The following is a 72,089-nucleotide window of genomic DNA, read 5'->3' on the forward strand; positions in this document are numbered from 1 at the left end:
ATCGACCAGTGTCATCGTTGGCTAGTTGCCACATGCCACTCAAACCGTAGCAGGACTTGTTCCGCGAATTCACGTAAATGCTTACCCGAGACTGCGCTGACGACCAGGAAATGACGGGAAGGATCAAAAGAACCACACACGCACACACGCGCACACACACACACACACACACACACACACGCACACACACACACACACACACACACACACACACACACACACACACACACACACTCACACACGCACACAAACACATACACACACAAACACACACGCACACACGCACGCACGCACGCACACACAAACACACACACACACACACACACACACACGCGCGCGCGCAAACACACACACACACACACACACGCGAGAGCAGCGGGCGGCAGCAGTGGGGAGGCTTAAAGTCGTCGACCCATCTCTTGCTCGCGTGCGCTCCTTGCAGCAATGATTGTATTTTTTTTTCGGTTCCCTTCTCTTCTGAAAGTCTCGGAGTTCCTTTTTAGACGGTTAGCAACTCACACACGACGTAAATTTACCAGAATCGGAGCCCGTACGAGGGCAGGACAAGTTGCAGCGGACCGATTCATTCGAAAAGTGTGGGGATCTGCGGAATTGCACATAGTCCCGCGGTTACGGGGATAATCCTAAATATAAAATTGGCAATTTCAACCTTGGTAGCGCGTTGTATATTATGTTTATATTATATATATAATAAATTGTACAACACTGCCCTTTTAAAACATATATTAATGACGGATAAACGCTTACGAACACCCCGCGCCGCTCGACAAGAAACGTTTTTTTTTTTTTTTTTTCACGTCGATGCCCGAAAATTTCCTCACGTAGTTGCGCTATGGACTCCCTTCTCCGACATTGTGACGTAACCACTCGGAGCGCTACGGACTTCTCTTCTAGGAGGTGATGCTAGAGCCAAGCTTTTGAGAAGAAGGAGGGGAGGGACCGAAAGGGAGGGTATGCCCCCTCTCCTCCTCATATTCTCCGTCTTTCCTCCTCGTCCTTTACTCCTCCTCCTTCTCTCCTTCTCCCACTTTCCTCCTCTTCTCCTCCTGCCGCTGAATCGGTTCATGAGTGACGTGACGCAAGTCGTAACATCAGTTTCCCCGCTATATTTAGCTGCGAAACTAACCCGCTAAATTTATTGGGGAAATTGTGACCTCCCACGTGCAACGCGCGCGGTTACGCCGACGCCGAAGCCGATGCCGACGCCGCTCAACCCGGAAGTGGGCGCCTACGAGCTGCGTTTTAGAATTAAAGGCGTTTACAAATCACTGTAATGCGAAACTAGAGAGAAGCTCTTGAGTGGGAGGAGGAAAGGGTACGGAGGGGAGGGTACGGCCCCCTCCTTCTCCATTTGTACTACTCCTACCCTCCTCCTGCTCCCCTCCTGCCCTGGATTTTTTCATGGGTGACGTGACACGAAGTCGTGACGTGATTTTCCCCGCTAAATTTAGCGGGGAATCTGAGTTGGTGTTGAGGTTACATGAAGTCAATTTCCCCGCAAAATTTAACGGGTTAAAGGGAACCTGCAAAGACTTTTTTACTGTTTTTTAATTTGCACCGAACCTGAGCGCACTGAACGTAGTAACTTAATTAAACTTTCCTTTTCTCAAATTTCGCTTTATTTCAAAAGGTATAGGCAAATGAAAATTACAAAAACAAGAAAAAGATTACCTCCCTCATGGCGTCCTTGGTTGCTTGAATGACCGTGAACTAGAGGAGGGGTAGTGAGCTCAGCGAGCGGTCACGGCTGCCGCACTCCGTGTCGACGGCGCGAGAGGGCGCCACTAAAGTATGCTCTGGCTAGGTTATATGCAGCGGGCAGCCAGAGCGGCTCTCATTGCATTTGCTGCGCGATTAGACACTAATTCGGCATGACACTTCATTGGCCACAAACGACAGAAACACGGGGTAAAGTTCAGTTTAGAACGGGAACCACTTCGCACTGCCATACCAACCCCCGGACATTCCCCATAGGGCCAATGGAGTAGAGTTTTGTACAGTAGCGCCGAATTCCTCGTCCGTGGTGGGAGGCTCTCATCACCTGAACGAATCAACTTATCATTTTATCTTCGGTAAATTATAAAATTATATTAGGAGCTAACCATGCTATTAATAAAATATCTGGCTCACTTTTCAAAACGACTTCTGCATACACGTTTGGGACGTAGTAGCCTACTTTGAAGCCGTTTCTAAGCCAAGCCGTAAATAATCCAACATGGCGCTCCTCTATTTTTGTAGGGTGGTTCTCGTATCGGGGGGGGGGATCGCTTCTGGGTCGTGCTGGAGCCTGGATCGAGGCTCCTGAGCGTCACGCCTGGTCCCGGTAGTGTAATAACAGGGAATTTTAACAAACCGTGTTCCACGTACCGCACTATCGGAGCCTTTGAAGCATGCTTTTAAGTGCGCGCCCCGCTGTCACGGTATCACTCCGGGTGCGCGCCTTTAAAGCATGTTTCAAAGGCTCCGATAGTGCGGTACGCGGAACACGGTAACAGTTCGTTAAAAGTCCCTAACGTAACATACGATGTGCAATTTCGCTTTCAGCTGTATAAGGTGCATATTCGTGTGTGTGCGTTGTTCTTCTGTTTCAAGGCGTCCCGCCGTCCAGTAAGGAATCCAGACCTGCGACCGAAATATTTCGAGGCATATTTATTGCACAGATGCTAAAACAGAATTAAGTTCAGCACTGAATTTGCATACGCTCAAAAATAAAACATTGACAAAATCACTTCGTCAACCTCGCCCACAAGCTCCAGTTTCAGATCGCCAGCACCTCTGTTATGTGCGCACGATCTCATCACTTCAATATTACATGCGGCGCGGCACACCTTCTTGGAAATTGGCTTTATCACTAATTTTATCACTATCACTTCTTGGGAATTATCACTAACATATATCTTAACAAGTTTACACATTGACCCACATAATTTCACATTCAACATGCCAGGTTGGATCAGCTCTTCATTGAAAGTAAAGTTGTTCACTGAGTTAAGAAACATAAGCCACTTAGGTGGCCCCCAGCAATCATTAGCTTCATTTTTACATATTCAAAGCTTCTCACGCAAGCAAGATGAAAATGTGAAATAAAGCTTTGAAAAATGTTGGCACTCAACAGGCTGTATAACTGGTTGGGAACCACGAAGTGTCCGAAGCTTTCTTCCTCCTTGAGACAACGTTCAAATGCTCGTTCCATATGTCCCAGCATCTGTAACAAACTACTCATATAATGCCGTTGTCGCACCCGGAACCATGCAGAAATAAATGAAACTTCAAATTAATATATAGGAAGCCTCATACTTTCTTTTTATTATCCTCCGGTAGTTCCCCTATTGAAAATCGCTCTGAGGGGACTTCAGGAATTTTTCGAAGGGTGTGAAGGGGACTTAAGGAATTCCTGAGATGTTTGAAGGATGTGCCGATATTTTCTGGTGGATTCGTTGGCCCCGTCAGAGGCTCTCCTGAAATGTCTAAAGTGCCCTTTACAATGCCTTGAAATGTCTGAGACCCTGTCAAGAGCTTTTCTAATCGGGTCGAAAAAACCTTCAGGCTTCCTGAGACGTCTGTGGGGCCGCGACTTAGGCGGAGAAAACACATTTCAGAAAATTAGAACATAGCTACTTATTGTTGGCGACGGGAAAAAATATTTGGAGAATGCATGCCGATCGTATGTGTGTACCGTCAGACTTTTATTACTGCTATTCTATGTAACACGAGCGGTGCACGGCGCACCATGTTTGATAAGAGAGCAGCAATAAAAATCTGACCGTACAAATATTCACTCGCATTCCTCGAGCTGTTTATCAGATGATGCCGCGCGTGTGCCCATCGGTCGTCTGATTTCACCAAGTTGAGAATGCTACACGGGCTTGTGCGGAAACATTTTTGTTACTATTCTATTATACGTTCGTTGTGCATGCCGCTCGACGCACCGCGAGAACTCGTCGCCGCGCGTACGCTCCCCACTCCCGGCCATGCAGCGTACGGCTGTACGCTGCACGGCCGTTCCTCTGACGACCGCTAGCGGTCATGCGCTCGAACCGAACTCGACGTCCGACGCGTGCAAGCGCCTCCAGCCTTACATGCGGCGAGGAGACCAGACCACGGGCCAATGGCGTTAGTCCACCGGTCGTCTGATCACACGAACTCTCGTCGCAATTGCTGCAGAGCATGGCAGATGCAGCAAAAGCAACCCGCGGGCTCGCGTGATCATAAATATATGCCTGGATATGCTTACACATGAGTGATGTGTCGTTTGCTGGAGCCATATGCTAACCCGACGATAATTGAGAACCCAGGTGCGGGGCAGACACCTGTTTGCAGCCAAGATGGGAATCTCCATCTTATCTTTAGTCAGTGCCCTTTACCCAAAATCCCCTGGCTAATTCTGTTTGCGGCTCTTGAGTACTTTGTCTGGCCACACCTGATACAAAGCATTTGTAAGGACATAATTCACTGCAGCATTCTTACACTTACTTTACACTGATTCAAGGGGATCCAGACAGATTGATACAGCACCTTGTCTGTGTGTACTCTTCTACTGGTCCGTCGTTTCGTTTGCACCGTTTTCTCATTGATATCATCCTTTGCTGAAAACAAATTGGGTTGTGTGTGTGTTTATACAGCCTAAAACTTGGTCTGCCTCACAGGGGCGACGAGTCTCCCAGCTGTAGATGAGAAATTTAGCCAGTGCGATACAGCCGCTAGCCTGGGGTCTTTAACGTGCATCACGCAGTAGTGATACACGACCGCACGCCGGTACGATGCTCATCCAGATCGAAACGGGCAGGGGTGCGGCTCGAACCCAGGATCCCTGGGTTCTGCAGCGCGAGCTTTCGCTCCACGTGCTCCGAGCTGGTGCGCGCTTGACCACTCGGCCACCGGTCCCCCCCATCCTTTGCTGACTGAGACCATATTGCGTGCACTCACACAGACCACGAAGAAATGCAGAAATGGTGCTGAATGCACAAGCACAGCAAACAGTTTTATTCAATCAGTCATGAAATACAGAGCTAAGAGCACTGAAAGGCATTCAATAAAAGCACAAGAGAATGCTCGATAACACTCCCCATCATATAGGCACAACTATTGTTACACAGGAAGTCTTGTAAACTGTGGAAGGGGTCAATAATTGGAGCTTTATACAAGCTTAAGGCAGCGTGCTGAAAATGAAACATGTTTACAGCACAAGCAGAGTCTATTTTTGCTCTAAACATGAATTATAATCGACTATGTTCATTCACACCGACCAACCAATCGAGCTTCAGACCTGTCGATATTGAGGGCACCATGCAGGTGCAATGCCTACACCAAGAACAACACAGCCACACTAAGCCCCTTCATCTGGGGTTGTACAGGCCTGACATGGCTGAAGAAACGGCAACCAAGCCTCTTCGAGAGGAAGGACTCTTAACACTGGAGGAGTGGTCCCGACTCCACAAAGAACACCCCGTTCCTCAATTCACCGACATCCTACATACTACATCAGGAAGACAGGGACCCACGACCACATTTAATTTCCCACAACACCAATTTCTACACCTAAACGTTGAAGTCCCTTTCTCAGGACCCCCAACAAAACAGGCAAAGCGACCATTTGATAAAAACTATATATGAACTACAACAACTGAACAAGTGAGAAGCTGAACTGACAACAAATATGGTGAATCGCAACCCTCGCGCATTGCACATTTAGTACAAACATGACACTGCCGCTTTTTTTCACATTTTACTCGACAGGGTTCTAATGAACGCCAAAATGACTTTAATGACTGCTCCACAAAAAGTCATTTTACACAGCAGTTGTTTCGATGACAGCTTCAATTTTCAGAGAACAAGAGGAAAGCCTGCCAATCAGCTATTTGTGCTAATCATTGTTTTGTGTGCACTGCACTTCGCCTCACCCAACAATGGACTGAAGGCAAAAGCTCAGAACTGCGGGTTAAATCACGAGTCACTTATATAAACAATGTATTGGTCTGTACGTCATCAATTAGGAATGGGCAAATAATTCTTTGAATTAAACAGCCCGGTGTCTTTCCTATTTTTTCATACTGCAAAGAAAGCCAGTGCAGTATGTTGTGGCTTTCTTTGCACTGCCAAATGCACAAATGACACAATGCTATTCAATTCAAATCATGTTTGCCCATCCCTGTCAGTGATCCTCGAAGCCAAATACCACATGGTTTTTATGTGGGTCATGACTGGACGTGGCAGCCTTTACCTTTGACCTTCACTTCACCATAGGCCGAGGTGAAGTGTAGACGGGTATGGGGGGCTGGCAGCAAGAATTTAAAAAGCAATGTCCTGGAAGGCTTAGAGTGGTGCCCAACATTTTGGTAACAGGCTTAGCTTCTGACAAGGCCAAGTTTTGGCAAAATGCCTGGTGCCACTTCGAGGCTTCTTTAAAGCAGCAAGCATTTATAAATCCACCACTTTCCAAATTGCTGCTTCAAGGGTTCCTTGATAAGAACAACAGAAGAACTAGCTTGCTTACCTCAAGTGCTAGCATTCAATGGGGGCATCCTTCGAAGTGAAGCACTCATGCTAGCTGGTACCTTGCTCATGCATTCTTCATAACAAGGAATCCTTGAACCAGTAACTTAGAATGTAGTAGATTTACTCGGTCTATATTTACTCTTTCTCGTAGAAGTTAGGCATATCACACAAATAAGGTCCATGTTCATGGTCAATGAAGACGCAGATACCTTCAAGCTCGTTCGATGAGAACAAAACTAAACTCTCCTCATTGGGAGGCACAATACACTTGTGCAAGTACTTGGCACTACCATTTCCAAAGTCTTCAATAATGAGACTTTTACAAACAAAAAGAATGGCACTGCTTGATGTGTTTCTGTAAATAGTCTGAATTTCGCAGTATGTGCCATCTCGCATCTTTACAAACTGTGTGCACGTCTTCTTGGGGCGCGTGTACTCGCAGCTGTGGACTTCAAAGCCCTGTACCCTTGCTCTCAAATGCCTTTCAAGAGTGGGTACCTGGCCAAAGTGACACTCAAGAAGACCATGCACAGCAGCTGTCATTGAGCCTGCCTGTGGAACGCCCAAAACACCGTCCTCAGGAACATCCCGAATCTTCATAAACGTCCGAAACAGTTGGTCAAAGCTAGCTGGGAGGTGGGTCACATCACCGTGTCTTAACAGCGTCTGCTTCATAACCCATCTCTCGGAAACCTGCAGAGGGACACCTTTCGCACCGGTGACAAGGTGCAGGAGCACACCATTTGCACTCTCAAACGGGAACATTGATGTAGCCCACAAGGGACCAAGCTGCATCACAGATTTTGGCAAATGCATAAGCAGATGCATGTTTGATGTTTCTGCAGCTTCACCATAAAGGGCAGATACATGTTGAAGAAAACGCGTTAAAAGTGCTTCAGCAGCTCTGATGTCGGCCCTGCTAACAGTCTTCTGCACGAGCAGAAATGTTGCCTGACACAAGAGTGTGAGGTGCACGAAGTACTCGCGCGGTAGTATGCTATGAAGGCAAGGCATAGCATAATAGACCAGCCAATACCTCCATTCTTTAGCCTTCCACAGAGCTCGTTCTTTGATTGATCGTGTTGAGCGCGCAAAAAGATTCGGGGGACATATCCTTGCAAGCCTACAATCTACGGCGGTCACCTGGTTTCCAATGTAGAATGCAGCACCGGTACTCGAGAACCACGCCTCTGTCAGCTGTTTAGTGACACCTTCAAGTAGACAATGCATGTAGTCCGGCACTACGCTCCAAACCAAGTCAAATCCTTGGAGTCGTGCAATGGGGCTCGGCCCATACATTCCATGCTTTGTGGTACCAGTCATCACTGCTGCTTTCATGTCCTGTAGCACTCCCTCGTGTGTCCTCTCAGTCAGAGTGCAGCTGTGGGGGTACTTCAGAGTGCCTAGAAAAGAAGAAATATTGAACTGTTATATCATGAATGATCACTCTCTTACAACGAGTCAAAGTAAGCTCAGGATACTGAAGGGGCAGTTTTGTCATTGCATTGTTCCCTTGTCATTTTTGTAGCGGTTGGCGACCGTGATGTTGCGGGTTAATCTCTGTTTAGAACATACCAGTAAAGGCTTGTAAGCACAGCTGCAAACGCAGTCTTAATTGCAAATTGATTCTTGGACTCATTTGAATCTGTTGTTTTATTTGACACAAAAATCTGTTGTTTTATTTGGCACAAAGCTCAAAATAGACACCATCTGGGCTACCAAACATCTGGTATGTACAGTTAACTTTTTGCAAATCCTTTTACTCGGACATGAAAGTGTTAAAAAACATTTGCATGTATTAATCTAGACCAGCCATCAATTGGGCAGTCATATTTGTGACACCTAGTTCAGCCTTTGTGCTGGTTGTGCATAGAGCGAAAAGCTTAAAATTCTACGCCAATGGTCAAGAACCTACGGCCCGCGAGGCAGTTTCATCTGGCTCCCGGCCTCATCTTTCTGAAATCCGGCTCGCAGATACCCGGCCCGCTGCTTCAAACTGTTGCCGATCCCTGGTCTACTCAGGTGGGCAAGTTAACCTCGGACGATTGGAGGTGGATCCTGGATTTTATAAACTAAGACTAAGACAGTGCGTGCCTTTGTGCTTCCAGCAGCGAACTAGTTAACTAGGCTAAATCATTGAAAAGTGCAGTGTGACAACAAAGGTCAGTTAATCTCACTGTGGAGAAGTGACAAACGTGAACATTCACCACTTCGGTGATTTCGCTGATGCAACATGGCTTGTTGCAGCAGCGAAATCATTTTGGCTTCCGTTCGTTTGTGTCTAGCACTGATGTAAATTTCCCACCTTGGGGCAACAATCTTATATTAGTCAGTGCTTGTCAAATTTGAACATTAGAACTGCTCGAAGTGCAGGAATGTTCCTTCGACGGCAACAAATGCATTCGAAAGTAGCGCAGCCCGCACCTGTGCGAAGAGCAAGATTACAAGTGGCAACCAACATGGCAGTTAAGTCCCCGCATAATGCAGACAGTGGTGTACCAACTTGTTTTTAAGTGGGGGGGCAAACCAGACCCCACCTCCCCCCCCCCCCCCCCCGGGCCGGTGGGCGGTGCCCTAGGTATGCCTTGGGCACCGCCGGCCAGTGCTTGCCCTGCCCAGTGGCGGCTGTTTCAGGGGGGGGGGGGGGGGGGCAAAACACATGCCTTGCCCCCCCCCCCCCCCCCCAACTCTGAAGACTGGGGGGGGGGGAGGGAAGCGCCCCCCAGTTGGTACGCCCATGAATGCAGATGAAAACCATGCGCATTTTATTATAGCAAGAAGGTTCAATCACAGCCAGAGACAATGGATCCAGCTCTGCAATGTTGATTTTATGGTCAACTACGTCTACAGTAAGCACCCTTGAGTGCACTCTGATGGCACTGATCGACAGAGTATCAATTCGAACCTCGAACCAACCGTTAGGGTGGCATGAGAGAAACACATGCTTCAGCAGAAGCTTTCCTTTCAAACAATCATATCACCAGTGGTAAGAAGCAATTTCTGAGCCCGACAACACTACACTATTTCGCAACAGGCTTAAATTGAGTTATGGCATCTGAAAATGAAGGTTTATGGTTTGTAGGTCAAAGGGCAATTGCTGAAAATAATACACACCTTCAACCAGTCTTCCCATGTGGTAGCACCACGGGCAGCCATAGTACCCGTTGTATTGCTTCCGATTTAGCACTGCTGCTCTAGCAGGAGCATCTGCAATGCAACACACCGCATACACCTTGGATGAAAGAGCCTGTCCATTTTTGTAGCAACTCCACTTGAGTGAGCCGATTCTTTGAAACTGCCCGACGAACCCGTTGAGGAAGAGCGACATATCTGGCTTCTTTTTGCCGAACCAGATTCCGCCGAGCAAAAGGTTTTGCCACCGAAGAATGGGGGGCAGTTCATTCAACATCATGTGAATGGGCCACATAGAGTTTTTGCTGGATTTAAAAACTGGTGATCCATCGGTACTGAAGCTCGCTGTCAAATCGTGCATTGTGCAGCCCAACTTCTCTCGTGCTTTCCTCACAAGGTCTTCGTCGGTCAGGTCAGTGAAGATGTCATGTGACCTCTGTGCAATCTTCTCCATGTTGTCCCATAGAGCCTCCTTGCAGTTTTTCACCAGGTGTTGCAGTTGCTTTCGTAGGTTGAAAATGATAAAAAATGTCCCATCAGCGACCATTTCCTCTGCTTTATACAGAGTGCTGCACTGCGAGCACCTCATGTTCTTGCCTTGGAGGGGAGTTTTACAGACACCGAGTGCCCTAGAGCATCGCTCGCAAAAAAAAAATGAAAATCTACCATGCTTCGCTGGTTTTGCTTCCAAACTTTCCGGAAAAGGAACTTCGATTTTGGTGCTACCAAAATGCCAAAGAGAGTGTTGACTAGTTTTAGAAGACCCTCAGTCTGCGTCCACGAGAGACCGGCGGACATAACATATGCCAGGATCAACAACAAAACTTGGCCTCGGGTCGTATCCTGACCAGGAATAGTAAGCCCACTGCACATTTCTTCAAAGGTCTTAAAGTCTGACTGGTCATCATCGTCGCTGGCGGCAGAGTTGGATTCTTCTCTCTCGGAATCGTAACCGCAACTTGAGGCTGTTTCACTTCCGCTCAGCCGATCTTGGCTCGCTTCATCATCGTAACTGCAACTTGATGTCGTTTCACTTCCGCTCAGCCCATCTTGGCTCGCGTCATCGGATGTCGCATTCTCTTTGCTTGTGCCATCGGATCCATAGCTTTGGTCGGACGTAGCTTCGTCTTCGCTTGAGGCGCTAAGGCTCATTTCAACTTCGTTGGAGTCGTCGAGTCTGCAGAACCGGCGCGAACCCTGATCTCCATCCCCTGACGCGTGACCGTTGCTGTCGTCCGGATGGTCCAGATCGCCCGCTGAGTGATCGCTCAAGTAACTCGAGCTTGTACCAGGTGGTGGCTCCGACAGGCTAATTCCTTCTCGAACCCTCGCCGCTCGGTTGGATTTCGTTTGTTTTCTGATCGCATAGTCTTGACCTGGCTCCATGTACTGCTTCCTTTGTTTCTTATCGTTCGATGACATTGCACTTGTTTGTAACTACAGTTGTCACACAAAACGAATACTTGTTGCTCACCGACGGGCACTAACCTCCTTGGCTTTGAAGCAGTGACAGGAGGCTAGAAAACATATTTCTACACATGCTAAGGACGCTGAGGAACTGAGCGCGAATCACTAGGCCAACACTAGGAGACTAGGCTGACTATGCTGAGTAGGCGGCTAGGCTAGGCTCCTGAAAAGACTCGCGGGAGGAAAGGAGAATTTAAAATAAAACACTGGGACTAGAAAAGGGAGAGGCTTTAAAAATTTGTCATTGTCACTAATTTTACAATAAATTATAATTTTATCGTGGTATAAAGATAGCCACTCTAGACATTATCTCTATTTGTTTAAATTTGTACCAGCCACTAGCGCCCCCTAAAGGCAAAAGAAAAGAAAACGTACGAAGATTGGCCCTCCCGAACCCTGGAAGGGAGCTGGGGAAAACAGGAAGCGAGCGGTTACGTAAGAACACTTGTCTCGTAGGCTTAAAATTTCTTTGTGAATGTTGTACCGTCTAGATTTGTGTGATGTTCGCGTTAGTAAGATACAAAATAGACGATACGACTGCCGTTGTGTCGACAAGATACATAAAAGACCTGTGCCCACTGCACCATGACGACTTCAACTCGGATTTTCTCTACGAGGTATTTTGGAGTGGAGACGCGTCCACCAAAGGAGGCTACTACAGTGCTCAGATCATCCACATGGCAGGTATGAAAACCCTATTGTTGACATTCTTTTTTTCTGAAGTCGCCAGGTTTTCATATTGCGCCCGAAATGGTTAGATGTTTCGCATGAACGGGGCTGCGGCCCGCTTGTCATATGTCGATCTCGAGACCATCGGTATCACCCGTCTTGGTTTTGCGAAGGCCGTCACGATGACTTGGGGAACGCTGCTATACTTTGCTTCATAAGTGCGAGCGAAGCTAAAGCAGCAGGCGCGGGCACGCAGCCTGAAGCACTGCATGAACTGCACAAGCGCGCGGGCTCGCGCTTTAGAGGGACACTGACAGGCTTGCGCTTTAGAGGGACACTGAGAGGGTATTTATGCTCGCCGAGGTTTTTAGTTGTACACGACATATGAGAACCCAACTACCCAGATTAGAATTTGCGGCTCGAAATTCGGTTTCTTTCGCCCGAAAATCGCCAAACGAGAACTGGCCGGTTTGAGTCGCGCTCACTCTCTTCTCCGTGGTCACGGGCCGTTTTCTAAGGTTTAGACACAACCACCAAATTGAATCCAAGTCGGGGGTCATTGAAGGCACACACTTCATATTAAAAACAAAAAAACGAAACTGATATTTTATGACTTCTAAAATGCTGCAAATATGTTATTTGAAAAAAAAAAGAAAGTCACAGAATATCGGAAGCATTCAGTGCGTTCACTGTGAAATACTCAACAGAGTAAAGCTATACGCACGACGTGAAACTTGTTGGGTCTCGTATAAAACAAGTGGTCAAAAACAGCTTCTGAAGCGGTAGCATAGTAGAAAGGTGTCTGCTTTATATGCAGCGGACCCAGGTTCGATCCGCAGTGTGGGCAGCGAGCTTGAGTAAACTTGGAGTGGTAAACCAGCGGTCGAAAATGGCACCCCCTGGTTGTCGCCATCTGCCTGTTTGCCAGATTAGTGATCACGTGACGTTAACATATTTCCGGCCAGGGGTGGACCAGATCACAGTCAGCAGATAGGCACTCTGAGGCTGCGTTCCAATCATACTCAAATGTATCCGAGTTATTCCAGCGGATCAAGTTCCGTGATAAGACAGATACCGCAATGCTGGACGCGGGTAGGTTTTCGAATGCAACGGGTACGAGACCTTCACCCAGGAGTGAGATAGAAGCTGCGTTTGATTTACTTGCACCTCCTGCACCGGTGCAGAAAAGTGTAGGGCGGTGTACTTCTGGTCGTATCTAAATACACATACCGGAAGTAGACCGTCCTACACTTTTCTGCACCGGTGCTGGAGGTAGAAGTAAATCAAACGCAAATAGAGTAAATTTTGGAACATGGCCACATGACCTGGATGGGGGCCGAGCCAGCACCACCTAGACTATGTAGGTGGTGTTGGCCAGCTGCGCTCGGCCAGCTCATACCCAGTCGCTCGGCTCGGCCCCCATCCAGGCCGTGTGGCTGTGTTTCAAAATTTACTCCATTTCACTCCTAGGTGAAGATCTCGTACCCGTTGCATTCGAAAACCTACCTGCGTCCAGCATTGCTGTATCTGTCTTGTCACGTGACTTGATCACAGCAATAACTCGGATCCCTTCAAGTAAGATTGGAACACACCCAGGGTGCCCAACTGCTGACCGTGATCTGGCCAATCTGATCTGGCCCACCTTTGGGCACAGCCATATTAACGTCACGTGATCAGTAATTTGGCAAACAGGCAAGTTGGCAAAAACTGGGCTGTTTCACTCCTTTCTCAGTAATTGTCTCGTCGTCCTCAGAGGTATTTTGACAGAGAAAAGTAATGTGCAGTGCACCCCAAACTTAACGCCGCCGCTGGGTTCACGAACATACAGCTCGTGTCGGCTACTTACTGTTAAATTTGTCACCAAAACGTTCGGGATGGCTTCACAGGGTGGGATAGAAATCGGGAACCGAAACATTCTTCAGATAGTTCAATCGGGCGCCGCAGGGACTGTCAGAAACGGCAAATGCCGTGGCGGTGTTAAGTTTGAGGTGCACTGTACAATTCTGATAGAAATGCTTGAGGCTGTCTTTTGATTGAATGATTTTATGAAACCCATCAATTTCAGAAACTGAAGAAGAGATCCATCTTATGGCTGGACGAACCAGGAAGAGGCCCATTCCCAGCGCGATGGCTGCCAAGCCCTCTCAGGCGCACAAACAGGTATTTGTCAGACTTTGTTTGGGTCTCAGAGTTTATTTATACACTGATTAATGTATTTAAGAAAAACCTCCCTAATTTTCTCACATTTCCTGGTATTGGTTTTCCGGCGCAGAAGAAGAAGGAGGCACAGCAACAACAGCAACACTCTAAGCGTCGACGAGATATGGAGCTCCTGGAACAAATCCAGTGTGACAGTGGAGGGAGTGTGTCACAGAAGCAGTACGCAGCAGTAGTACGAAAGCTGCGCAAGAAGACTGAAGCTTTGGAGCAGTGCCAGCTGCTTAATGTGCAGTTGCAGAAAGCACTTTGTGCAAATATAGAAAAAGCAGGCAAGTTTGTTATTTAGCTTTTATACTGATTACTTACTACACGGCACATTGAAGCGATTTTTTATAGAGAACCTCAAGCACAGGCTTTCGTGCTGTCTGGTAAGTAGAGCTGAAAAAATCTGTACTTGCTCATACATACCTGAAATTTAGGTCAAAGGTATATTTTAGTGGTGCATGTTCTCGTGACAAACTTCAATGCGTGGTTCCGTCTCCGCAAGGAGTAAGAACACGATATCTGAAATTTTCAATGGCAAATACCGATGCAGAGAAAGAAGGAGCTGCGAGGGTCATGTTTTTTGCTAACAGGAAATGGTGCAACGTGGTTCCTCCGCGGGAGGGCTCTTGTCCCAACAGATTCCGTCTGCGTGTCGTCTGCTTTATTTTGCTGGCCGGCTACTTTTTCTCTTTATTTCTGTCTGTGTGTGCTTAATTTTTGGAACAAGCAGATTACAGAAGGATTTACTCGAATTTTATTGTGTGCAGAAACGCAGCTAGTTGCGCCGTTTTGAACGGTGATGTCATCTCTTGTTAGCAAGAGCAAACATGGCAGCTGCTGCAGCTTGTTCGTCTGCTGTGGCGTCTGTCATCGGAATATTCAGAAATGTCGTTCTGACTTATCAAAGAATCGGAGCTGTGCTTTGAAGTTTGGCACTATAAAGTGCACCCCTAAAGTACACTTTTGACGAAAATTTGAGGTACATAGGGGCAGGTACCGATTTTGCCCACCCAATTTATCGCAGATCCCGCTACCTTTGCCCCCCTACAATCTTATAATTTTTGGTTCATCATAGGATGCCCCAATATTTGTAAAATTAGTTTTAAGTGTAGATCCAATACTACACATTAAATTTCACATATATCAAATGCTGAAGCCTGTTGCTGCTGCATGACATCACATAATTCATAGGATCGTAGGATGGTTGGGATCAAAGGTGTTCAAAGACAATCATTGATGCGAGTTCATATTTAGTTTGTGATTACATGGTTTGCTAGGTTGTACCTGTTGAAATGGGTCTCTTGTGGTGCAATTCCTAGGCTTGCTTCGTTCTCTCTGCTTTTTGGTCGGCCTTTGGAGTTAAAGGCCGACCTAACAAGACGAAGAAAAAAAAAACTGGCCCTCGATTTCTGCTTTCCACCCAAAAAATAAGGAGAGGTTAGCTTCCAGACCAGCTGCTTTGGAAGAGCATGAGAAAAACATAGGGGGGGGGGGGGGGGGTTTCTTTCTGGCAGAAGCTATACCGTGCGCATTGGCCCTTAACCTCTCAAGGGTGCCCTAAAGTGATTTCTGAGATCTGTTCAAATGATAACTCCTATAGGCTCTATACTTCGTCTCACCTTAGATTAGACTAGCTGCCAAGGTTGTGCTACACGAGATAGTAGCCCAGACTGGCGGCTGGGCTGCACGAGCACTCGTGCAATCTCCGAGGCATCATTCAAAGCAATTAGCTCGTGCTTTTAGCATGTGTGGCCAACAACAGTCAATGCTAAGGTGAGACGAAACATAAACATCTTAAAAAATAAAATATCTTGCTCAGGCAATGCTTATTTCCTTGTCAAAAAAGTGGTTTAAGATAGCAACACGCCCCTTTCTTAGCGAAACTTTCCGCTGAAGAAAACCAGTGCATAATCCGGCCATGGCGAAATTGAAGTGACGAAAAATGCTCGTCATCCAATTGCAAGCCACCCCTCTGATAGCAGACAATGCCACATTGTCTGATATCAAAGAGCCACCTTGCGATTGGCTGAGTTCCGATAACTGGTTTAGATAACAGTAAAACAGAAAAGGAAAATACTTTTTGGTTTGAACATTGCTTTACTCTCGGCAAGCGTGTGCTTGTTGTCTGAGTTATAGCCGTTTCCTCTCTCAAGCAATGCCGCAACTACTGCGTGCCTGGAAGTTTAGAGTCATTTCTACGCAATGTTTAAGAACCAGAATGGAGATATTTTCAGCCAAAACAATGAAACTATTTGCAATCTGGCAGATGCTAATCAAACTAAGCATGTTTTGTGTTGTATTCAACAATTGACAGCACCCACATCCTCGGCCAAAAAAGTTGACATGCATTTGCAGGCATGCTTTATCCATCCGAGGAAAGTGAAGTGTGTGGCACATCTTTAGAGGTTCTGCTAAAGACTCACTCCCCAGTGGAGGGGTTGCTGTGTGGTACATGCACTGAACATTTTTAAAATGTTTTAATCACAAATGTTTCTACCCTGACATGCCTTCTCTTCATTTGCATTTGCACAGCAGTGCTGGCAGCCAGCAGAAACTTTCTGTCACTGAGTTTTATATTTTGTGGCATTTGAGTGTTGTTCGAAGTTTTTTTCACTCTCTATTCTTGCTACTTCCATTCTCTTATGCTGTGATAATAACATGGTCTTTTAGGTTGTCACCGGTGCCAGAAAGACACAACCGAAGACACTGGTCCCCTTTATTATTTAGAATTTGAGGAGGGGGCTGAAGTTAGTGAAGCCGGGTTGGACCCAGCCTGATCGACTCCGAACTCTCTGGTTGCTGAGCCATCAGTCCCAGCAAGGCCGCCAGCCGTGAGTGCAACCTTGATGCCGGCCACTGCTGACACTGCATTTACTGGGACATCAGCCACAACTGCAATCAGGATGTCAGCTGTGACCCCCCCAAAAAGGGTAAATTTAAGGAGCTTTCAAATGACAAATCAATGAAGGGTATTTGGCATACCCCACCAAAGGTACGAGGATTGATGACATGCAACCCAAATTTGGGCTACAAGGCACCGCGCCTTCCTTGATCATATCGTGGTACCTTGGCTGGGATTTGAATTCGAAGAACGGGCGCATCTGAGGCACATCGCCTCAGATCCATTGAGGTGGCTACCCCTGACTGAGATACAAGCATGCAATGAATTCTCATGCCTAAAAGAACTTCATGTTCCAAATCCTCAGGTGATGGCATCACAGGGTGACGCTTCTGGAGGCCCAGCAGTTGTCACTCCACCTGCGCTTCCAAATCGGCAGGCCGAGCCTGACGCAGTGATGGTAAGACGCAGACTATATTTTCTGCTAATGTTGCGGTGCAAGTAACTGGAAGATTGATTGAGCAGAAAGGAGGATTGTTATACTAATAGTGTATGTATTATAGCGATGCAGTGAAATATGAATGACATAGCGAAGTTTATTATTAGAGAAAAAATATTATAGTACATACCCAGGCAGCACAAAATTTTGGCCCGACACTGGCCAATGCCTGATTTTTGCTCGGCACCTGCCTGGCCAGCCCGGCCACTGGAAAGCAGCTGGCCAAAGGTCCCCAAAAGATTACTATTAAGTCCCCGGCCACAGAGTCTTAGTTTTTCCATTGGCAACCAATCACCAAATTATGTTCGGGAAGGGCTTGGCCACCAAGTCTTTGTTTCCTCCCTGGTCACCCGCCTCAAAAAGTTGACCAGCACTCATCCGGCCAATGTTCACCGGCATGAACGTGGTCAATGAAGACAAAAAAGTGCTCGGTAGAAGGCAGAGTACTGATCACTCTTTTCATCCCCGGCCACCAGTCCTAAAAATATCCTCAGCACCTGTCCGGTCAATGTTGACTGGATGCAACCTGGTCAACGAAGACAAAAAAGTGTCCGGTAGAAGCCTGGGACTCACTACTCTTTTCATCCCCGGCCACCAGTCCTAAAAATATCCTCAGCACCTGTCCGGTCAATGTTCACTGGCAGCAACCTGGTCAACGAAGACAAAAAAGTGTCCGGTAGAAGCCTGGGACTCACTACTCTTTTCATCCCCGGCCACCAGTCCTAGAAACATCCTCAGCATCTGTCTGGTCAATGTTGACTTGCAGCAACCTGGTCAACGAAGACAAAAAAGTGTCCGGTAGAGGCCTGGGACTCACTACTCTTTTCATCCCCGGCCACCAGTCCTAAAAATGTCCTCAGCACCTTTCCGGCCAATGTTGACCGGCAGCAACTTGGTCAACGTAGACAAAAAAGTGTTCAGTAGAAGCCTGGCTACTGACCACACTTTTTATCCCCGGCCACCAGTCCTAAAAACATCCTCAGCACATGTCCGACCAGCGTTGACTGGCAGTAACTTATTCAATGATGAAAAAAAAACTGTCTGGTAGAAGACTGGGTACTGACCGCTCCTTTTATCCCAGGCCACCAATCCGAAAGATGGTCACCCTATTTGGCTTGTTTCAAATTGGTCAACAAAAGAAAAAAAGTGTCCCATAGAACATGGGTATGCGGAGTGCTGCTTTAATTCAGGACCACCAATCCTCTCTGGCATTACATTGCCCATTACAATACAGTATACAAGCCACAGGCTTGGTAAGCAATGACTTCCGCTTGTTCTGCAAATATTAAGTCTGGTCACATGTAGGTGGCTACATGTTTGCCCAGGCCAGGTAAGACTGGGAGAAGGGATTAACACATGGGGAATCCAGGCCGTGGCGCGTTCCATACTATAAAATTGGCTTAGAAAACTTCATTTGGATAAAAATTATATTTTGTTATGATTATAATGCAATTAAATGCAAAGGTGCAAGCGAGCTGGACAAGAATGACGAAAATAATCCCTGGAGAAGGGGAACAAGGGGGACAAAGGGCGGATTTTTTCGGTCGCGCACCATGCAGTCACCTAGATGTGTTTGGAGATTTATGTTTGTCCTTTGTCCCCCTTGTTCCCCTTCTCCAGGGATTATTTTCGTCGTATATTTTGTTATTTGAACACAAATTATATGTACAAAATGCGAAAACATTAAAAAATGACTGTGCCTTTAACAGAGCAGTGAATTCTGGACTTGTTGTACACATCAAAAATGAACCAGAATATGAAAAAAAGCTTTCTCTAGTATTCTTTTGCCAATTACAAAATTCTTCATAACAACAGCTTTTCTTTAGTCACAGATTTCTGGCCAAGGTAAAACCAGAAAACCTGAAAACAAACACACAATAAGCACATGTATTTCATAACCAAAACCTGGCTGGCAGTATTGCTATATCAAATATAACAGAAAAGTTATATCACTTAAAAACCAAATTATATAAGCTACAGTCACAAAATATTGGGTGAAATCACGGTCAGAAGTCGGGTCTCTCTCCACCTGAGGAAACCTCAAGGTGACTGGTAGCAGTAAGGACGTCGTCAAATGGCTACAAAAGAAGCACATCGGGCTAATGGCAGCGCGTGCAGAGCAAAAAACAAACAAACAAAAAAAAAGCTCTCCTAACTAAGCCATGGTTAAAAATATTGGGTGAAAAAATGGAGGAAAACACATATCCGACTCTTCGAGAAAACGAAAGAACTTTATCTAACGAATCACACTTCCCGCCGTGGTAGGCCGACGTTGTCACAATCACGAGACCTCCACTCGTCGTCGAAAACACGCCGCTAGCATTTTGAGGGGAACGAACGGTACAATCGTACTATACACAGTGCGACGGCTTTGTCCCGATCACGATATCTCTACACGTCGTCGAAAACGCACCGCTTCTTCTTCCAGGGCACGATCGAGCACCAGTTGCACAATCCTGCGCACCTTCCTTCAACTACGTCCGACAGGCGTAGTGTAGTCTCGCTTTGCCCAGCTCGAACACTCACCGCGACGCCGCGCAGTTGACGATGCGAGGCAGTTCTCACAAACGCTCTCCCGTGCACGAAAAACACAAAACAATCACATGCCGATGCCTCGGTTGATTTGTGGGCGTCTAACTTCGTTGAATGTCTCACGTGTACACAGATTTCCACTGACCCGTCACATAGGGTTACGTAACTTTGGCTACGGAGGCTAAATAAAACGAGATGCGGTGCTTCTTCTTGGCTCCGTAAGGTCCAGAAACATACACTGATCTATCTTAGGTCCGGTCCAAAGTCAATTGTCCTGTCTTCGACATACCTTTTCTGTTTTTGCAACGAGAAAAACTAAAAAAAAAAAAGCAAAAAAAAAAAAAAAAAAAAACAAAGCGCGCTGCTTATCTTTGCTCACCGAGCAAACATACAGATGAAGAAGGTGAACCGGAAGTGATCTCGTCCGAGCAAGTTCCGCCATTACTTGTTTATGCATACCCACGATCCTGTACACCGACTGCGTAGGGTGAACACGAAAACTGGCGACTCTCTTGCATAAAAGAGAAGTGACGGGTGCTTTAATTAAAATATATTCATGTTCGTCCTAATCCCCGAAAATCTGACTAGATTCCCTGCGCGGTGATAGTTGTCCTCCAGGTGGCGCGAACTACCTCCCATTGCAAAAAGAGAACTTATAATTTTATTATTCACCCATCCACCCGATCGTGTCGCGCTGATGCCGGTGCAATGGCCGGTGCAGCTGGCTGGTGGTGGACTCATCAGGCCTAGTTCAACTTCAAGCGGTTCAAGGCGTTCAAGGTTCGACGATTTGAGAAGCTTTGTTATCGGTTTGTGCACATTTCAAGCCACCCAAGATAGCACGAGGCGGCGTCCAGAGACAAGAGGCCATGAATACGCTGATCAAGGAGTAAGTCCATTTTCTACTCGGTATTTTGTTTTGCAAAGTGATTGGAACACAATGGGCATAGGGTTAGTAGTAACGGCTCAGTTGACAAGCTCTGCATTAGCGGTGCTTCGGAAAGGCGGCCCCGTCCGTACGTGCGAGCGTGACGACGCTGTCGTCGCAGCCCGCTTGGTTCGCAAGGTCGGGGAAGCTCGGGCCACTGGCTTGTCATTGCAAAATCAGGCGGTCGGCGGCATGTCAGCGGCATGTTAGCGGCTCTTGTGCACTTTTTAGATTCTGCTGATTGTATGATTGTTAATGGGAAGTGGGGATTTTGCCGGCAACCGTCATGACCAACCTACGAAGAAAAACTCTCGCGAACGCCGAACTGGAATGTTGTTTCTTGTATAACACGAATTGTAAGAGGAGAAATATCCGAGCCGGCAGTAGCTCAGTGGTAGAGTGTCCGCTTCTCACGCAGAAGTTCCGGGTTCGATCCCCAGTGAATATACCTTTTTTTTTTTTTGTCAAGTTTTTTGCGATATTTGCACATTTTCTTTTAGACAGTTATCGCTGAAAATGAATATATATTTTATTATTTGTTTCCACCGATAATTGATTTTTTTTATACCTAATGTTTTAGTGATAGTGCTCTTTTTTATAATTGATTTTTTAGTGGTAATTGATAGCTTTTTGCGATATTTACACATTTTATTTTTGACAATTATCGCTGAAAATAAATATATTTTATTTTTTATTTAAACCGATAATTGATTTTTTTTAATAATTAATATTTTACTGATAATGTATTTTTTTATAATTGATTTTTTACTGGTAATTGATTATATCATATGCGTGAATGACGTTTTAGCGAACAACGCCATTTGAGTGAATAACGGAGGCGTGTCTTAACCCACTCCCCAGCACTGCACTCGCGCCGCATTTCGGCGGCAGTCTGCAGCTGCTCGTTACAAAAATGTTAGCTTTCGATTGTTTCGATCTCGCCCAGAAGTTCGTTCATTTCTAACTTTCAATGAAAAAATGGTTAAAGTGCGGGCGAGCTGGTGTAAGTTATACATGACGATTGAAAACCTGAGTCTGTGGTTGGAAAACGGAAAAACGTGATGTAGAAAGTATGGTGCCTGGATCGTGTCTACGACTGGTGTGTTTAGCGTCCTATCCCGCCCATACATCAAAAGTGGTCCCGAAGTGGCAACAGATGACATCACAGAAGCCGGAGTGTCATGCTGTTGACTGTCGCGATCCTGGCGGTTGGCCATAGAAATGCTGGCGAAAAGCACAAGCGAACGCGAGTGTCGCTGTCGTCACGGCGTCCCAACTTGCAGCTGCTGTAGCTTCCGTGGACTGTCACAGTGGAGAGCGACCTGCAGCAGAACAGGCGTCGCCACATACACCACAACTATTGGGACGCCACCAGGTTCGCGACCAGCGACAGCATGACACTTTTATGACGTCATCAGGCGGAAATCGAGGGACCACTTTTTTGGACACGGTAAACACACCAGTCGGAGACGCGTTCCAGGCACCATAGTAGAAAGACAAAGTGACAGAGAGCATCTCTTCCATTTTTTAACCACAGTCTCAGGTTTTCAATCATCATGTCTAACTTTCGATTGGTGTTTCTCGTGCAGAAGTTCATTTGCGTTACAACAAAGCAGCTGAGTAGTTGGGCAGTGAAGTTTTGACAGGGGCCTTTGCTTGGCACGTAGCCAGGATTTTTTTTTTGGGGGGGGGGGAGGGGAGGGGAGAGGAGAGGAAAGGGAGGAGGAGGAGGAGGAGCAGGAGAGGAGGAGCGCGCCCACCCATGACAAAATGCTGTATGAGGGGGGGGGGGAAGGAGGTCCCAGGAAAATGGAAGATTGCGGGGGGGCCCCATGGTCCCCCCCCCCCCTGGCTAGGTGCCTGGTCTTTGCACCCCAGCCTTGCTGTGTCAACATTAACAGGGGCTGACAGTGAAGTGGCTAAAGACTTCTTATTTTGGCTTGAAATAGATAGCAGAAGCATCACGACATCAATTGAACAACATCATCATGAACCTATGCCCTAAACAGACCTCTTGCTTCGCTCCTAAGTGTAGCGTATTCACTGTTCAGTCTGTGGTCGCGTCTCGTGAGTGACAGTGAGCTCCTTTTTCAAAGTGGCGGCGAAAAGATGTTACGCACTGCGGGTCAAGTGCAGACGTTTTGCGTCTCGCTGAAAGTTAGACGTGCCTGTTTTGCTAGATGTATTTATTTTGGATTTCTGCTACAGTTTTTTGTGAGTTTAGTGCATTATGCTTGTATCAGAAACCTGCATTTGTAAGTACCTTTTTTAAAAATTTGTTTAGCGGATTTCTCCATCCAAAAATAAACAAATCTGGCAGTGGTTTGTTAGTGGTTGCTGGCGGGGCCCCCAACATTGCCCAAGCTGTCAAAAATAGGTTCTAATATTCTGGTAGAATGCATATTCCACACTTTTTCTCTATAGCTACCACGTCATGCACTTTAGATAAAGGGAGCGCATACGTCGTCTTGGAGTGTTGGCTGGTGAGGAAGCTAGAGCAAGTCGTCTCCTACTGGTCACCTTACAAGCAAAAGCAGCAGGTCCTCAATGCAATTTTAAAGAAAGAACAGATTACACTGACTTGGTCGAATCACCCAGTAAAGATTCTTCACTCCTACATTAGGTTGGCGATTTTTTTTTTAATTGAGCGTATAATTGAGATGATCGTTTCTCATGCAGCCACACTGCAGCACGCTTCAGACCATCTGGTCGCAGCTGCCTGAGCACCCAACTTGGACTGACGGACCGGATGTAGCCCCAAGACAGGAAAGGGCAAGGAGGCCTGCCCGCCATATGGACAGCGACTCTTCGGACGATGCCTCAAGAGAAAGATTGTGTCCCGGTATAAGGCTGTTCATTATAAATTATTATTCAATGTGAATCAAAACTTGCATGAATAACTTTAGCTCCTTATGCAATTGTAAAATTGCTAAATAGTTAGAGTCAGTAACAGGTCAGTAACAAAGGGCGAGGGAAACGAAGGCTGGATAGGAGAAAGCAGACTGAAGGTAGAAGAGGTTTTTGTCCTCTCACCTTCAACACCCCATCTGTTTTCTCCTTTCCCACCTTCGTTTTCCTCGCTCTTTGATCTTGATTTATCACTGAGTGTAGGTCAGTCTGGTTAGTGCACGCACACTGTAAAATTCAGTAGTTAAAATTGAAAGAATGAAAGCACGAAAGATGTATACAGACAGCTGAGAGCTGTCAGTTAGCAACATTTAATTCTGGATGGAAAATTTTGTGCAGTGCCCGAAACAACCAACAGTGGTTCAGCCTTGAGCGAGCCTCCCCTCTGAGCAACATGGAACTGTCCGAATCATGTACTGCGCCCCTTTCGGCCACCGCCTCGGCCATGCGCTCTGAGTGGGTATTTCATATTGCTGCAGACTGTACCACATCAGTTAGAATTGCTTGTCCTTGAAACCTTGCAAGCCAGTCCCCTAGTTACCCTAGTTACACGTACACTTTCAACTATCGTTGAGTCTACGACATTTATCAGCCTCAACTTTGACTGAACTCAACTCAACTCTCTAGAACCCAGTTAAAGCTAGCACGAAACTGGTTCTTGTGGCGTGTGATCAGTCTAATTTTTATAGTAATTTACTCGGAGACACACGTTTTATTTATTTTAAGTAGATCATACTATATGTTTGATACCTTGTTGCTTTTTAGCGGCATTTACACGAGTACCAAAGCAGATTCAGGGCTAGGTTGCACACATTTTAGGCTAGGTGGTGCAAGCTACTGCCCGCTATGATGGGTGCCCCACTACTATTTGTCTATTTATGCAGCAGGTTCCTCCGCCATTTTTGCTCGTTTGGAATCTTGCCGGCTAGCCGGGATGCTATTATTGGCAGCTCGGACGCCTAAATTTATTCCTTCCCGAGAATTTTGCTGCTACGATTCTTTCTAGACGCCTCCCCCTGCATTTCGAAACAGTAAGTGCCTCACGAACAATGGTTGCTGGCAGCGGTCCCGCGAACAGGTGCCAATTTACCTCCGTTGGGAAAGTTCGTTCGGTTGAACTGAGGTGGGGGAGCTCAGTCGAACTCAACTGTCATTAGCGGCTCAATGACGGTTGGCGCTGCCGTGTAACTTTGGCTTATCGCGATGGACTCGACTGTCGTTGGACTCAATGGCAGCTGAGAGCGCCCGTGTAACTGGGTACTAGTGCACTAGCTGTCCAACGAAGCTTCCAGACAAAAATGTCCCCAGCCTGCGCCCAGGGTAGTTCTCTCAGCCATGAAGTGAACAGGTATTGACCATGGGGTCCCCAAGAAATGTCAGTAGTCTATAATGCCTTGTTGGTGGTCTTTGATTTCTGACTTTGTTGGGCTCAATCTTTCATACTTTCAAATATTATATACATAGTCTATTTTCACTTACGTGGTACAATCGACACGGCGAGGACTCAAATCCAATCACGAAGCCTGTGATTGGATCCGAGTCCTCGACGAACTCTGACAGAGCGCTCATTTGCAATATGACCTAAGTTCACGCCGAACGCTGACGCAACTGCCGTGTCCATTACATGCTCAGAGTATGTGAGCAAGCAATGGTGGCCGGGTGTTGGTACAAACTTTTGAAAAGGCTCTAAAAACAAATTTATGAAAGCTTTTATTTCAGAGGACCATGCGATTGAGCTTTTTGTTTGCTGTTCTAGATAGCTCGGATAATGGCACTCTGAAATAAGAAATAAAAAAAGTGCCTTAGTTGTTCACCATACCTCTAACACAAGAACATTTGGGAACATGGTGCTTAGATATGCTGTAGCTTTGAGTTAAGCAATATGGCCTATTCTAGGCTCTAGGTCTGAGGCCACAGATGTGGCCTCAATCCAAACATTTTTGTCATCAGAGTTGTGCATTCTTGCGGTAGGATATTACAAAAGCAATCTGCATGAATTGAGCGTCAGTCCTGCATTCCTTTTAATGGATTGTCAGAGAAGTGTCAGAAATGTGGGTAAGAGTTCATAAGTCCTACCTTTGTTTCAGGGAGCCATTGCAAAGGCTACACTGTAAAAAACACTGCTTACATACCTATAGTTTTTGTAGCATTGTTTTCTGTATCTACAAAACAGTTTCACTCTTTCTGATTCGGTCTAAGCATCTCTCTTTTTTCGTGTTTGAATGTCTTCTACTTCAGGTTCAGTCCTGCCAGCTTATCATGTATCAGGTTAGTTCGGGCTCATTATGAACTATCTCAAGCTAATAATGCTGGTCCCACTTTCAGAACACATTCAATTTTGCTCTTGGTTTTATCTCTTGTGCACTCCTGCTTACTTGAGGCCGTCTTTTTTTTCTGCTCCCTACAGGGCTGAAGAGAGCCGCGTCTACCACAACCTGGATGCAGGGAACTTCTCCGAAGGGGTGAGAACATTTATGACATCTTGGCTTGTTAAAGAGCACGTAAACAGACGATCGGGATTGGCTGAAGTGTGATGTCGTTGCTTGCTTTTTAATAATTTCTGCAACTCTGCATGCACCACCAAAGATAGGTAATTTTGTAATTTCACGGCATCCAGTCCACAGATAGCAGTCGATGCGGAATGCTAGCCGTGGCTAGCTACTAGTTCAAACTTTTCTTGGAGGAAGCAACATTAGTAACCTCATATTAATGCCTTGCAATTTCAGCAGGATGCCCATGGTGCTATCGTTTTATCTATGCATGTTTGATAAACAACTTTTTCATCAGTGCACATTTTATCAACACTCATTACGCAACCTTAACTGTTGCGATGTTTGATTGGCACCGTGATAGCAAGCTACAATTCCAAACATGTCGCACTTTGTGCAGTCACCCCTTGCTTTGCAAGGGGAAAATAAATCTATTCTTGGGTTTGAACTTGCAGTGAGCCTTTTTAGAAAGCTATGCTAGCAATCAAAAGGGCGGATATGGGGCGCTGTTGGCCGAGCTTCGATCCTAAAGAGGTCTGGCGATATTCATGTTAACAAAAATCAATTTCAAGGCTGTCATGAAAAGGAAGCTATCTATGAAATGTGGCAAGATGTGTTGCTGAAACAGACAGTCTTCATCGACAAAGCAATTTGTCGGTGAGACATTCTTTGATGAACTGATTGCCACCAGGGGGTCTAGACAACATCTGAAATCTCAAGGCCTGCATGCTTCAAATTTGACAGTGCATAGGTAGGCCACTGCAGTGCACAAATTGAACACGAGTGCCGCATCTGCATTCGGCAGGGTCCTTGGTAGAGTTAGAAAGGGTTGCAAAGTGAACAACTTTCGAACATTGCCATGGTTTGAATTTACAAAGTTGCTTTCGATGTTGATAAAAGTAGAGTTCAACAGTTTCCTCTTCCTTTTTTTGCAATTTTGATTCTAAAAATATTTGAAGATTTGAAATTTCTTGGTTTAAGTTAGAATTATTCGAAGATTAAGAGTTTTGTTCCAAGTATAAGTTTGTAAAGTTAGAAGTCTTCAAATCGCACGAGGGTCCCAGTTTCAGTTTCGAGTGATTTCTTAATTTTCTGATGTGTGAGCTCTGTTTAACTGAGTTTAAACAAAGCTTGTGGAAAACAGAGATGGGTACAGCTGTTGCTACCACCAGATAGCTTGCTGCATTTGCTGGGCAGGTCGGCACTCGGCCACTTAGCTTGCCTCTTTGAGCTGTGAGTCAGTCTCCTGCGACAGCAATTGTTATCTGCACAGTTCAAGTGTGGTTCAAGCGTTGAAGCAGTTGCTATGTGTTCTGAGCATGTAGGTACCGATTGAATCCTGTTTCGTTAGAAGTTCCTCAGATCAAAAGTTTAAGCTTCGTCAAACTTTTGGACTTCACGGGTTCGAAGTTCGACAAATCTGTAGAGAAATAATTACTAAAATAGTCAAACTTTTTGACATGACAGGTTCAGTGTTATATTTGTTAGTGCCAAAGTTAGAAAGGTTTAACATCTTTGAATTCTTCAGACCTCAGGTTTGGAAAATGTTTGCTTCATCTGTAGTTCTTGGTCTGATCAGTGAGAACACGAGCCCCAGCCGAACGCTGATGCAGCACTCGTGGTCTGTCTGCTTTGTGCTGGCCTATGTGTCAGCATATTTGAAGCAGGTCAAAATGCTTTAGGGAGGGGGGGGGAAAGAGAGGAGGTGCCTGCAAAACTAGAATTTCTGAGTGAGTAATGACCTGGCAACTACTTAGTAACCAATTTTCTGCATCTTATTCCCACAAGTGAGAAGCTAAGACTAATTGGTGTGTGGTAGAGTAGAACCGGATTTGGGAGGCACAAAAGGGGGCCCTGATAAGAGGCGAGCTTCTTCTTGCCCTCCTCCCTGGTGGTCATCGTAGCGCTTTTTGAATGACGTCGCGTGCTACCCATGTGTAGATTGAACTACCAAGAGCGCCGTTTTGCTCTGCAAGCTGGCTTTCACTCAATGCAGACAAGCCCTTCAGGGAAAGCCAGCTTGCAGAGCTGGCCTTCCCCCAGTGCGCCTGCTGGCAATGAGGCCGCTTGAAATAAAAAAGCCAGCTTGTAGAGCAAGCTGGCTTTTCTCTTTCAAGAGGCTGTGTCGACCACCCGGAAGAGAAGAAAAAATTCTCTTCCGTAAAGGGTGTGGGGAGAGGGTGAGCGGGTGAGACCTTAAAAAGTGAAGAAACGGCCACTGACTATCCGCGTGACGCGTCCCTCATGACATACAGACGCCCCTTTGAGAGCAAACAACTTTCCTAAATGTGGCGTTCTTGTTTGTTGTCAAAATCATTAGAACTTTTATAGACACACACGCCTCCCTGACGTCACGCAGCTGCGGTGCTGCTGTCGACGGCACTGCGCATGCGCAGAAGCCTCAGTTCACTCGAATTCGGTTGCTGCGCGTGCGCAGTGCCCACGCCTGGTGTGGGCAAACGCGGGCTTGTTAGTAAACATTGTGTCGGTCTATATAGAATTACTGAGTATGTCAGACTGGTAGAGAGTTTTTGCGAGTTCAATAAACGTTGATGACTGTAATTTTATGTCTAAACTCAATGCTTTTTATTTTCTCAGCTGCCAGCAAGGCGAAGTATACGGACTTGAGCGAGGCGACGGTTCAAGATATCGCAAAGAGATGGCTGTGGTCATTTGTCGACCGTGATGGTGGGCGAAGCAAGAAGCAGGATGAAGAAATGGAAAAGGTTAAATAAAAATAGTCCCAGAAAATCCTCAGCCTTTTTTGTTTTAACAATACAAACCAGTTCTCAGTGAGTTTGTGCATCCCGACATTTGATCTCAAGTGGTTGATCTTAACTGATACAGCATCCACAGCTACTGCAAAGTGTGCAGGCAAAATGTCAGGCACAGGCTCTTGTTCTGCAGTGCGTCCATGAGTTAATTGCAAGGCTAACACCTAACTGCAAGTCGCTCACTAATGTGCGACCTCGGCTGTAGGGCCAGCACCCAATCGCAAAGGTACGGCCTATGATTAGTTGCGAGGGATCGGCCTGTGTCCAGCTGCATGTCATCGGCCTGTGCCCGGTCAAACTTCTTCGCCTAGCACCTGACATCTAATGTACGGCTAATGCCCAGTTGCTTAACCTTGGCCTGCCTCTGATCACAGGACACCGGCCGATGCCCTGTTGCTAAACTTCGGCTTGCTTTCGGCCACACGGCATTGGCCAGTGCCCAGATACTAACCTTCAGCCTGTGTCCTGACACAAGTCTTCGGCCGGCCTCCATTTGCTAAACTCCGGCCAGCTTTCAATCGCAGGTGATTGGCCAATGTCCTGTTGCGCAACTTCGGCTTGCCTTCGGCTACATGGCATTGGCCAGTGCACGGATGCTAACCTTTGGCCTCTGTCCATACCAAAGTCTTTGGCCGGTCTTTATTTGCTAGCCTTCGGCTTGTGTCCTGCTACAGGTCATCGGCCAGCCTCCAACAGCCAGTCCCCTCAAGTCTTTGGCCAAGGCCCACAGCCATGTTCGGGCATAGTAGTTTGACCAACCTTAGGCCGGAGGAAATGTGACTGGCCAAAATGCTTCAGCCATTGCCCGGCCGTTCATTTTGTGCTGCCTGGGTAGGTGCATCAGTTTCCAGCAGTTTTCCTATGTCATTTTTTGTTCCAAGAACACAGCTACATTATGCGGAGCACACCCACATTACGCGGAGCACGCCCACATTACACCCACAATGAGCTTATTAAGTTATCGCTGTGCTCATATTGGGAGTGAGGAATTAAATGTGAAGCAGCTTGTTCCATCTGTGGAAAACCTGGAGAACCCAATTCAAAGGGGTCATCTCAGACCCTTGTGAAGGTCCTGGTGAAAGAGCTTGCGTGCATGGGTCAAGCAAACAAGCTGTACAGAGTGAATAAAAAATAAAATGAGTTCATTAACAAAGCAGTGCGAAGCAAAAAAAAAATCATAAAAATTATCACATGTTGCCAGTGGCCAACTTGGATGTCCCACTTTACACAACAAGCAATATGCCTATTTTATCACACGGTTATTAGATTTTAACCAATGCTGAAAATATTTTTGATAACTTGCTCTTCCTCGACTAGCAATGCCAAGTGTCTAATTTATGGAGAGAACTAGGATTGCCATAATGCCCGAGCAGGGCGATCGCTGAAAAATATGGATTGGTTCAGGGCGGCCCTTTATCTGCGATAAAGAGGCACACAAAAAAAGAAAGAAGAAGAAATGGTGTGGCGTGCTTTGGTGGTGCGTCCACAAGCAGCGTGCCATCAAAACCTGTGGCGTGCTTAGTTGTGCCACGGGAGCCGAGCTCCCGAGTGACCTCCAAGCGGTGCAGCATGTACCAAAAGCCATGCACTTTGTTGTTAATATTTCAGTATATCGTGAGAGTACCGTGGTGTCTCACTACTCAAGTGGGAGTCGGGAGCTATGAGGAGACAGCCCTCCAAATGTTGAAAAGGCAATGTCTTGTGCTGTATCTGATGATGTGGTTGTGTGCCTCTGTTCGAAAGGACCACATAGTACGACAGTCTTAGGGATCTCAGAAAGCATCCACAGGCTGTGGTACCTTGTCTGGGATCTGAATCCGCCAACCAGGCCTCTGTAGGCTGGCACTTTGCCTCGGAGCCACCGAGGTAGCTAGCAAGCATCAAATGAATTGCCAAGCCAAAATAGACCTCCTGTTTCATATTCTTGGGTGATTGCCTCGCAGGATGAAGTTTCTCAAGCTGGTGGGACACAACCAGCAACTCCTCCACCCGTGGTCCCCAGGGCACAAGCTGTGCCTGATGCAGTGATGGTGAGATACAGACCACATTTTCTGCTAATGATAGAGTGCAAGTACAGTAGAACTTTCATAATAACCAATCTTGCAGGATCACAGAAAAACATTTTTATGATCTGAAATTTGTAAGATCCAAGTACGAACCATATTAACATGTTTTCTGGGCTATTAAGCCACACCCCCTATTTTGAGACATTTTCACAGAAAAGTTTGTATATAAATCACACCGTTTTATAAAAACACACATTTTTTGGCGACGACAGCAGCCTGCAACGTGCTGCCACAGTGTCGTTGCAGCGGCTCTGCGGGTTTCGCTTAAGTGTGTTGACAGGGAACACTGCAAATTGTTTGTTTCATAGCCAAAAAGACTACAAAGCCCTTATCTGCAGAAAGTGGAACACTGCATCTGGAATAAATATTTTGATAAAAAATGTGGTTAATGTATGTAAACTACAGATAGTAATCCTTTTTTTACCAGTGGCTATGTAACTATGTGGGTAAGGTAATGTTCCACAGATAGGTACCATGTTGCATACTTCCACACATTTTATCAGACCGCATCTGTTTCTCATGACAGCAATACTTTTTTTTTCAAAGGTGCACATTGGCCAAAATATTCTTCTGACAAAGAAAAAGTGGGAAGATTTGAATGGACAGATGGTCGACAGCCTCTTCACCAAGGAGGCTGCCACATCGATCTGGGGGACGGATGTCCTGAAGGGGAAAAGCCCTAAGGGGAAAATATCAAACAAGGCAAAATCTCAGGGGCAAACAGAGGCCTTCCCCTGCCTGACACCAGAAAAGGTGAATGTGTTGCGCGGTAAGTAACATTTGTTTTTTTATGATTTATCTGTGCTCTAAAGGCCCTGTCACACTGAGGCAACACGACGGCAATAGCAACACAACACGCTGTCCAGCAGTCGGGTAACTTGTTGCTCGCTCCCCACGTTGTCCAACAAACCTATCGCATCGCGGCAACAGCAGCACAACAAGGACAACAACTAATATGTTGCCTCGGTATGACAGCTTTCAGCAACAAAAGCAGCAGCAACTTCTGTTGGACAATGTGTGTTGCCCTGATCATTGGCTGAGTGAAGTTTGGGCCAGCAACACAACTACACAGATAGCTTTGATGACAGAGCTAGTTCCCTGTCTATAATGTCTTATTCAAATAAAGGCTTGGAAAACATTATTCAACAATAATTAAGGCTGGAGTGCAGCTAAAATAATTTGAGAAATGTTTTTACTGCATAATTATGGAAAGTGGTTGTCGAAATGGTAACAGCTACGGTCGTGAATATTCAGACTGGTGTTAAAATTAGAACTGCCGAGAGTCCATCTTACATTACTGCTAGTGAAATAAAATAGGATGCTTACTCACCCATTGATAAAGTATAATAAAATAATCTAGGAAAGCAGATATAAAAAATTGAAGCATTAAAACGACCGCTCTGGTCGTGATTGTTGATGCTTAAAACCTGGAAACAGCCGCTACCAGACACCTGATTTGTTTCGAAAATACCCAGGACGTTCTGGGGAATGAAGCGGTCACATAGGAGGCTGTAGGCAAATAGACAGCGTTGCAAAATATTTATTCGACCGATTGTTATGAAGGCCGATCTTGTCGGTGTTGCAGTTTTTAAGCACTCAATTCAGCTGAAAACCACGCTACAAAAGACGCTTTGAAGTACGGCCGGTGCTAACTCAATTTTACAGTAGAGATAGGAACTGCATGAAAGAAAGAACCGTACTGAAATCCCGAACATTTATCAGTGATGTCACTTTCCTCGGTTAGGGCTATGTGCTTTGTCAGTGAATGAAGAACATTTTGATAACATAAAGGGTCGAAAATACTCCCCGTGTCGTTTTCTAATCATAGTCACTGGTTGGTGTCGTCCCGTGGTAATTTCCGGCTAGCACTTTGTAGAGTCATATTTCCAGCGACTCCGCGCCGCACATGAACGAAGGTAAACGAAAATAAACAGCGCGCAAAAAAATACACAAGAACGAAAGGAAGGTGCGAACGACACAAGCGCTGATCTCACCAACTAAACATTTATTGAAGAAACACCAACAAAGTAAACTGCACTATCGCTTCAGCACGTGTCAAGATAGGCAATTTCTTTTTTGTGAAGAAAAACCAATGTTTGGCTGACGCATGCATCTTTCCTCTCTTTTGTTATTGCATACGCTTCCAATAACTCTCTGGTAGTTTTATCTGTGCCCCTCCCGATGATGGTGATGTTATTCAATTGGGGCTGGCATTTACAGGCAGCACAATGCAGAGGCAAGTGACCCCCAGCAATCGACCGGAGTGTCCAGTCATGTTCACGTGCCCCGTCATTAATGCATCCTCCAGTTTTGCCGATGTAAACTCTTCCGCAGCTTAGTGGTATCCTGTATACCACCCCAACCTCATAATCAACATACTTGTTCCTGTGCCTTGCGGCACATTGGCTCTTGCCCCCAGCCTTATCCGCAATTCTAGGGCAGAGTTGCGCCAACTTTCGAGGTGCCGAAAAAACAACAGGGACATCAAACCGCCACAGCCACCTTTTTCAAATTATGCAAGAGTTTGTGCATGTAAGGGAGTACCTGGGTCTGGTTGTGGGTCTCTTTTTTTTCTGACTTGACTCTACCTTAATCTTTTTAGCAACGTCTGCGCTACTACCAGAATAACTGACGCTGGGAAGCCGGCATTTGTCAGCCGCTGTACCTGCATCTTAAAACTTTCTGACATTGAATGGTAGCAGGACTTTTCCAAGGCGGTCTGGAGGCAAGAGGACGCAATGCTCCTTTTTACTAGTTTTGAGTGGGCGGAATCATAAGGGAGAAGTCCCTTCTTGGAGCGTGGTTGGTAAAGCCAACACATCTGACTTTCTTTAAAATCTAGTCCAAGGTCTAAAAATTGGAGGTGTGTCCCATCCTGTGGTTCATGGGTAAACCTTAGCCCCCCAGAATGCTGAGTGAACACATCCAACACTGTTTTGTTGTTGTTCACTCAGCATTCTGGGGGGCTAAGGTTTACCCATGAACTACAGGATGGGACACACCTCCAATTTTTAGACCTTAGACTAGATTTTAAAGAAAGTCAGATGTGTTGGCTTTACCAACCACGCTCCAAGAAGGGACTTCTCCCTTATGATTCCGCCCACTCAAAACTAGTAAAAAGGAGCATTGCGTCCTCTTGCCTCCAGACCGCCTTGGAAAAGTCCTGCTACCATTCAATGTCAGAAAGTTTTAAGATGCAGGTACAGCGGCTGACAGATGCCGGCTTCCCAGCGTCAGTTATTCTGGCAGTGGCGCAGACGTTGCTAAAAAAGATTAAGGTAGAGTCAAGTCAGAAAAAAAAGAGACCCACAACCAGACCCAGGTACTCCCTTACATGCACAAACTCTCGCATAATTTGAAAAAGGTGGCTGGGGCGGTTTGATGTCCCTGTTGTTTTTTCGGCACCTCGAAAGTTGGCGCAACTCTGCCCTAGAATTGCGGATAAGGCTGGGGGCAAGAGCCAATGTGCCGTAAGGCACAGGAACAAGTATGTTGATTATGAGGTTGGGGTGGTATACAGGATACCACTAAGCTGCGGAAGAGTTTACATCGGCAAAACTGGCCGATGCATTAATGACGGGGCACGTGAACATGACTGGACACTCCGGTCGATTGCTGGGGGTCAATTGCCTCTGCATTGTGCTGCCTGTAAATGCCAGCCCCAATTGAATAACATCACCATCCTCGGGAGGGGCACAGATAAAACTACCAGAGAGTTATTGGAAGCGTATGCAATAACAAAAGAGAGGAAAGATGCATGCGTCAGCCAAACATTGGTTTTTCTTCACAAAAAAGAAATTGCCTATCTTGACACGTGCTGAAGCGATAGTGCAGTTTACTTTGTTGGTGTTTCTTCAATAAATGTTTAGTTGGTGAGATCAGTGCTTGTGTCGTTCGCACCTTCCTTTCGTTCTTGTGTATTTTTTGCGCGCTGTTTATTCTTGTTTACCAATAATCAACTTGCCTACTTCACGACACTAACGAAGGTAAACCGTCAGGATGGCGGAGTGTTTCCCGTGTTGTCCCTGCCGTCAGCGTGGTGTGACAGGGTGGTCGGACAACAAATCAGGCAACACGGTTGCCGGGTGGCAGCAACATGTTGCCGGACTGTTGTTGTTGCCACGATGTGACAGGGTCGCCGGCCACACGATTTCCTCGTGTTGCTGGATAGAGTTGTCCAACTGTTGCCTCACTGTGACAGGGCCTTTAAGATTCATTTTGCCAGCAACCCTCTGCTATCAACAGCAGAAAAAATTTTCGAAGCAAAGTTTTGGGGACAGGGAAAAGGCCAGTCCAGTGGTGCTTTGGGTGTTAGATTCAGTGGTTACACTGTGTGAGGTCTGTCTGTTTGTCAGGTAAAATGATGTTGGTTCATGCAGCAGTTGAGTAGTTTAGACATTGGAAGTGACTACTAATTTGGTATCTTTAATATGCAACATGCGGTAGTGGAAGCGTTATGTTCGTGCTCCAGAGTGCGAGAGTTTGGCGCTTCATTCACTAAACTGTTATGAGCGCTGCCAAAGACTGACGCTGGAGTACGCTCTCCTTGCACCTACCCCTTAAATGTGCACTAAAGATTGTGTGTTCTTCATGATAACTTATTTCACAGACTCTAAGCATATCCTAGAAGTCCAAAAATTATGCTCATGCGATGTCTACTTCCATACTAAAAATGTGATAGAAGCTTGTGCCTTGCCCATTTCTGAGTGGCACAGGTGCCAATGCCTATTTCTGAAGATTCAGCACAGGTGCCTGCAGCGTGATGACGGGTGCACGTCTGCCAATCGCAAGGTGCCTCTTTCAGAAAGACTGTTTGTGATTAACTGACACACGCCCATTCTCACGCCACCGCACCTTCGCTGAATTCTGTGCGCCAGTTCCACTCTAAAAGGGGTGTGGCATGAACTTCAATCACATTTTTAGTAACACAGATAGATGTCACACGAGCATACTTTTTGGATTGCTAGAATGCTTAGAGCCCGTAGAATGAGCGCACAAAGGACAGACAATGTCAGAAGTGTTATTAGTGTACCTTTAAAGGGGCCCTGCAATCATATTTAAGTCTCTGCCCTTTTTTTTGTGGTTTCCACGTCTCTTGGGGTTCGGGCAAGCCAGCGGGCACAGGGAGAGTAACTAAATATCAGTGAGTCATATTTTAACCGGACGACGCGGAAACCTCCTCCACCTACGGAGACGACCCGCGGTGCTGAAAGTGCGCGATATGTGAGGTCTTTGGTCCTGTCCCTACTACCGGTCAGAGCAGCTAAAAGCTTTTTTTTAGTCGAAATACAAATTATAGGTGGCACGAACCGTTCCAATTATCTATGAAAGTAGTTTTTGTTCAGTATTTTACATCAAGAAAAGAAACAAATGCAGTTTATAAAGTATGGAAACAAGAATGACTGGTCGACATACCCGTCACCAAGCGGTTAAAAATGCGGCGCATACTAGAAAGGGGTAGTGGGATCAGGCACCGACAAGCGGCGAGCATAGAAAGGTCCCGGATGCATGCGGCGGCGGTGCGGTCGTATACGGACCTGAGGGTCCGACCGGTTCCGAGCGTTCCGAAGGCTCGGAACGCGTTTGTTTGGCTTGTGGTTTGGCCGTTTTGCAGTATGGCAATGCAAAGTGGCTCCCATTCTGAACTGTGCTGAACTGATCTTTACCCCATGTTTGCTGTCGTTTGTGGTCAATGGAGTGCCGAATTAGTGTTTAACCACGCAGCAAATGCAATGCGAGCCGCCCTGGCTGCCCGGTTCATACAGCCTGTCCAGAACATGCTTTAGTGGCGCCGTCGACACTGAGTGCGGCAGCTGTGAGCGCTCGCTGAGCTCGTTACCCCTCCTCTAGTTCAGTGTCTTGTCTGAAACCGAATATCAACAGACCTAGCTCTCGCAAAAGATTCAAAGATGCACTTCGTATTATTACCGACTGATTTGCTTTACCCTCTCCGATCACATACTTTTATAGGCTGCATTTATTAACTCTTTTTTTGAAGAATTAGTACCTTTGCAGCTAGCTCGTGTCCGTGCTAATGCTCATATTGTAACCACATCTGGAAGTGGCTGTGCAGCTTTTCGATAGTTACGATCCTTCTTGTTCTTGTGTGCTGTTTAGTCAGTGGTCTTGGAGTACGAATCTGAGGATTGCAGCAGGAGTAAAGGAGCACGGACTTAAAGGGATGCTGAACCGAAATTTGCATTTCACAAAATAGGGTAGGACGCAACAAACTTCTCAATATCACTTTTACAGCGATATCTCGCACGGAGGGATGTATTTTTGGAAATAAGGGATGCAAGTGAACCAGACTACAATTCTTATTTCCTCCTCTTTGCTTCATACCCTTGAAGAGGTAAGCCGGAGCTAGGAACAAAGACATGAGGCCACTTCATCTCATTCTCAACTGCTCCACCAGAATAGCTACGTCAGATTCTTTGCTCAGTAGCACCCTTTTCAAAAATATGACTGCCCTTTGGGGGAGATCGCTGTATGAGTGATGTTCTGGGGTGTGTAAAGCCACATTGAATGCTTATTTTAGTTCACCATCCCCTCAACATACCGGGATATGAGTGCACTTCGGTACGGTAGAAAAAAATTCAACTCGGGAAGATCTGTAAATTCCGCAGCACAAACTCTCTTTTTCCCCCCATGGTCTGAGCTGCAGCACACTGGAACAGTCATGTTAACTGTCATAGTAGTAAAAACAGCGCCAACAGCAATGCTTGTGCGTATTTTCTGTTGGTATGAGTTTTTGTTGACACTTTCTGGTTTATGCAAAAAGTGCATCAATGAACTTGCATTCTCCTTCACTCCCAACTGCCTATTTCTTTTCATAACTACACAGCTTAACAAGATGCATAAAATAAGGATTATTGATTTTTTGACAGTGGCCAATCTTCTTGCTTAGGGTCCGTAAGCCTCGGACGTAGGAACGCAGTAAAAGCTTCTGAATGGTACATAAACTACTGCATCTAAGAGCCGCATGTAACTTTTGATATTGTTCCAGTTGTTCTGGAGATAGCCAGTGATCTGGTGAATACTTTTCACCAAGATAAAGTCAAAACAAGATACAAAAGTATGAACACAAGCAGAGATTTTTAATTACATGACATCGCAAGAGAAGTCCTCTCTCTCTCCTTTGGAAACATTGTGTAAATAAGTACTTCTGCTGCTGCTCACACTTCTATATCTTGCTTAGTATTAGCCAGTAAAAAGTTTGACCTTGCAAACTCCATGCAATTTTTCTTTAGACTTCTTCATTGGGCGTCTTGTCAAACATCAAATACCAATGGATCAAGCAGTGCAACGTGCTAAGGCGATTAGAAGGTATCTCAGTGAAAAATGCACAGATTCAAGAAGGTAAAAGAGCAGGTAAGGGAACAGCAAGGCTTGCATTGTCTTCATTTTGGTGTGGGCCCGTCTGTAGATTTAAGGAATTATAGCTTGTTGTGCTCTGGCTCTTCATTTGTCCGTAAGGAAGGACAAAGTCATCATGAATGGCATCTGTAAAGAAGCCATTGTTTGCTTATGTAGTTGCTAAAAACATGGTAAAGGTTTTGGAAACGTAAGCAGTGCGTGCCTCCATCACTATTCAAGAATACAATTAACTATCGATGTGGCTTTGAGGAACCTCACAATCTGCGAGCAATAGCTGACAGGGTGCCTTCACGTGGCATTCTCACTGCTGTGAATGGCAGGCACCCATTGTCACAGATGCCTCAATGTGGGATGGCACAATGTGGTGGCATGATCAATAATGCAATCATGTTATGCATGACAAACTGCGTAAGCCTCAAGGAGCCAATTGCTGCAAGGCAGCAAACCCTGAATTCTATTAGTTTATAAGAAAACCATTATCCTTTCCATACTGTGTGTGCTACAGGCTGTTATCTGAGAAATATCAGTCACATTAAATTAAGCTAACACCGTTAAACTTTTTAATGCAACAACAATAATTAGAGATGTCGCTGTATCGTTTTACACGATAGTATGAATCTCCATTCAACTCTTTTTGGTGCACCTGTCATCTGCTCATTGGGAGCAATATCTCCGAAAGGAAGCGCTGCCAAAGCTACAGCAATTGAACATCTCGTTGATTGTAGTCATGCATCACAGCTTTGACCTTGCTGACTTGCATTGTAGTGCTTCCCCCGAAGCGTGCTATTTTCTCTGCTTTGCTGCTCTCCCCCTCTGTTTCTTGCCTGTTTTTCTACGTTATGTGCACGAGTGCTCCCGCTGCTTTCTGACAGGCTTTGCTTTCCCATGTGCACCTGTTCGCTGAATGGCAGGGGTGGCCAGGCTGGCGCTTGTTAGCCGCTTATGCAGGGTGTCTAATTACCAAGAAAATTGGGAATCGTCAGGGAAATTTTATTTACTGGGAAAAATGAGGGAATTATCAGGGGTATAGTCAAAAAGTGAGCCCAGTCAGGAAAAATGAGCCGGAAACGCCATCGAGCGCCCTGAGCAAGGACTTAAGGACTTTGGGACAGAAAAATAGGCAATAAATTCTCCTTTGAGCAGAGTGCAGGCTCTGCTCATCCGATGTAGAGTGTGCTACCTGATGTAAAGGGAACAGCCGACAAACCCAGTCCAAGCCTTGGATTAGATTGGATTGAGGGCGCAACACTAGGCTATATTTAGTTGGAGCTACTACTGGGTGATTCAAGGAGACGGCAGGCTCTTTAAATCGACCGCGAATTTCAGTTTCTTAACCTATCGCTCTACGACTTTGTGCAGCGTTGCCCACAGATGCTGCTTTTTTTTTTTTTTTTTGTAAAATTTGCAAAGAGCAAATTTACCCGAGGAAAAAGTAAAGAAAAAAAAGGCTTTGCTCCTAGGGAAACGCACCGAAGCCACCGGTCTTCAAACAATACGGCGCCGCTTCGCACGGGAGACCGTCGCGATGCCAACTGCCGCCAACGAACGAGCATACAGCGCCGAGAGCTGGTGTCTTTAGCAGAGGATTGTTTCGACTCAAAAGCGGTGCGAACTTTTCTGATATCAGTTGCCAATGCATTATTTTATCATCCTTACTAATAAAACATATTGAATGGACAGATAATCGATTAAAAAAATGGTTTGTCGCGATATTTTGACTTTTTTTGGGGGTATTGATGTCGTCTGCTTTGCAGCTCCTTGTTTTTACCTCGCCGGTTTTTTGTTTGTGCCACTGTCTCCGCCTGCAGAATGCACGCTGCTTTTGAGTCGAAACGATCGTCTGCTAAAGACGACGGATCTCGGTGTTGTATGCTCGTTCAATGGCGGCAGTTGGCGTCGTGACCGCTTGCGCCATCTCTTGTCTCCCGTGTGAAGCGACGCCATATTGTTTGAAGACCGGTGGCTTCGCTGCGTTTCCATAGGAGCTAAGCCTTTTTCTTTCTTTACTTTTTTCTCAGATAAATTTGCTCTTTGCAAATTTTACAAAGAAATGCACCATCTGTGGGCAACTCTGCACAAAGTTGTAGCACGATAGGTTAAGAAACCGAACTTTGCGGTCGATTTAAGAAGCGTGGACACTCGTTGAATTAACCAGTAGATTTAGTAACAAATAGAAAAGCCGCAGAACTCAATCTTATCCAAGCTTTAAGCCAAAAGTATCCGAAAGTGTGCATCTGGCGGCAATGCTGCCATTCAGTTATTGACGTGTGTGGTCGAGTGTCGTGTTTCCGGAAGGGGCCTCTTCACTGAAGATGTCGGCGGCAAGAAAGGGCTCGTTTAATCCGGACTGGACGAACCCGAATATTTTGGAATATGCAAGTTGGACTAAGCCCGTGCAGAATGACCCTCACGGCGCTCAATGCCTTGTGTTGTAATGGTCTAATATATTTTGCCGCTTCTACGGTGGTCAGGGAATTTCACCTGAAATTGTCAAGGAAAACCTGGAGAAGTTCTAGAATTTGAAAATAATATTTTGCTAGACACCCTGCATATGGCTCTTTATGGGCCCGAGTGCGGCTCTCGTGACCTGAGAACTTTTAAATTAAAGTAGTTTGGAGGTATCAAATGACTTGGTTAAAAGTTGTGGCTTTAGTCATTAATAAGCATTAAAAAAAACGGAGAAGGTCGCCGATAAGGCGAAAAGATAATTTAGATACATTACAGTTGCTCATTTCTTTGTGGCCTCCCTTTAGCTGAGACGGCAACATTCTTGTGCGAAAAATATTAGAAAAATCGGTAACTGATTTTTCACTTACTATTGTGTTCGCACACGCATGTGATTCAAAATCTTCCAAAATATACGACTCATTTACTTTCTTCTCATGATGAAAGCATTTCGTTGAAAAATTGAACATAAATGCCAGTCAGTATGGAACCAAATCAATGTGAAAAAACTCAACAAAAGATAACACTGAAAGCATTGTGGATAGGTCAACATTCCCTGAATATCACCCTCTTGTTATGCAACTCTCTAAAAATTAGGAATTTCCCTGCAGCTCTTGGACAATGTCGTCTGGCCACCCCTCCTGTATGGTTTAAATGCCAGTCATATAGGCATGAAGGTTCAAAGCCAAGAGCTCCCACGCTTTCTTTGGTGCTTCTTGTACCATTGCTGATTTGTATTTATTTTGTGAATATGCATTTTCCTTCTAACTCGTTTATTTTTTCAGTTGTCCATCCCTTGTGTAATGCCCTTTAGGGCTCTCAAGGTATAATAAATAAATTAATTCTTCTGTGGTGCACTTTTGTTGTTTAGGTCTGCATTAGAGCATATGCTTCGAGCCAACTCTATAACCTATTTTCTGATGCAAATTTTTTTGCAGGGGCATAGAGAATGCTGTAATGTGAGTAGGCCTCTTTCTCAGTCAACATGCTGCACACATATAGTATGAGGCCATGTGGTGCTGCGGTCGTGTTGGCTTTGGCTGGTACTGTACAATGCTCACTAAAGTAGCACGGAATGTGCAAACTTACTTATCTCATAGGCAGTCTTATACACATACTAAAAAAGGTAATGAATTACAATTACTCTGGGCTAAAAAGTATTCAGTTAGGTTACTTGATTAGTCAACAGCAAAAGTAAATGGACAGTACTTTAAAAAGTAGGCCGGCCCCGATTCTAAGCTGACCCCAGAAAGTCCAAAGCCAAAAAGAAAAAAAAAAAAACTTACCTCAAATGTAAGCCAAACAAAGAAGCGAGGACAGCGTTCACAAAAAGAAAATATTTATTGAGCACGAAGATGCCGTGCTCATTCTGAGTCATCATCGCTGCTAGCCTCGTCGCTGACTTGTTTATCATTGTCATCATCAAACAGTGTGCTATCCTCAGTACCATCAAATGCATTTGATATGCTGCACTTTTTGAAGGAGCGCACGGTCAAAGTTCCAGGGATGTCGTCCCACGCCGCAGCTACCCAGCCCGCCATCCTCGTTGTGGCGCACGCAAATATCCTTTCTTGTTGCCTCCTCCAAAGACTGACATTTTTTTCATCCACGCTGAAGTCTCCCCCGGCTTGAACGTTCGACGACAACTCCGCGGCTAAGACAACGTTTCTTTTAAAACCGGAACTATAATGGCACCACCTCTTTGGTGCCATTGCGCTGTTGATAAAAAGAAAATGCACCGCCGCACGCAGGCCACTATCAACGCAGGTCAAAATGGCGGCACCGCCCGTGGACTTAAGTGGCTACTGGCTCGGCTAGTAATGGCTACAATACTTTCTTTTCTAGGTCGCGCTAGCTGCGCGCCACTTTCTTCAGTTTTGCTTGGAAAGTGGCGCGTGTTTTCAAATCCTCGAATCTAAGCCGACCCTAGAGTTCGATGTATCGGTATTTAAGAAAAACAATCTGCCTAGATTCAAATAAATACGGTAACCATTACTTTTCTGATTACTTTATTGTGTGGCCACTTATATCGTCAACACTCGATCATAACAGTAAACTGCCTTGCCTGTTACCCTTTCACAGATCCTCTCCCACCACCACCTTGTTTTTTTTTTGGGGTTTTTTTTTTCATTGTTTCCTAGCGTGCTGGAAAGTGGCCTTTGTGTCCATTGGCCTCCCTCTCTGTGGGGAAAAATGCTAATCCTCCCTCCATGATTTCCAGAACACCGTTTCCACCAAGACTTTCCGGGAAGAATGAATCGCCTGACTTAAAATGACTGGTTTAAATTTTGTTTGAAGTGTGAATTCTGTTACTAAGCATAAAAAGACAAAAAAACAAAAAAAAACAATATATTAAAGGTTATTTTGAATTTTGTTTTTGTGACATATAAGTGCAATATTTTCTTCAGTGTAATAGTGTTTTCAATTTTGTTTGAAGTGTAATAGTGTTTTAAATTTGTTTGAAGTTTGAATTCTGTTACATTTAAATTTTGTTTGAAGTTTGAATTCTGCATCGAAAAACAATAAATATATAAGTGCAATATTTTCTTCAGTTTATTCAAGATATAAATAAAGTTGTTTCCATTGAACAAATCGTCATTCTTTTTGTCATTGGTTCAGAGCCATTTTGGCCTCTTATTTTTAAGGGGTGTAATGGGGCCTAAAGGGAGGGGTGAGGGGGCTGAAGGGGTGACGGTGTGAAGGGGTGAAGGGATGTGGGGCTGGAGGGTTTTTCTGTGGGGTATCCCTGAAGGGTTTTTCTGTAGGGTATTTCTGATGGGTTTTGAAGTGCTGTGAGGTCCCATAATCCTTCAAGGCTGATGGGCCCTTTAGAATTATTTTCAATACGGTCGAGGACCGCCAAAGACAATTTTCAAGATTAAACCCAATTGTTACACTTCAGAGAAGCAGTTGTGCACAAATCGAAGTGGGGCCATTAACTTCATTAAAACCGTACTTGTTCGGGGGAAAGCATATGTTTTTACTGCGAGAACGAGCCTGCCTATAGTACAATAAACCCGCAAACTAACAGCTATGGGCAGCAAAAGTTTAGTGGTAAGTTCGCTGAGCAAATATAACTGAGTACGGGAGATACATACTCACCTGTCTTTTTTTTAAAAAAAAAGAAAAGAACAAATAAAAACTTGTGGGTGTTGGCATTTGCGCTGTTCGTGCACCATGGGGACACGGCCAAGTAAAATGCACCTCTCAACAGTCTCTGAAAGTTTGCTCCAAAATATCCATCGAGTTCGACAGGCGCGCGGAACGCCGGAGAGCGAAACCACGCTCGCACGACACTTGGGTAAACAAAACCACACGACACCGCCGTCCGCCATTACGAAGTTTCAAATTTGGGCGAGGGTAGAGCGGGGGGAGCAGCAACGCCTTCCAAGGCCCAAGGCGCCGGCGAGGCCAGCGGGTCGGTTTTGAGATTTTGTTTCAGACCGAAAACAGAACAAACAGAAAGAAATATATAAAATAAATTGCATTTTATTTTCATGGCGCCGTGAAGTCGTTTTGTTTAAATTACTGTTAGCAAACAAAGATCCAGATTTTTATTTTTGTATTAATAAGAGCCCCTCACCACCCAAGCACTGCTGCCGGTGGCGACGCTAATGTCAGCGCCGCGAAACTCGGACTGTGACCGGGGGTTGGCCATACCGCGAAAAGGTCAAACCGCAAGACAAAGCTTTTCGCCGAAGGCCTTCGCAACGCTCGGAGCCGGTCGGATCCTCCTGTCCACACGACCGCAGCGCCGCCGCGTGCATCCGGGACCTTTCCGTGTCGGCGTTATGGTGTACTAGAACTGGGCAGTGTGTCGTCCACGCCGAGAAGCAACGGAGGGAGGAGGTTGGCGCAGCGATGACGGCGCGCAAGGACGGCAGGGGGCGCTGCGGGTAACAGGCGTGCTCCTTACTGCTCGGATTGCCGTGTGGTCGTATTGCTTGTGATCGCGTGGTTCGCGTCGTCGCTTTGTTTTGCTGCGTTTTTTTTTTTTAATCATTGAGTGAAATGGATTGCGATCGGTGCCGTTCAGTGGCATGTAGAGATCGCGTGCAATGACGGAAAAACGGCGGGACAAGAGAGACGGGACGTGTTTTGTGCAGGGCAGTGATTTCCCTACGTCCCCCTATGGGGGTGCACTCCCCCCCCCCCTTGTTTCTTCCGAAGGCACCCCCTTAATTCAGAAGGACTCTTATATACTCAATGCTTCAACAACGCCCTTCCCCCCCCCCCCCCCCCCCCCTAATCTCAATTCCTGGGGCCCGTGCCGGGTTGCAACAGTGGCTACCGGTCCTGCAAAAAAGCCCGTTCCCTTTTTCGTGCCCTCTCGAGTTCCATCGGCGTGAGTCGTGACCCCCCAACATTAAAAGGAGTGACACGGAGAGTATGCTTTATGTAATGCAGGCAGTCATGAAAGTCGCCCTCTACATTTTTTTTCGTATTTTTTACACTCTGTAAAGTATCTGCTAGGTCGTTTTTATAGACATTGGTTTCGACGAAGGGTCGTGTGCAAGCTGACTACATTAGGAAGGCTTGGAGAAGTGACTGTGAAATTGTGACGTTGAAGAAGATGGCCTCGGATCAGCAAATTATTTTTTCCCTAACGACTTTGAAACGATGAGGGTTGGCCCAGTACTCCGTCTCTTCAATGAAGAGGTGCTAAGAGGCCTCTTTTTTTTACCGCAAGAAAATTTAAAGGTCTTGTGGCCCAGCGCAAGATACTGAGTCATTTATCCTGAAGATGCCGAAGCTCATCAAGATCATGACCTGACGTTGGCAAATGAAGAGGTACAAAGCGCCATATATTGGCGCCGACTACGGGGGAGCTCAGGAGCCCCCCTCTCCCGAGCTCTTGGGAAAAGCAAGTACCATCGCTCCGGAATCTTTGGGTGCACCTCATTAATCTTATCTGTGCGCTGGCGCCCAGTGTATATTTGAAAAGATTCTCTGTGTACCTTGGTGCCCACACATATCAAGAGCTGGCACTCAGTGGATAAATAAAAATTTATCCACTCTGGTTACTACCAGAGCTGGTGAGTGGATACATTTTTCTAACTACTCACACAGTCCTGTTCGAAGACCCTACGTAGTAACAGCAAATAGGATATAGACTAGAGCGCGAAATTCCTTCGAAAGCCCCTGGAAGGAGTCGCGAAAGACGACAGTGGCACCTCTACAACGTACCATGCAGCCTACGGAAGTAGACGATATAATCCGTTTTGTATGCCCCATTTTGTTTTCCCAAACGTTGAAACAATTCATTACGGTAGGGCGCATAACCACGGAATTCATTGATCACAAGTAAGTGACAGCGAAATTATAGGGTCACAAAAGCAGACATTTGTTTAGGTATCATGCCATCAGCATGCTTATCCTCCGTTATCCAGGGGATTACATACGTTTGGGACGTCTCTTTCAAGAGACTTCCCAAACGTTTCCCGGGGGGGATGGATTTTCCGCCTATTCAGAATGCAACAATATTAGCGCAAACACGCGATCGCCGGTTTTTCTATGAGAAACAAAAGGATCTGAGCAAAGTTCTAATTGCTGGGGAAAAAGCTCATTCGGGTCTATAATCCAGGTGATAAAATTTCGTCCTCGCTAATACTCTTTCGAAGTAAATGCGAAAAAGTGCCAATGTCGTGTTCGCGCTAGCAGTGTCGCGATGTGTACTGTGGCGTCCTGCCCGAAGATGCATGTCTCGGGTGAAGAATTTCGCAACGAATTAGTGCGATAAATAATATGTGAAACATCAGAAATAAAGAATACCGTAAAGAATTAGCCAAACAATACGAAACAATCGAACCCGTGCGGAACGCGAAGCCAGCCAAGCGCTACCGCTGCCTCCGCTCCGCACTCCGGCAGCACGCCTACTACACGTTGCGCCCTCCCGCGGCCACCGATCCGGTCATCGCTGAAAGAGACCCTCCCCCCCCCCCCCCCCTTCGCCCGCGCTCCCTACACTGCCCAGTATTCTAGTACACCATATCGGCGCCTGATCCCACAACTCCTTTCTAGTATTCGCCGCCTTTTCCACTGCTTGATGGCGGGTATATCGACGGTTCATTTCTTGTTTCTGTACTTTATAAACTGCATTTGTTTCTTTTCTGATCTAAAATACTAAACAAAAACTACTATTATAAAAAAAAAAAATTGAAACGGTTCGCGCCTCTTATATTTTGTATTTCGACTAAAAAGAAGCTTTTTAGCGGCTCTGACCAGTATTAAGCCCAGGACCAAGGACGTCGCATTTTGCGCGCTTTCGGTACCGCGGGTCTCCCTCGTCGATGGAGGAGGTTTCCGCGTCGTCCGGTTAAATTATGACGCACTGATAGTTACTCTCTCCGTGCCCGCTGGCTTGCCCGAACCCCAAGAGACGTGGAAACCGCAAAAAACGTACATGCTTAAATATGATCGCAGGGCCCCTTTCAGTTTTTAGGGTTCTCGTCCGATTCCCCGACCCATGTTTCCGGATGAACGTGACACAGCAAACGCTTAGCTCTCGGCAGAACGGGTTTATTCCACTCACATTCTGCTGAGGGGGTTTCGGGATCGGGAGAGGTGATCGAGGAAGCCTGGAAGGGGTTCGCTACCAATGTTTGCTGCATGTCGATCGTCCCTGCTGTGCTAGTCCACACCGCATCCTGGGAGCGTCGTCGTCGAGGGTCGAATCCAGGGCCTAAATGCGGACCATGTCACCGGGCCGTCGCCCGAGCCGACGTCGCGGTCACCATCCCCGCGAAAGTCCGTCGTGGCCCGTTCCCCATGAAAGAGTCCCTCTGCCATCCCGCGTCGTCTGTCGTCCAGCTATCCTCGTTCCCCGTGGTCGCCGCGCGCCGGGCAGGCGGGAGCCTCCTGTCTCTCATGGTGGGCGGACTTTCGCTGGAGCTGGCTCGGCCGCAGCACGTGCAGGGCCTGGGTTACCGACGCTGTCCGGGAGGGGGGTCCTAGGATGCCCACAGCCGAAACCGCCAATGTCTTCAAGATGGGTTCTGAGGGAGGAGGCACTCGGGCACCAAACTTCGAAGGCGCCGTTTTTGCCACGGAGGCGACCGAAAACGAGTCCTCAGGCGCCGGCGTCCGGTTGTCGACCAAAGGGGGGCTGATGAGAGCCCACAAGTTTCCTCGCTAAGTTTAACGATAAAACTATCGCTGCACGGCCTCAACACGAATTCATTTTTCACGCTAAATTTATCGTAGAAATTGTGACGTCCCATAATGCAACTCGCGCGGTTACGCCGAGTCCGCTCAACCGCGCGACGCCGACGCCGCTCAGCCTGGAAGCGGGCGCCTAAGCGCTGAGCTCTAAAAAAAAGTATTTAAACCAGCGGAAAGGCGTGTTCTGGAAGTGAGGTGTAGGTGTACCGAGACTAAAGTTTGACAGTTGTTACTTTTGCGCGTTTGTACGTTAAAAATTCTCTCACATGTTATTTTAGAATATTCTATTTGGCGTTTTTATTTCAAAATGCACATACATAGTTGTCAAAATTGGGATCATATGTGTGCATATAATTCATAGATAATTATCTGGATTATTTTGTGTTCGCAACACCTGACTAATACAAACCCAGCCAGTTGGTTAAGATATCTGTTATGAAAAAATCAGGTAAGTTATTATCAGTTATCTCATCCAGAACCATTTGTGCCGATGTGCTCTAGGATATCTACTTAGGAAACATGATTAAAAGGACGTTAAAAGAAACTGCACCCTTTGGAAAAACGTAAAAGAAACATACCTGCTGCTTCTACAGTTCTGGTATGACACCACAATTTCCTATTATTACGTATGCAGCTAGTTTGGTTTGGCGTTCTGCATATCAGGAAATACCAGCACAGCTAAGGGCTTCGCGTCTGATTATACTGGCAGCCAGTTTTCTTGCCGTTATGTTTCAGTTTTGCTGGCTGGTATGATTATGCGTCCGATGACTTAGTTGTCCGCATCCTTTAAACAAATGGTTGTACAACAGGACCACCGGTATCACCAAATCATACATGCAGAAGGGCGACCACAATCTTCCAACAAAAAAGACCAGCGTTTGTCAAGGGTATCGTTACATATACCATACATGTCGAAACGGAACATAGTCTGACCAGCCGAGTGCAGCTGTAGCCTCCACCATGGTAAGGAAAAACTAGCGCCACGAGGCGCTAGTGGCAGAAAGGCGAACATACGTATGGTCGGAGATTAAAATTGGTCTCGAAAGGCTGCCAGATGGCGCCACCACTGCCGTTGGCGTGCGCCCTCCGTCCTCCTCCTCCTTTCCCCCCCCCCCCCCCCCCCCCCCCGGTTCTTTTTTTTTTTTTTTCTGGTTTGTTTGCTAGGCTGGTGCCGCGCCGGCCGCTGTGAGCGGCCAGCACGGCACCGGTCTAGCAGACGAGCCGCGCGCGATATACTTCACAACAACTGCGCTTCACGTGATATTACCAGTGCAATCAAACAGAAACAGCACGTTCATTGAAATGTATTTTTTTATTGAACCCCATTCAAATGAGTTGCGGTACTTCAAACACGCATCTACAAACTCCGTTGGCAGTCCACCGCCCTCAAAGGGGAACCAAGAACTGTAGTAGGCAGTAAACACAGTAAAGTTGTCAAACATGTAAAACGAAATTAATTACTTTAATGTACAAACTAAGAGAAAAGCACTTATCATCGAATTATCTAAATGCTCTATAAAAAACTCCCACAAACTAAACTTCTGAATACCCAAACAAACAAATCAACACCGAAATAAAGGAAAAGGCTTGCAGGTGAGCTGCATAAGAATAAACGATAAATAAACCATCAACAAACTCGCCAATAGGCAATGCAATTAAGAAAGAAAGAAACTGTTTTGGAGTGCCTACATCTCTGACTGTAGGTGCTTTATCGGTACTCTATCCTAACATATAAACACGAAGCTGTCAAATTAACTGAAGATTGCTCTGACATCAACTCACCCAGAGGAGCAAGTCCTTGCAGCAACGGATTCGTAACAAGAACGGTGGGGCACGCGTTTTTCCACAAACGAATCTTCCCACAACTTGCAAACACGGTAGCACCGAAGTGCTCGCTGCACAAACGACGCTGGCGCAGCTTGCTCGTCGGCAAGCCGGGCAGCCCGGGCAGGCTTCCAAAGTCCTGGCGATTTGCATACGCAATCCATTTCGATGCTCTGATGGAAAAGTCGAATTTCAAACGCTGACAAAAAAAAAAAAATTATATAGAAGTTCACCTGTCGTCTGTTGGAAAGCGGAAGAATGAGCACTCCGAGGTTACTTCGCCGCGCTGTAGACTCCGTAATACGCCGTCATGAGGCACGCAAAACACTCGGCAGAATCTCTGTCGAATTAGAGACGTACATCTCTAATTATTATAAGCGCGCAGCAGCGTCGCACCGTACTGCATACTGCCGTATAATCCGCACTTTCGATTTTAGCACGCGCGGAACGGTTTGAAAGCTCGGAGTGACGAGCGAGCGCAAACAAAACAAAAAAGACAAAAACGGTCGTTTCCCTTCGCCCTTACTGATTGGTCGGAAGAGCCCAGAGTACTTCGCTTTCGGTAGCGAAGATCATATACACGTCGCCTGCGCTGAAAATCATAGCGGCGAATATGAGCATAACAGTTTGGTCGGAGTCGGCTGGGTAGACCTACGAATCTGTTCTTTGGATGGACGTACAAGAGAGAAGCCAGCGACGCGGCGCCCCTATCGGCCCAACCGGGAACTCCGGAGCTGCATTCGGATGGTCTGACGTCGAGCCAACTCGATGTCCTCGGTCACCCCTTCATGGCGGCGTCAGGTGACGTATTGGGGCGACTCTCTCAAATAATATGCACCACGAGTATTTGACAGCCGCACCAGCAGTACAGCATTGCAAAGCCAACGCGCACTGCAATAAACCGATCGTGACACCAAGCTGCGAGGATACCACCGGTCGACAGCGGCGAACGGGCCGTTGCTCGTATGCGGCCATCTCGGCGCCTTATCGTGGCTTTTTCGCCGCCGGGGTCCCGTCAGTCTTCTCGGTGAGAGCTTCCACCTTTCCGGCACTTCCGCCTTTGCTGCCGCGGCTCCCATCGTTGAGGAGACGCAGCGAGTCGGCGGCTCGTTCTACGTTTTATGAGACAGATGTTTAGCGAGTCTGGCTTTCAGCTCGACGGCGCCTCTCATGTTCAACCAGGCGTGGTGAGCCTGGGTTAGCGCAGTGCGGATGGCTGGCCTCGAGGCCTCTCCGATTGCCTGCCCGCTGACGACTTCGAGGTTAGGCCTAGGATCCGAAGGCATCTTTCCGTAAAGCGGTAAGCGAATCTCGCCCCCTTTTCGTTCTGCTTTGAAATTATGTTAGGTGCGCTTCAATGTAAACATGTGTGCCAAGTGTTCGTGACAATTTCGAGCTGAAATAATGGTGCTTAATCACGGTTTTTCATTTACCGAAAATGTGAATCGAGCCGATGAACGAGGTGCCGTGCTTGAAACGATGTTGACTTCTATCCGAGCGGCTTAAAAAAAAAAAAAAACTGTGGTTATGGCTGGATGCGAGGCTGTTCCCAATGCGGTGGTAAGCGCCTAGAGCGCCTTTCTGAACTGCATGCAAGCAGTTTAGCGAGCAACGTGACGAGTGACGACGACAAGCTACGAGTGCCCGCGACGAGCGATGGAGATTTCTGACTGTGGCTGGTTGCGGCGCTCGGTTTTTGTATATAGAGAAAACGTCGCTCTTCGCCTTGGTCGCTTACTCCCTTCGCTTTCATAACGCGTGTCTCGTCGCGCGGCTGACTGAGCAACACCGGGTCGTCGTCTCTGTCGCTTGTCTCGTCGCTCGCCAAATCGCTTAGATGAAGTACACCGCCCTACGCGTTTCTGCACCGCTGCAGGAGGTGCATGTAAATTGAACGAATTGAATTGAACTTTTATACACCGCGAGCGTTCTCTTGACCAACTCACACCAGCGATTGTATCGATTCCATTTATGCAAAACGGGCGCTGCTGTTTCATCATATAAGCCGACCATTTCTGTGTTTAATTAGATCATATCACTGAACTAAAAAGTCCTGCTATCCTAGAGTTTATGCTATAGGAATCTATCGTTTCAGATAAATCTGTTAGTTTCTACTTTTAGCCCCTGCCCCGCCAGATATATCTGGCATAAAGTAGTGTTTCGGATCTCCTTCCAAGACCTGAGGCAGGTCGTCATTCAGTTCAGGAGTCGGCGGTGTCTCACAGGCGTATTGCTGGTGCTTCTTATCGAATGCTGCGACACCGAGACGAGTCATCATGCTTGAGAAAGGAAAGTATGGCCACCGTGAGTACACACATATATATATATATATATATATATATATATATACATATTGTTTTTACCTTTGCTCAAATCCACTTCTTTTAAGAAATGCACAGTTTGAATGTGCCCATCCCTCAGTGCTTCTATTGTCGGCGTGTCATTATTCCGTTGTGCTCCAACTCTCTCGCTAGTTTGTCTAAACCATGGAATTGTGATGTAACACTAAACCACATGCTCTTGTAACAGTGCTAGGCTGAAGCACTGTATAAGCTATTCTACTCTTTACAATGCATCACAACATAATTGCCGCCGAGTATAGGCCCGAGTGAGACTCCGCTTTACCAAAATCTCTGCCAAAACAAATCTGCCACCTTATAGGCATAGCCGTACAGGGGGAGAGTTAGGCCAATGTCTGATCTCGCCGCCGTAACGTCCCCCTCCCGAGTCAGCCAATAAGCCCGGAGAGCGAGAGCCGTGAGCGCATACGCGTGAACTCCCTGCTCCTCCCAGGTGAGCGGGGAGGGCCGCCATTTTCATTCATTCAGCCGGCCGAATGCATGGGATCGCCATCCAAATTTCAGTTCTCTCCTTTGATTTGGCAGGCTCTTGCATGAAAGTGATAGAGTGTTATTCCTTGGTGGCTTAAAAAGCTGACGAATGAAGTTTCTCCACGTTTGAACACCAACTTTTATTCAGCCGAAAAAGAAATAAGCCCGTAGCAGGCGACGCATATCCGCAACAGTGCTTGGCGCCGACAGCGTTGCGTCAAAATGGCGGTAGTTTCCTCTTTGCTCCCTACTTTCTCTCTCGCTCCTTCGGAGTTCTCCTCCCTTGCTTTCACTTTTCTCCTCTCGAGAGCCTTCGTCGCCACAGCCACATTGCCAATCTCTCCCAATATACGGCTGTGCTTATTGGTAGTGCGAAAGAACCTCGCGTGCCTAACCTAGAAAAGGGCATTTTCTTGCATAGGCCAATTTTTAGATCCAGCTCTTAGGCGCCCGTTTCCGGCTTGAGCCGCGTCGGCGTAACTCCGCGGTGCATTATGGGACGCGTATTGTCGCTGATGACGTCATCAGTGACGTCATCGTCACCGATGACGTCATCGGTATCGTCACAGGTGGCGTCATCAGTGACGTCACAGATGACGTCATCGGCATCCTCATCGTCGTCATCCTTAGTGACGTTATCAGTGACGTCACTGATGACGTTATCGCCATCCGCATCGTCGTCGTCACTGATGACGTCATCGACGTCGGCATCGTCATCGTCACAGATGCGTCATCATTGACGTCGCTGATGACCTCATCGTCATCGTCACTTGACCTCATGAGGGTCACGTGACCCCGGTGACGTCACGTGACCCCCGTAATGTCACGTGACCCACGTGAAGTCACGCGACCCTCGTGAGACGACGGCGACGCCGCTGGGATGGAGGAGTAGCAGACAAAATGATGAGCTGAGGAGGAGGGAGGTAGGATATAATTTCCCCTCAGTATACTTCCCCTCCTCCTCCTCAAGAGCTGCGCTCTAATGCGGCGTTACAGGGAGTTTAAACGGCTTTCATTTTTTCTTACACCAATACGGTTAGGCTTTTTGAAATGTTAATATCATGTGACAGACAGAAGTACGGTAAGCTCCTTAATGTTCGCTAGCCCATTATTTTCGCGAATGGTGAAGTTCGCGAAATAAAAGTGCGCGGTAAAACTTCAGTCCCTAAGTGTTTCAATATGGCTTTTAACTTTGCGAAATTTAGTGGCGACAATTATGTCCTCTGTGACCAATTCGAGAAGAAATCGGGGCTGCGAAGATAAGGGGTTTTACTGTATATTGAACAAAAGTGGAGGTCACTTTTGTTCGTATGCAAGAGTAAAACCAACAACAAGCATGGTGTTGTCACTTTTTGAGCCGATCTGTATCTTTGCATATGAATTTTACTTTGGTTCATTAAACATTTTCGCCTGTACGTGATGGGATGCCGTATTCATTACTAACACTGTTTTTCTTGAAACAGTCAGCAGGGACGCGTGCCGTAGCACAACAGAGTTCATTTGCTGGTTGTACCACAGTTTTAAGAAGGATTCGCACAATCTGGGGGAATCACAATTCATTGGTCGACTTCGGGCGTTGGCGAGAGTTGCTCATTCTAAAAAAAGCATTTGGCTGAAAATTGGGGATTTACGACGAATGTACCCGCATTGTTGAAAGGGACAGACAGGCCGTGTGAGTACTTTGTTTTCTAGCCTCTTAGTCCTAACCCACTCACGCACCACGTGTTCCGAAAGGCGGAAGCACTTATTTGGAAAATGATGAATGGCAATACGCATACACGGTTGTTATTTTTATCAGATTTCCGTATTAGGGTCACAGGTGCACTGCATATTTGCAATGCTTTTTCTTACTTAAAAATATGTCATACTACAAATATGTTGTATAGCCAATGACAAAAAGAGAATGGCTGGGCGTCCCCCAGCACGTGCTTCTACTTTTCACCCCGCTTTACACGGATGTGTTCACTCAAAGCTCATGAGACGCTGAAACGTCATCAAAGGTAGCAGGCGGGCTGGTGCCGGAACAACTGAGACTTCTCCCTCCCTTTCTTATTTTGTCAGTGAGCGTGTTCTGTACTCTAACTCGGCTTAACCTGGACAGAGCTGAGGAGAGTAGGCTTGACAAAAGCCCTTACTGCACATGCATTTGTACAGCTGAGACACTTTCTAAATCAAGTACCTTGTGTACCTCGCCTTCAAAAACAGATCATTTGGGGGGTGCAGAAAGAATTCTAAGAAATATTTTTCTTAGTATTGTTCTATTACGCATCGACTCCTTCGACTAAATGAGGAGTCGACCCAGACTGCTGAAAAATATGTCTGCCAGATAAGTGTTTTGCATTTAGTTTGTATATCAATGTTTAGTTAGGTATCCCGAGTCATTAGTCGTCCAGACGCAGTCTCTTTGTAAGTCATTCATGTTTAACATTCATAAAAATGCTTGTCAAATAACGGTACTGTGGACGTCATGTACTCAGCTAGAACAATCGCTGGGCACATGCTGGTCGTGTGGTTACAGGCAGCAAACATCACGGTTGGAACGTCCTACCTCGCAATGTGGCTGAAGACTAGGCCGGGGCCCCACTCAGAAACGTCTATACTTTGTATCTCTTTAAGCTGAACAACTTTTGACACTACAAGCCATTGTAGCAAAAACAGCGTGACACATTATTATAAACTCTACGTACCATTGCGTCCATCTACAAGGTCAAGTGGCTTGCCCCCTACTCTGAATTCGCAAAGATGGCTAGAAGCTTCTGCCGTGGTTAACTTTAAGCTGAGATAGTTTGGAATAATGCTTCTGGTTTTTAGTGTTTACTTGCACGCTTAACAATTGGGTGATATAGTGCTGCATTGAAAAGTCGCCGCATTCATGACAGTATCACCTAAGCAATGCATGCTAGCTATTAAACTCTCCGTTCTTCAGAGAAATGAAATGGACTTCACTTCCAATTGCAGCTACTTTTGGAACGTTATGATAGGAAGCACCTTATTGCTGCAAGCTCTGACCGGATCTTGTTCTGTGGTCTGCGCAGGCCCATTGCAGGTAGTTACTCCGAGAGCTTCACCAGAGTTTCCTGCTTTGTTACTGCCTAACAATATGTTGAAAATAATTACATAAACTTAACATTGGGCGTATCGTTATCAAATTTAATGTTAGGATGTATAATTAGTTTCAAAACGAAAAACAGTAAAGTTGCAAAATGAATTTTTCATAAAAACATTTCAATTTAGGCTTATGTCCCCCCTTAAGCACACGATTCGACGCTGTAAAACTGTATTCCAGATATTTTTGTCAAGATACCTTTTCTTTGCCAAAGTTAGATTTTTATGGAGGTTTGTCTTTTTTGTTTTTATTTACAAATTTATTTGTGTCTCCACGGCCAACACTATAAAGTTATGCCAGTGGCGAGGACAAGTTCACGCTCAATCTTGTTCTGAACTGATTGGAAGAAATTTAATTGCGAAAAATGGATGCCGTGAAACCTCTTTTCGGCACTTGCTCGGAAGCATGAAAAAAATATATACATATGGCATACCCTGCTTTTTAGACTCTTTGCTCATTCTGCAGGTCTGCCTGCCATAGATGTCGTGCATCTGGAGAGCAGGCAAATTCGATTGTTGGTTTTGGCATTGATTTTTTTAGCAGTTGTCTTAATAGTTCTTTTAAATTTAGAGATTTCCCTAAAAAGAAAGTTGGGAAGAATATTTAGTTTGATTAGGTAATTGAAAATAATGAATGAGTATCTGTTAGTCATTAATGTAGACGCTGTGTTCCACTTTTAGTGCCAAGTCCCGATCGACGCTTTTTTTGGCATTTTGTTCAGAGTAGTACCCATTTCTATCGGTTATCCTCTTTGTGCACCTATTAAAATATTTCTATGCAGACACCTGCCCTCTACTGGTAAACTCTAACCTCATGCTCAGCGAGTGTATGAACTGGAGTTGTATCCCCAGTAAACACTCTTTAAGCATGAGGGTAGAAAAATATTTTCGTTGCAGTAGTATTTTTTATAGTAATCTCTCAGGTTGGGGCAAAAGAGGGTTAAACGAACGCGTTTAATTATTCGGCTTAATTAGCTACTCATCATTTCAAGGCCGACATGGCCTTGTCTTCGGGGGTGGCTATGGCCGTGGCAGAAAAGGAGGAGTTTAAGTACAAGTACAAAGTATAAATATAAAAGGATCTATTTGCTGATCACGAAAGAAAATGCTATTCATTGTAATGCATCTCTCCCAAGTACTTAAGTGTGATTTGTTTTTATGTTCACCTACCTGGGTGGCCTCAAAATCAGGAGATCTCAGTGGCCGCAAGCTTGGACTCAATCTTCTTCTATGGTCTGGCCAGAACCATGGGGGAGGTAATCCCAGCAACAAGAGCATCGCAGAATCTCCCTGCAAGTGACGTTTGATTAGCGTCACGACAAAGGAGTCTTCGTGCCACCAGGTGTTAGGCATGCCACTCGAAATAAGCATTCTTCTTACCTGTAAAACAGAAAAACCGCGACTATGCCTAAAATGCAAAATACATATTGAATATTGGGTTGGATGGAGTTCTAATTACAAAAAGAAGTCTGCAGACATGATTAACATGTAAACTTAAAACCCGCGGATGTAGTTTCGGTGGTGTCACAGAAATAACTTCCCGCAGCTGGCTTCACTCATGTTATACCCAAACAAAGTCTTTAAATAATATTTGTGCGACGTTGGTGTCATCAATCTTATGCACCTTTCGTGCCCAGCAGTCAGGAAATGTGAAATATAAAAAAAAATGAAGGCCGTTTACAAATCCCTGTAACGCCGAATTAGAGCGCAGCTCTTGAGGAGGAGTAGGGAAGGGTACGGAGGGGGGTCACGTCACCTGCGGGTAGTCTCATGACCCCGGGGGGTCACGTGATCTCAGTGGAGGGGGTTCACGTGACCTCGGTGGGGGGGTCACGTGACCTTGGGGGGATTACGTAACCTCGGGGGGGGTCACGTGACCCCCCCCCCCCCCCCGGTTACGCAGACGCCGACGCCGCTCAGGCTGGAAACGGGCCCCTAAGAGCTGCGCTCTAAAACAAACTTGTACATTGTCAGATCTGCAAAGATTTATATATTGAACAGAGCATAGCACGTTCAACTTGAGACAAAAATTCTGTGCAGGCCTAGTTTCAAAGTTCACAGATCTGGAATTGGTCTTCATAGTGAAGTGAAAGCTGCTTAATTTGTGGCCCGCTACAGGCTTCCTATATGTGTTAAAAAGTATTATGGTGTTTTAAACAGCTCGCACCAAGTATTTTCTTGAACTACATAGGTTCGTGGAAATTATTATGTGGATGTTGGCAGACAGTCGTGGTTTGACCAATCTTTAACGTCAAGTGTTCAACTTATTCGGAGTTGGTTGAGCCTGTAAATATTGTAAGTCTCAAATCAAATTTCTATGCCATACAATGGGCACAATCGTGCGTAATGACTAGCTCTACCTTGGGGAACTTTATACGTTTACTATGGCAAGAATGTTTCGCAAAACTGTTTTTTTTTTGTTGAATTCCTGCACTAACCTTGTCTCTAGCAAACTTCATATTCTTTACGATGCTGAGATAAGGTTTTGAAAATAGGTTTTCTTGAACTACGCTAGATATTTCCAATTCACCACCTTTCTCGAAAAGCGTTCGAGAGAGCCAAACCCTGTAATGAACGCTGTGAGCTCCCCGAATGGCGCGACTGACAGTTTCCTTATATCTATAAGAAACAGTCGGCACTGTAACAGTAATATTGACATGTGACTGGCTTATATAATGCTCATTGTCATGATCAAATTGCTTTTCCCCTCTACACTCATTTTCGGTAGACTTGTTCACTTAACAATCTCCCGAGACTGCAGCGCTTTGTTCTCCTAAGTAATATGCATGAATGTAAACTTCAACAGGTTTCTTTGAGTTTGCGTCTAACACATATTCTTCATATTGAATGTGCTAGCTGTATTCATGACCATATCCAATATTGTATGTTGATTCTACCAAATAATTTTTATTTTGACATTTGAGTTTTCGACAGTACTTTTCTTGACATCTTTCCTTATTGAGCCGTACTGAAGCCCATACATTTTGTATTTCCCTACTACATCAATATATAAAAGCGTTAATGCCGAGTAAGAATTCAAGGTACCGAATCTGTCATGTGAGTTAAGAACCAAGATGCTAAAAAATGCAAGCTCTTGTTAGGTACGCAAGGATGACAGTGCTGCGCCATTTATGATGCTTGAGAAAAAACTCAGTTACATAGAGTATCTCTATGGATCTTTAAACTGTCAAATTCCAAGCCTAGAAGTTTTATTTAAGAACGTTCTTCTTCACAAATGTATTTAGAGATCTGAGCCACCGACTCATGCATTACCATGTGGCAAACATTCATTTTCACGTGCATTATGGTTTACAAGGTCTAGTCTGCACTGATTTATTGCAGTCGTCCTGAAACTGGCAGGGGTTTCTATGTACGAATAAAGAAATAAACATTCCTTGAAATCAAAATATTTGAGAACGGATAAAAGGAATGATATTAAAGCGGTATTTTAGACTCTCTTTTCCTTTTCTTATTCTTATTGACGCTTTATTTCATGTGAGGCATTTTGTTATTTACAGTGCAGCTCTTAGGTTCCGGTTTCGCGGCGTCGACATCGGCATAACTGCCCCGCTAAACTTGTCAGGAAATTAAATTAATATTGAGGTCATGCGACGTTAATTTTTCCGCTAGACTTAGCGGAGAAACTGAATGTGTTTATGGTTGATGTGACACAAAATCATCTGACGTCATTTTCCCCGCTACATTTAGGGAGGAAATGTTTCTGCTAAATTGAAGAAAATGTCCTGCTAAATGGGAGGGAGCAGAGGAAGACAGGAGAAGGAGGAGGGGCATACCCTCCCCTTCATACTCACCGATCCTCCTCCTCAAGAGCCGCGCTCTAATTTCGCATTACAGAGAATTGTAAACGTCTTTCACGTTTCATCTGATGTTTATTAAATTTTTATCGCAGGTGCTCTCTCAGCTCAAATCTGGGTTGCGCTGATCCTCTATGCAGAAGTTGGGAACTCCTGAGCGGCAAGAGTGGGAGTTTGGTGTGACAGCTCAAGGGACAAATTGTTCAGTATTGAATTTATAATTATTATGTTTTGAGCAAAGTTAAGCTTTGCTGCATGCAATTCTTCTAGAAATAAATACTTGCTACCAAATTTAGGTCGCTACATTTCGCGACTGCTATTAGTGCTCCTTGAGGAGCTCGAACAAGAGCTTATTGGTGTGCAAACATCATGCCTGTTTCAAACCAATCGCTGATGTAGTGACTCGCTGACATCCATCATTCAAATAGAACGCAGGATGTCCGCGAGTCTCTCCCGAGCGATGCAAGCTGGGAGGGAATCATACAATCATAACGTATTAGGGGGCATTCTACAGGGTGCTTTTTGAATGATTTACAGATTTTTTTTTTAAATAGCCGCAAAAGCTACACTTGCGCGGTCTGTGCATGTGAGTTACATGGCCAGGGAGGCATGGCATAAATATCTAATTGTAATGATGAATCGGCTTATTAAAGGAAAGTGCAAGACTTCGTTTAGAAAACTAGATGGAAGTTGATTCTAGCGTAGTTTTATCCCATGAATCTGAATATTACGTTCGTTTTCCACAAAGATACAACTAAACGAGAGAAAACAAAAAAATCATCAGACCAGTAGTGACGTCGTCAGAAGATCTTTCAGCTGCCAAGCGTGTGTCGCTTGAGGGACGTGCGTCCAATCCAAGCGATCTAGGTATATTCTCCCGCACTGGCACCGGCCGTGACGTATTTTATTCTTCTTTTAAAAATAGCATGTGCGTGCATAGCTTTGATAAGCGTTGAAGATGCGTGAGCGGAGACTTTGAAAGCTCCTTTTGTGACGTCACTCTCCGTGAAAAAGTGCCTTCAGCGATACTTTGAAAATGATTCTCTGCAGCCTCAATTCACCAAATTAAGAAATCATTTTGATATTTGAGATCTTGGAGGTCAAATGAAGAAGATTTAAATGTGTTTTCTCAAATACAAAACCGCTTTACCTTTCTTCTAAGTATAATATGTTCCTTAAAATTTTAATTAGTGAAATTAGACCCATGGTTCCAATTAGAAATTTTCTAAGCATCATCGAAAAACACTAAATCAACACTTCTTGCGAAGATATAAGACAGGAGTATCATTTTATGGCATTCTATAAAAAATTCTCATCTTGCGAGCGTTTCAGACCTCGGTTTCTTATCAGAACGAATCTTTGCGCCTGCGATCCTGCTGCCCGTTGGCTGCGATGCGAAGCCACTCCCTCGCCTCCTTCGTGGGATGGTGGGAAGCAAGGTGCACGAGTGTTGCGCGTTTAAACCCCTGTAGGACATGACCGTGAGCGCGGATATGCGCTCCGATAATAAAACGGAACCTAGAAACAAATCCAAATGAAGCGTTTTTACAGAACGCGTAAAATGCTACCCTTGTGTTATATCCTTCTAAAAAAGAGTGGATATAGTGGTTTTCGATGGAGTCTCAGCAAGTTTCTGTTTGAAACCATGTGTTCATTCTCACTAAGTAAAAAGTTAATTATCATTAAATTTTTAATTACGATAAGGCCCCTATATTTTTTAATTTTATTTATTTAAAATACTGCCAACCCGTGCGGGTTATAGCAGGAGTGAGTACAGTAATACATCAAATAAAATACAGGTGACACAAGAAATTCTACATAGAACAATCATTCACACCGATGCAAATACTCGTCAGCAAACCAGTTCATCAACTTTTCTTCAAGTTGTTCAACAGAACTGACATCCGAAAAAAAAAAACACACTTGGGGGTAATATGTTCCATTCTGCAATTTTTTTGACTCGAAACGAATATTTAAAATATCAATATTGGGCATAAAGGGTGAACTGATAATTCATTGTTTAGTCGTCGAGACCGTCTTCCAAGAGATCTGTAATAAGTTGGCGTGTCAATATCAAGATAATTAAAATACAACAAATAAAAATACTTCAGCCGCACAATTCTTTGTCTTGACGCTAAGGAGCATAATTGGACTCCCTCAAGAATGCCGAAACAGACTCGTGCCTTTCGTAATTAGAAAAGCTAGACCTTGCTGCTAGGCCTTGAATGCGCTCTACTTTATCTTTTGGAGTTTGTGCGAGGGAGTCCCGTATTATCGATGGATATTCCAATGTTGGGGGCACTAGAGTTTTATAAACGTTGGTCCGAATATCGGAGTTCGACCCTCTAGGAAATATTCTCATAAAGCAAAGTTTCCTATGTGCTGAAGTACATACATTTTAAACATGCGCATTCCACCTGAGGTCACCTGAGATAGTAATACCAAGATACTTAATAGTGTTAGAACGTTGCAAGACTACAGCATCTCTTTTATAAACGAACATCAACGGAGACTTCTTTTTGGTTATGCTTAAGACCGTAGTTTTATCAAAATTAATTCGCATATTTCATTCTTCACACCAGTGAAATATAGCTGTCAAAGAGTCATTCAATAATTCTTGATTATCTACAGTTATTACGAGGATGAAAACCAAACAGTCATCAGCAAACAAACGGACTTCTCGGTTGGGTCAATATCTTGAGCGATATCGTTAACATAGGCTAAAAACAAAACTGGCCCCAAGACAGATCATTGGGGTATGCCAGGCGTAACCGGTAAAACAGATGACGCATGAGCGTCAATTTCAACGTACTGTGCCCTATCAGATAATTATGATTTGATCCAAAGAACCAAGCTCTAATCAACACCACGAAGCAACAACTTTTCAAGTAAGTTTGTATGCTGACTCTGTAAAATGCTTTAGATAAGTCGATAGAAACAACATCTACGTGGCCACGAACATTTAGCACTTTTCCAAACCGATAAGTTGGTTCAAATAACTGGGTAATAGTCGATAGCTTCCTGCGAAAGCCGTGACGTTTATCACAAAAACAGGTTTCTGTCTTCTAGAAAATCAAGGATATGTTTCGAAATGTTGCGTTCGAGCATTTTGCACGTTGTGGATGTTGTGGGAACCACTTGTTCCCCGCATCCCTATCTAGGCCTAGCTCCGGCAGGCCGTGGGACGTCGCCACCGGGGGGGGGGGGGGGGGGGGGCGCGTCCCGGATGCGAGGGCGAAGCCGTATTTCCTGGTGGACGGCTTTCCCTTGTCCTTCTCGGGTGATTTGCCTAAGGCACACGCCTCGGGATCATGACTCCGGGTAGCCACCTACATCCGACCCACCCTGGGCGCGTCCATTCCCGCAGGCTATATGGGGGGAGGCTCTGCTCGACGGAGCCTTCATATTTTATCTGATCCTCCCCCTCCGTGATACTGTCAATAGCGGCAGCGCGGACTCCGACTGGCGATCCCGTCAATAGAAACAGCGCCGTCATCTCCACCATTGTTGGCCCACGGGCAAGCGTGTGACATTTGAGTCAATAAACACGTCTTTATCCGGACCCAAAGAATCTTCTGTGTTTCTAAGTGGTACCCCCTCAAATGGGGAAACTCACATGTGGCGCCCCCACGTGCGGCCTGACCGGCGGCTGCAACCAAAGCAGCACTCTCGCAATGACAGCGAACCAGGCCAATTTCCGGCCAAGAACTTTGTGGACAGAGGGAGAGGTGAATGCCCGAAACCCGATGCCACTCAACGGCTCTGTGGCCACGCCAGCCACGCACGGACACAATGAGCAAGTTTCCTTTCCGCCGAGCTTCCCTAATGGGTATGACTCACAATGCCCAGAATGCAACCGCGGCACTCCTTCTCGGAGCGCGCCAGCCTTCATCGCTGAGCCAAGCCCACCCGCGAGTTTCGAAGTCAACACGGGTCCGACGAGAGAAGAGACAATGACGCAACGGCAGGCAAATGCAGCCTCTTATAGCTTCGATCTCTTAACCTCAGACTGGCCGTCAGCTTCTCCACACGGAGATAACACTGAGGCCGTCTACGAGCCACAGCACAGCACAGCCTGCTACAGGCGCAACAAACCACTTGGCGGGCCCATACAGAGGGAACAACCCGCCAGCCACACATGCGGAAAGCGATTCTCACTACAGAGAAAACACGCTAGGCGGATATCACCCCCTGCTAGAAAACGCAGCTTGGGTGATCGAAAGCCTGACGGGCGCACTGCAAACAGCAGTTAGGCCCCCGCCGCCGACACGGCCACCGGTCAGAATCCCTATCGCGACATACCAAGGGTACGGAGACTCAGTGAGTGCGACAGACTTCCTCGAAAATCTGAAAAAGTACCAACAGGCCATGAGAATGTTGGACCACGAGATACTAGAACGCATATTGCCAATCTCGTTGGTGGACTAAGCGGCGCGGTGGCTCCATCTAACCGGAAGCCAGCTGTCGTCGATCGAGCAGTTCCGCAAGGCATTCCGCCAGGAATTCCTCCCTGCAGACTACGAACGCAGGATGAGGCGAGAGCTCGAACAACGGACCCAACATCCAGAAGAGTCACTGCTGGAGTTCGTTAGGGCGATGCAAGAGCTCTGTGAGCTAGCAGAACCCTCAGCGCCCAATGCAGAGCGGGTAGAGCGAGTCCTTAGACAATCGCACCCGACTTTTGCGGCGTATCTCCGAGGCAGTCGCTTTCGCGACTTGAACAAAGCTGGCCTCGGAGGCTCGGCGGATTCAGGGAGACATTCTTGCCACACGAGCATATCGTCCCCCAAACCCAGCATCAGCGGCACTCGAGCCACGCTGCGCGTGGAACGGTGACGCGGCGTCCCGAAACAGAAGACATGAAGCCGTCCACTATGCAGACGAGCGAAGTCGAAACACGTACGACATATCAGATCGTGCGCTCGACCCGTACTCCTATGAACGACGGGCAGCAGGGACTGCGCCGCAGTTCAACAGGCGAGATCGGACCACAGAGTTACCGACGCCACGGGAGGAAACGCGGCCAAAGCGTCCAAACACACAGGACGAAAGTCGCGGCGCACATCAAAGTGCACGACAGGACTCAAGAAAAGTCCCGCAACAACGTTTCTTTCGCTGTAATAGCGCCAACTACCTGGTTCGACAATGCACAGAACGGCAGAGCCCCGGTCCCCAACAGTCGGAAAATGAGCTAAGCCGCCGATAACCAACCCGGCGGCTCAAAACGGCACAGAGCAAGAGACTCTTTTGCCTACAGCCTACAGAATAGGCTTTCTGACCGGCACGCTAGCGCCATTCATAGCCCTGATGATTGTCGGTCGGACGTCAAGGTACTGCTGGACACAGGAGCCAGCGCCTAGCTTTTCGGCGACGAAGTGTTAAACCACCTCCAGCAAAACTCAGTGCATATGAGGGAGGGCAACACGGCCTTTCGACTCACGTGTGGTACCGCCCATTCAAGCGGTACTGTGCGGTTGGTTGCGAGATGGGAGAATCGAGTAAGACGGCAACGCTTCGTTCATCTCCCCAGTCTTTCCGTTCCGATCATCCTGGGCAGAGATTTTCTCGCCAAAACAGAGATCGTGATCGACGTGAGCAGCGGTGGCCACCGAGAGCGCACATTCGCACCTCTGAAACCTTTCTGCGAACCCCCAACGCCAGAAAAAACACTGGTTGATGGGCAGACAGCAGCTGCCAAAAGAAGGCAACAGAATCACAAAAACCGGGTATCAACCCCTCAACAGGTACCCCGACGCGGTTGCAAACACGCGCCGTAGCGTCGGAGGTCACCCACCCCCTGCTGACTGAGTCATGCTGCGGGTCAGGGCAAGAAAATGCCCGTTTGTCGACATTGTTACGACGCTATGACGCCATGTTCACAGAGCTTCCCGGGTGGACAAACGAAGTGCGACACCGGATCGACACGGGCGATGCGCTTCCTCGGAGGCAAAACGGACGACCCGTCAGTTTGGCTAAACGAAAAGCCATCGACGTCGCCTTGGACGAAATTATCAACACCGGAGTTGTCCGGCGGTCAAACAGTCCCTGGGAATTTCCCGTTGTGCTGGTCCCAAAAAAGGACGGCAGCTCACGGCCCTGCGTAGACTACCGCCGTCTAAATGACGGAACGCGGAAGGACGCATATCCGCTACCGAGCATTGACTCGATCCTTTCCCACCTCGGCAGCTCACGGTATTTCACAACCCTGGACGGTAGCCGAGGCTACCTTCAAGTTCAAATGAAGGCATGTGACGAGGCAAAAACAGCCTTTGGGTGTCACCGCGGGCTTTTCGAATTCACAAAAATGCCCTTTGGTCTGTGCGGAGCGCCAATGACGTTTCAACGCTTGTTTGACCGAGCACTGGGAGAAGCCAAATGAAAACATGCAATGGCCTATCTCGACGACATTGTCGTGTACTCCAACACCTTCGAAGATCATCTACGAGATCTGAAGAATGTTTCGACAGGCTAAAGGCCGCGGGTATCACTTTAACCCCAGAAAAGGCCCAAATAACCCAAACCCTCATCAACTTGCTTGGGTTCACGTTCGATTGCGGGCGCATCACTCCAAACCCTGAGAAGCTAAAGGCTATCCGGGAGTTTCCGGCGCCGACGGACGTAAACTCGCTTCGTCGCTATCTGGCAATGTTAAACTTTTACCGCCAATTCATCCCGAACTGCGCATCACTCCAAGCGCCACTAACACGGCTACTGAGAAAGACAGTGAGATGCAGTTGGGGTCCCGAGCAGGAGGCGGCATTTTGCTGGACCTCTAAAGCGCTCGCGGACACAGCTGAACCAAAGCTGCCCGACTTGAACAAGCCTTTCGTGATCCAAACGGACGCGAGCAAACTGGGCTTGGGAGCGGTCCTGCTCCAGGAGCACGAGGGAGTGCTTGGTCCGGTAGCTTTCGCTAGCCGCTCGCTCAGACCCGCTGAGGTGAACTACAGCACATGTGAACAAGAGTGCTTGGCCATTATACTTGCCCTGAAGCGCTTCGACATTTATGTCGACGGGACCACGTTTACGAACGAAACAGATCACCAGAGCCTAATATGGCTGTCCAGACTTCGCGAACCCGCAGGACGGTTAGCGAGATGGGCCTTGCTACTGCAGAAATACGACTATGTCGTGCGGTACAGTAAAGGCAGCACAAACGTGGTGGCGGACGCACTGTCGCGAGCTCTTGTCGACTGCGCAAATCTTTCCGCGAGGACCCAGGCCGAGCCATTGGTAAACTCCAAGTCACGCGAAGCCAAAAATCAGTCCAAAATGGAGGCAACACCACAGACCTCCTCGGACGAAAACGTGAACCACATAGACGCAGTGAGCGCAGTGGGGATCGTGTTCAGCAAAGAAGAGCTACTGAAAGCTCAGCAGAATGATCCGTTTTGTCGAAAGGTGATCGACGGACTCTCGAGTGAGTCGGACTCTGTGGAGTCGGGTGGAGCCTCCGCCGGGCGTACGACTGCTGGTATTGCAGTAAACGCCGAGTGTCGGGATGTATCTGGTACTGGTACTGACACGCTGGATCAATTTCTTCTGAACGCCGAGGGGCTCCTGCTGAAGTATATCCCATCTGGCACTTTTTGGCACTACCAAGGTGGTAGTGCCAAAACGTCTGAGGTGCGCAGTAATGCGTTACTATCACAACTCGCACATGGCCCGACATGCGAGCGGTTCCAAGACTTACACAAAGTTATGCCACATCGCTACCTGGCCGGGCATCAAAAGGGACGTATTCCGCTACGCCCGCACGTGCCACACTTGCCAAAGCTTCAAACCAAGAGGCGGCAAACCTCCGGGCCTAATGCAGCCGATCCACAGCCAAGAACCATGGTCTTTGGTGGCTTGCGACGTGGTCGGGCCTTTACCAAGGAGCCCCAAAGGACACCAGTATCTATTGGTTGTCACTGACCACTTCAGCAAACGGGTAGAACTTTTCCCACTACGAAAGCTGACGGCCCGAGCAATCACTGAAAAGCTCATGGAGGTGTTCACCCGATTCGGGTTCGCTGAAGCTCTTCTAACAGATAGAGCAAGCCACTTCGTCGGGAAGGTATTTGTGGACGCGTGCAAAGCGCTGGGCATCAAGCACAGAACAACCACACCTTACCACCGACAGGCGAACATCACGGAGCGATGTAACAGAAACATCAAACCCATGCTGGCAGCATTTGCCGAAAAGCACCGCGACTGGGACGCATACATTCCCGAAATTGGGTTTGCACTCCGTTCCACTGTCAATCGTTCGACAGGCTTCACCCCCGCCTTCCTCACATTTAATCCAATGGACCGCGTCCTAGGGGCAAACGCTGGGGTGAGCGACGCACAGTCGAAACAGACTGAACATGCGCGCACGCTACAAACCCGGATGACGAAAGCTTTCTCAGAGGCCCGTCGCAATCTCGGGGTAGCACGAGCTAAACAAAAAGCTCAGTACGACGCTCTCGTCGGGCTCTCCGCTACAAAGTAGGCGATCTCGTGCTCAGACGAAACCATGTACTGAGCGACGCCAGCAAAGGCTTTTCTGCTTCACTGCCACCAAAGTGGTTGGGTGCGTACCGAGTGCACGAAGTATTTTCACCACTCGTGTACAAGCTGACTGAGAAGGACTCAAGAAAAGTCAGCGGGCCTGTGCATGTCTGCGATCTCAAACCCTACTACGAAAGGGAAGAACAAGGGGACGAACAAACGTAGCCCCCGCAGCAATATGCACGCAAAATGCGAGACAACACTGAGGTTGAACAACAGGCGTCTCGCTACAATCTGCGAACTCGGAAATAATATCCGACGTTTTCGCAGAGGCAGCCCCAGTAAGTGGCGAAACGTCACATTAAGGGAAGTGCAAAGTACAATGCACATGCTGCCTTCGCGAACGCGCCAGACACCATTGTTTTACTGGCAAGCAGTGACTTCGATAAAAGGTCACCTCAGCGTTCGCTCCCGGATCAACCCGTAGGGGAGTCCCCCGAACTACGGCATCCGAGGGAAAGGGTTGGCGTAACAGCCATTGGTCAGTTATTGCCACGTATGTACAATCACGTGTCCACACGTCACCTCAAAAGCGCGGTGCGAGCGCCGTCACAAGCAGTCGGAGACCAAGTGGTCATTCGCCCGCAGTACGTCCCCGCATCCACGAAGAGGATCTCCAGCCAGTACGGGGTTTTGCGCCGTTCGGGAGCTGCTGTTTCCTGGCGACGGCAGTTCACCGGCGTCCATGGACCAGAGCTGCCCGTGAGTCGTCAGGCAGCCCCGCTACCCTAACCGGCCGCGGCCTGAACAGCGACCCGCCGTCTTGGGCCGTCGGGTTCGACATCCGGTCAAGGACGGCCCGTTCTTCTTCAACGGGACCCGCGCGGTGGTCGGACAGCTCGCCTGCCAGGGATCAGCCGTTCCCGTTCGCGTCGTGACAAGTCCCAGGAGCCCCGCGATCCACGTCCACCATGAACTCTACGCCTTCGTGAGCGAGCGACTACGTCGTCGGGAACGTCACGAAGGACGTCAAATTATTTGTTACCCCATGCCTGTGGGAGCCGGCACCGCCGCGTTGTTTTTTTGTTTTGTTTCGTCTTCGAGAGTCGGTAGGGTAATTTCTATTTTTCATAAACTTACCTCAGCCTTAAGGAGGGGGGAGTGTGGGAACCACGTGCTCCCCGCTTCCCTATCTAGGCCTAGCTCAGGCAGGCCGTGGGACGTCGCCACGTGGGGGGCGCGTTCCGCATGCGAGGGCGAAGCCGTATTCCCTGGTGGACGGCTTTCCCTCGTCCTTCTCGGGTGATTTGCCTAAGGCACACCCCTCGGAATCATGACTTTTACGCGTCCGCCCCTCCGGGGAGCCACCTACATTCGACCCACCTTGGGCGCGTCCATTCCCGCAGGCTGTATAAGACGGCCCTAATCCAACGGGCGGGACTCGCGCTGGGGGAGGCTCTGCTCAAGGGAGCCTTCATATACTTATCTGATCCTCCCCCTCCGTGATACTGTCAATAGCGGCAGCGCGGACTCCGACTGGCAATCCTGTCAAAAGAGACAGCATCGTCGTCTCCACCATTGTTGGCCCCCAGGCTAGCGTGTGACATTTGATTCAATAAACACGTCTTTATCCGGACCCAAAGAACCTTCTGTGTTTCTAAGTGGTACCCCCACAAAAGGATAAACCCACAATGTCAATGATATTGGCCGGTATTTTCTTACTCCAAGATGGTTGCTGATTTGTGAATGGGTACAACTGTAGAAATTAACAAATCATTTGGTAAGCGACATGTATCTAGCGAATTCGGAAAGATAATGGTCAAAAAACATGAAACGGGTTCGCAGGAACGCCGCAGAAATTCAATTGGCATTTTATCTTGTCCCGGTGATTTTTTTTATGTCAATATTTAGTAGTAAAGCCCTCACTCGCTCATAAGTAATTTGAGTAAGCTATGTTTGCAGGCTGGGTTCGTTGTCTGTCAGGTTATTTATTGATGTGCCCGCTGAAAAAACCGAGTGAAAGTAGTTATTAAATTCATTTGCTACGGTAGGCGGATTATCCCATATAACACCGGCCACGAAAACTTCTTTTATAACTTTCTGCTTAGGGGACATCTGTTGCCAGTACTTATGTGGCGACGTTTTTAAAATCGTATTCATCGTATTTCCAAGGAAGCTAGTTTTGGAATCTTTGAGTTTATTTTTCACATCACAACTTAAAGAACTAATTCCTGATAAGTTCCGGTGCTTACACTGTCTCTTACGTTTTAATCTGCGCCTTAAGCGGATGACCTTGCGTGTGACCCCAGGATTACTCTTATCATTCGTTTTTATTCTCTGAGGAACATACACTGTTAGACAGTAGTTTGCTGCTTCCTTAAAGTGATTCTAGAGGCTTTCAACGTTAGCGTCCTGGCAAAAAGAATTGAGAGATTATTCCAGATAATCTAAGAGAGTTCTTTCATCAGTTTTTTTCAAAGTTGTAAACGAGTGCCGTATTCTTTTTCTGTTTTTGAGGGGGGCTATTTTGTGTTACCGTCACGCGCACCAGCTTATGATCTGAAATCCCATTTACAACAGACACCTGGTACTCATGAAAGCACATCGAAAGAAAGCGAAGATCTAAAGTGGAATTTCGTGGCCCGCATATTCTTGTAGGTTCCCGGAATTCTGATCGAGGCCGTGTTATAACAATATTACTAACATGTAATCATCTTGTTCCCCACCTGACTCTTCGACAATTTGTTTCGTTCCAATTAAAATTAACGTGTGGAAAATAAAATTTCCAAAAACTATTAATTTAGTGCGTTCATTAGCAGGAGTGTCGAGAAATCATGAATTTTTTCAATGAAACTGATGCCTGAGGATTGCGGTCTATATACTCCGCGGACCAGAAAGTTACAATGTTTTAGGAACATTTTGCACCATACACTATCATTTTCTGGGATATCAGTTACAGCCTGATACCTCAAGGACCGCTTTATAAGCAAGCCCCGCCCCCCCCCCCCCCCCCCCCCCCATCTCTTGTGTCTCTGTCGCGCCGCAAAATATAGTAACCGGGAGGGAAGAATTGGCAATCTGATACGTCGTGACGCAACCATATTTCCGTTATCACGAGAAGATGGGAGTACGACAAGAATCGGCCAAGGGAGTTGTGGGCAGAATTAAAATATCCAATAAAGAGCTATAAGTTATAAAACACAGCTTTCTATAAAAGAATTTCGGAAGAACGGTCTTATTTATGGTGAACTGATTCATCGAAAAAAGAGCTGATAACAACTGCTTTGATATTGTTATTTAAGAACCATTTTATAAAAAACGTAATTGAGGGAATTCTTCTTCAATGTTATTTTCATAAATAACTGTTTTATTAAAAAATGTTCAAAAAATATTTTACGAGATTTTTTCACAGAACGTCCACATCAAGAATAGAGCTCAAAAACCTCTTTGTTTATTTTTTTACACCAAAGCTTTTAAGGAGTGCTTAATATAGCGTGTTAGGGTGCAAACAAAGACAAGCAAAAAACAGCCTGTGAGGCATTTAACGACCAGATTTTTTAGAGAGTGTTCCAGGCACGTGTGTTCCATGGTGCTCCCAAAACTATCAACGTGTGAAATGTACAGAAGCTGCGGATTTTTGGAACGGTAGAGATCAATTACATTGGGTGGAAGGGTATTCCAAGGATTTTTTAAGGTAAACATTAAGTTCGCGAGAAAGTCGGGGCAATAAGAGCGTCCTTTGAAAATGGTTCTTCGTTGCAAATGAAGTGGATGACTCCAGTAGCACTAGGAACGCTTTCCAATCGCAACTGTTCGTGTGCAAGCAAAATAGAAGAACCGACATTGAACGCTGCTCTTTTGTGAAGCTTCGGAGAGCCAGCAAAAAACGCGCCATGCTGACGAGCACTGAAATCGCAACCGGTCAGGAGCCCTTTCTTGGGAACGTGTGTCTACTATTTGTTCATAGGACACAGGCGACAGTGCATGAAAAGCTCTTGCTGCCTGTGTTTTGCTCGCTCAGTCCCTCTGGGGG

The 72,089-nt window shown here is 46.5% G+C and overlaps 1 protein-coding gene and 2 pseudogenes across 1 annotated transcript; 1 reads left to right on the plus strand and 2 right to left on the minus strand.

The window, feature by feature from the left end:
- Nucleotides 1-6,541: 6,541 nt before the first annotated feature.
- Nucleotides 6,542-8,034, minus strand: LOC115308268. The gene has a single exon (XM_029966133.4). It carries the CDS (start codon nucleotides 7,852-7,854, stop codon nucleotides 6,652-6,654), a length of 1,203 nt encoding a protein of 400 aa, XP_029821993.3. The 5' UTR covers nucleotides 7,855-8,034; the 3' UTR covers nucleotides 6,542-6,651.
- A 3,581-nt stretch (nucleotides 8,035-11,615) lies between these two features.
- LOC115315480 lies at nucleotides 11,616-38,393 on the plus strand (annotated as a pseudogene).
- A 23,015-nt stretch (nucleotides 38,394-61,408) lies between these two features.
- Nucleotides 61,409-62,084, minus strand: LOC115311680 (annotated as a pseudogene).
- Between the last annotated feature and the right edge of the window lie 10,005 nt (nucleotides 62,085-72,089).

Source organism: Ixodes scapularis, unplaced genomic scaffold (assembly GCF_016920785.2).
Source record: "Ixodes scapularis isolate PalLabHiFi unplaced genomic scaffold, ASM1692078v2 PGA_scaffold0__279_contigs__length_252992795, whole genome shotgun sequence".
Classification (NCBI taxonomy): domain Eukaryota; kingdom Metazoa; phylum Arthropoda; class Arachnida; order Ixodida; family Ixodidae; genus Ixodes; species Ixodes scapularis.

Excerpts from the sequence above, each read along its gene's own strand:
- LOC115308268 (XM_029966133.4), bottom strand. The coding sequence starts at position 7,854 with ATGAAAGCAGCAGTGATGACTGGTACCACAAAGCATGGAATGTATGGG.